Source organism: Pseudochaenichthys georgianus, chromosome 21 (genome assembly GCF_902827115.2).
Source record: "Pseudochaenichthys georgianus chromosome 21, fPseGeo1.2, whole genome shotgun sequence".
Classification (NCBI taxonomy): Eukaryota; Metazoa; Chordata; class Actinopteri; order Perciformes; family Channichthyidae; genus Pseudochaenichthys; species Pseudochaenichthys georgianus.
In genome coordinates, this window is record NC_047523.1 from 31,233,522 (window position 1) to 31,305,610 (window position 72,089).

A 72,089-nucleotide genomic window follows, 5' to 3' on the forward strand; every position below is an offset into this window, starting at 1 on the left:
TTAGTATTCTGAGTGTCTACTCGAGGTCTTAAAGAGAAGATAGAAAGTTAAAGAAAATGTGTATTGAGCAAGCTCTAAAAAACTATTTTGTATACGTTTGTTTAATTTGCAATGAAAAATAATTCGGTTCTTGTATGTACTTTTAATTATCCTAAAAACACACTCGGACATAAATAATACTTTGATAAATATTTATTGCACAAAATGAAACTGTCAATTGACTGGAAACATCCCATTACTGTTTCCACTTGCTGACTATAGAAGGTAATTATATAAAACTGCAATGCATTAATAGTGTTCATTTGATGCTTCAGCAGTACAAAGCAAGCACGTACACTCACAAATGAATTCCTCTGCAGCTGACCATTGCCCTCTGGTGGGAGTGCCAGGCACCTGTTTTAAGATATAACATAAGATCTCTTTGTATCTCTGTGTTAGACTAACTGTCAGAACATTTCAACTATTTACAAAGAAAAAAAGCTGCTCACAATCATTCACAAGCTATTTGTTATAAGCAATCTTACAAACAAAATACAAAATGATTTGATCCCTTATTGAAAGTGTTTTTCCCTCTTGTGCAGTTGCAATGTGCTGCATGTGTTTATTGTCCTATCCCCTCGTGGCTTGGCCATATTAGTCCATGTCAGAGGAGCCAGGAGTTGTGATGCTGTAAGCACATACCGTGCATTCCCTCTCCTCCGCTGTGCAGTTGTTGGGCATATTGTGAGGTTTTAATGCGGGGGATATGGAGGAGGGCTCGGCTCACATTCGCTGTGCAGGAAGAGCCACAGCCAAGAATGACAGTTGCTCCTCTTGGAGCTGAGACATCCATGGATTTAAATTGCACTCAGAAAGGTCAGCACATGACAAGCGATCAATCAGCTCCTAATTGGATGATCAGCAACCATTTGAATATGTGTTTTACTGCATCATGAGACATTTAAATAATTGAGCATTTTCTTGGTGAACACTCATTCTGATTATATTAGTGCTTTGGAGTATTTCCATTGTGTGGAAACATCACATAATGCAAATAAATGATTTAGAAATTAAGTAGAAACAAAAATAGCTAATAATAGTCAAAATGATAATTAACTTCATTTATAATGCATGTCTCAAAACCAAGTGTACAACATAATGTGTTATACAAGAATAGCACATTAACAGACAAAACAAAGCCAGAAAAGAAAACAAATGGAATTGAAATTATATGAAGTAAATTAGATATAATAATAATTACATTTTGAGTTACTCTATACTATAGGATAAGGGCATAATATCACAAATAAATATAGGAGAGGATAGAAGACCCTGTGATCCTCGGGTCAAAACAAGTGGGGGCCAGGGGAAAAACAACCTGTCACTCACAAACCCCTAATAAAAAACAGTTGGTGAAAAAGATTTTTCAGTGTATGAATAGTAGGAACATTTGTATAACACATGCTGTATCAATAGCTTTAAAAGACATGTTTGAGTTTCACTTCAGATCTGATCCAACCTCAGAAATTCACCTTTAAAACATGTTGACTCAAGCCTAAAGTGGGTGCAGTTACAATACTTTAATAAGGACGCAAATTGCCTGAAGAAGAACATGAATGGGAGTGGCAGAAAATGTCACATTAAAAAAGAAAACCTTTTCTTAAAATATAATGCCACAGAGCCACGTCCACACATCTGTGCCAACATTGTGGCATACCTGTGTTTCCAGTTCCAGCATGTTGCAATGGCACCATCATTATCATGGGGCAATACTTTGTACACCTGTGTGGGAAAAAAACACAACCCTGACAAGTGAGTTCTGTGTTGTTAAGCCGAGGTATAAAGCTGCTGTCACTGAGATCTCAAGAAGCCTGGGGTTGGATTACCGAGTGTTTTTACATGCTGAGCGAGATATTTAGAATATCCATGGATGTAAAGAAGGAGAACAAATACTGATACAAATATCAAATATCAAAGTTACCACAAGTAAGTTCACAAGGTATGTAAGGAGTAAAAAAAAAAGTACTTTAACGCTGAATTGCATGTGAATTGTGTTAATTATTGGGAAAAGATTTGAAAATGCAGGTTTAGTATGTATCATCATTGCTGAATGTACTGTAAGTGTACCCTGTATTTGAGTGAAATGCTATTCTGATGGAAACATCCACTGAGTATGAGTGCAGGCTTCACTGCTGGCTTAAGAATGTTGGCATCAAGTATGCAGTCCTGACAGACAGCTGCACAGCAGTGGCGTTTTTAACATGCCAGACCAGGGTCCAAGCGTGCTGGAGGCTCTAAAGAAAATCCAAAACGGCATTAAAAATACTGATAGGGAAAAACTTCAGTCACTGTGGTGGCATGTGAGACGCTGATAAATCATCAGTTTGAATGTGTCGATTGAGGCCTATAAGATAAAACATGACTTAATCAACCTTTGAAATAAAAATGTGGACAAATCTGGTTTTAATTCAAGTTTTACTTTCAAACCCTCGTTAGCTCTCAAATTACACGAGTCACATGAAAGTCAAGAAAGCCACTGAGCCTGTTTAACATGATGGGGAGCTCTGATTAAACTAATTATTTACTGACTCATTCATTAAGAAGACTGCAAATAAACTGCTATTTTATGGACACAAACACTTGACACTTTCTCAATTAGCTCTTTATACGCAGTGTTTAGTGTTATTTCCTTTAAACCATTTCACCTCATCATACAACCACAGCTTTCATCACACAACGTGTTTCCCGATCTCCTGTTCGGCTTCGTACTGTTTATTTTGTCCACCATCAGCCCCGCCCTGCAGACGCGCTGATATCACGCAGTTGCGTAATTTGACAAGCCAGCGCAAAATAGGGAGAATGAACGTTTGACAGCTGGCTCTTTGCTCGTACAGATTGTTTCGTAACAAAACAATACTTATGCTTAATTCATTCGTGAACGATTTCGGATAGTCGGGACCGTACCTCTGCTTTTATGGCCGCCGCCGTGAGGAATAATGTTTGGGTTGCTCCGGGGCAGGACGCGCAGTTTCTCCATAAACACACCGCGCCACTGACAGACGGTCTGAGAGGTGAAGATCATGGACAAGTGCTCTGTAACACGAGGGATGCGATTCCGGGAACTTCCTCTTTCCATGATTATAATTTGGTATGGGATTGCATTTTTCGTTTGCATCTGCCTCAGAGCGTCACATTGTTTACTGATGCTTGCTGTTTTTACGTATAACCCCTGTAGGTTGCTGATCAAAGCAAAATGCAGTCTGTTTCCATGTTAAGATGTACAGTAAGACTAAAATCGGAGGCAGGCCTGTATGTTTGTGTTATTATATTCACGGAACATATTCGCTGTGAGTGTGTGTGTATCGATGCTGACATTCAGCTTGAATCACAGGCAAGGCATGGCTGGGATGTGAAACGTTGCACCCGCTACCGAAACTTGTGAGGAAGAGATGCATAGCGCTGCAGAGCAACTGGATGTTCTAATTTCAGCCATGTATTTCCAAACAGCTTAAGCAGGACTGTTTCAGAAGGGCGTCTGCTGCTTGTAATGGGAGGGGGGGGGGGTCTTTGATGTGATAGTGTGTAGGCATAGGCACAAGTGCAGGCCCCAAATGCATCCCCAGATTAATTCACACCACTTAATTTTGTTATTTTGTAGTTCTTGAGGTGCAGCATCAGTGTAGAATAGTGGGTAGTCCTACCTTCTAGTCCTTTTGGGGGGGGATACAATATTGTTTTAAAGTAGAACAACAGATGCTTCTGAGACATCAAGGGTCCATCTTCCTGCCTTCAAGTGTTACAATCTTTCTTACACCATTGCATTTGGATTAAAGCAACTTTACAAATGTACTTCTTTTTTGTGTTTCAGGGTAAATCCGAGATGGACAACTACCTATCCCACCACCAACAGGACATTGGGAATTCCAAAATGTTTTGCAGGGACAGTGCTCTGATGCTAGAGCCGCCATACAGCGAGGAATTCACCTCGCCGTACAGCGTCAACATGAGCCTGCTGGTTCCCGACGTCACATACCTGCACCCTGGTCTCTGCAGGACTATGAGACCCATCAAAACAGAGCCGTCTCACTCTCTGCTGCACCCCAGCTGTCAGGGCAACGGGGCGCCAACAACCCTTCAAGAATACCAAGGTCTTTTTAGTGCAGCCGACTCAATTGGCAGTACATTTTTCATCAAACAGGAACTGCCAGATTTCCAAGACGTCCCACTGTTTCAGCTTTTGAACTCTGACATGGAGCAGCTCGTCCATGGGTCACAGCTGAACTCAGTCACCCCATTAAGTCTTCCTAACGTCAATGTAGGCACAGTGCAGAATTTTGCTAAACACACAAACAGTCCTCACAATGAATGTTTTCCATTCAATCGACACTCAGGCCATCAGCAGAGACCAACCTATTTGCCGCCCTCTCCGCCAAACTCTGATCCCCCGAGTCCAGACAGGGGGAAGGAGCTCCTACTCAATCTGTCCCCACCTCCCTCCTATGAAGCCAGCATCGCCTCAAAGCTACAATTTCACATCCATATTCCCATTAATCCAGGACAGACTTCCCGTGTATCAAACCAGAGGCAAGAACAGAATTCCAATGCTGGATTAGTCCAAATCCCGGGTCCTGCGCCAGTCCAGCGCTCCAGCCTGACACCGGTCCAGACGGCGGCAGGTGTTGGCCCTCTGTCCCCAGTGTTGGCCCAATCAGCTTCAGTTAGGTACAACAGGAGGAATAATCCTGATCTGGAGAGACGGCGGATTCACCACTGTGATGTTCCAGGTGAGACTTCTGCCCAGTCTGCACAACAACAATAAAGTTACATTTAGAGTTTTGCAGCACTATGATCAAGTAGGAGCAATAAAATACACTTTTTTCCCCTTCAGGGTGCAGGAAAGTATACACCAAGTCTTCACATCTAAAAGCCCATCTGAGGACCCACACAGGTACAAATAAATTGAGTTACACTTTTTTATTTTGGGGTGAAAGTGGTGATGTTGCCAGGCAGAAAAATACTTGGCATGCAGATGCATTCTGTCCGCTGACAGACCTGGCCCACATCTCGCTGCTGTCAAATCACATAAAGCCTGCAGCTCTCATAAAGGGGGCAGGGGAACAGACAGGCCACGCTGTGATTTATGGCTCACTATTTGAGTCACAAGTATGAAAAAGTATCAGTTTATTTGTCATTGAAACGTATTTGTGATGTGTAGAAATATCCCAAACTTTTACGTAATGTTATTTCTTGAGATGTTTTTGTTTTTTTAAATGTCTGTCATATGTCAGCTGTAGCTTCATTTTGCTTCTTTTTTTTAATCTGCTGTAGGAGAGAAACCGTACCAGTGCTCCTGGGAGGGATGTGAATGGCGCTTCGCCCGTTCGGATGAGCTGACTCGCCATTTCAGGAAACACACGGGGGTGAAGCCTTTCCAGTGTGGCGTGTGTAGCCGCTGTTTCTCCCGCTCGGATCACCTATCCCTACACATGAAGAGACACCAGAGCTAGAAACCCCTTCATCAAGTTTTAATCTTTAGTAAACACGGACTAAGTACCCAGCACTTACATATCAGCAAACAAACATACTACATAACTGTGGGTTATCTCACACACTCCCCAGTGGGAGTGTAAGACAGTCTTAGCAGTGCTGGCCCACACATAATTGTTTCTTTTATTGTGAAAAGATTCAATATTAACATTGCATTATTTGTACCCACAATTGGGGGAATTTTACAAAGAGGTCATTCAGAAATAAATAGCCAAATGTAATAATTAAAACATATTGAGCTTTTATTTCATTAGATTACGTTGCGCTGCAAAGTGCATGAACAACTTCAAATATCGTTGCTTTATTATCAAGTTTTTCATTGTATAGATAATATCAACATGTCATTTATTTAAATAACTGCCAAACTGTAAGTGCAGACGACTTGTGTTGAAAGGAAAAAGGTCAAAGAATATGATGTTTGAACCAGCAGGTCAAGATGATAATGTGTGTGTTAAGAGAGTAAGAGAATGTAGGTAAAGTTGTTCTTAAGCAGGTTTTAGATCAAGGACAAGACACAGCTGGAGAACTAAACGTTGGACAGAGAGCTGTTTGCAGGCCGTGTGGTAGAAGTGAGTGCAGTGCTTAACTAACTTCAGCACTGCCAGATTTATGGGTTACTTTACCGTTGAGGATAACTCAAAACAAAATCTATATTTACTCATACCACTGAAAAGGAAGGACGAATAAAGTCTATGGGGTATAAATCTAATTCATTTGGACAGCATTATGAATGTTTCTATATCTATGGCCCCTTTATATCGCCATTGCAGGAAGTGTTAAATGTCTTTGAGGAAGTCGGAGAGATACATGAAAATTGTGCATTTTTTTATTTGAATATTTCTATAGTAGCATGATTTTTATTTAATTTTTAAAAAGGTTTAACTTATTTTGATAGGCTTGTTCTCCCTTGTTAACTTTGCATATATATAATGTCTAATTTGACACTAAATATTCAACTGCTTTGAGTACATAACATTTCAGCAGCATTATTTTCTTTCTCCTGCAGTGTAATGATGGACAAATTAAGACGCATTGCTGGGCCTGAATGTAAGGTATCTTATTTCAGGATTATAAAATTACTGATGATTTATCCTCGTAAATTGTTTCATAATTATCTGACTGAGCAGCTGCCAGTCTGAACATCTGTGTGAAAAGCGTGTGGTTCTTTTGACTGCTATCCATGTTTTCAAACACCTTTTGAAAGTGCCTTTAACTACTTTTTTTTGGTCCTGTGTGTTGGCTGTCCCTCTTATTTCCAATCTAGGGCAATCTCTATTCACCGAATGTATTTTAAATTTGATTCAGGTTGAACAAAACATTGTTATAATGTATATATTTTGTATTGGCTATTTGAGGATATCATTTAATAATTGTTTTTGGGTGTGTAAAGATTTTTAAATGTTTTTTTAATTGCAGAGAACTCTTTATTTTTATTTTTTCGGGCAAAGATAACATTTATTACAGTGTATTCTGTCATCACTTTCTACAGCCAAGTTAGAAGCTCAGTGGATGCCAGTGTATTAATGCAATACTTTTAAAAATAAATATGTAAACACAAATATTTTGACATTAAAGACGTAACAATATGTTGTGTCATAGCTTCATAATTGTAGCCTAACTTGATCAAATGTGCTATGAAGCCATGTCACTCTCAAAGTACAAATAAAAGATTTGTGTTGAATATTTGATTTGGAATGTCTTCTTTTTTTATTTTGATACATGATATAATTATCTTTGTGTGCTTCCTAATTGAGTTTGCATGTTTGACAGTATTTGTGTTCACAGTTATGCTGTAAAGACAGTTACAAGTCAGTTATATGTTAAAAATGTGATCAATAGATTAGTTCAAAATTCGTATTGTAAATGCTCCTTAGGGACTTGAAAAGAGTAAACAAGAACATAACATATTCATGTGGGATTTTTACAAAATGCACAGATGTTTTAACAATAAAACTAGTCCACTATTTGTATTCTTCCATTACAATTCCCAGTTTCATCCTCTTTGCTGCCCAAGGTTTTTGTTGTTGGCACAGCAGCACTTTATTTGGTTTCAGTGTTTAGAGGTTATTAGGGAACACACCCTCTTTATGCACATGAGCTTGACAATTATGTGCAATCCAAAGAAAACAGGATGACTTCTTTTGTCTTGTAATTATTGTAAAGCGCCCTCGATATGAGTCATAGCAGAAGTGCTGACAAAAGGTGCCAAGAGGAGTTGTCTGAGCCTGCCCCGTGGAGATTGTTTTGGTATTATTTACTTATACACTCTACTTTGCTTGTACAGTATGACCTACATAGTATGGCTCCTGTGAGTGATAAATCACATACTGTACGGCACACCAAAATACTAACCGGAGTGGGAATTTAAACGTTGTTATTGTAATCATCTGAATCCTTTGCTGGCTGACAGAAACATTCATCTACAGTAGAACCAGTTTATAAGAAAGTGCCGTACAGGATGTACTGGGAAAACCTGTTCTCAAAAACTCTATTCCCTAAACGTGTGTTAAAACAAAGAGGGTCTTAAAATACTAGAGGTAAAAATAAATAAACATTAGATTTGATTTTCAAGTACAAACAATTGTTTTTCAAGATGTTATCCTCTTCTTGTTCTTACCAGATGTACTGTAGTCTGTGTACAAGCTACTGTATATCATCTATAATTTGAAATATCTTTCTGAATGCCAGAGAATGCGAGCGCTCAGATGTCGAAGTGACATGGAAACCGCATACCATCCATCTCAGTCATAGATAGCAACTAGCTCCATACCAGTGTGTTACATACAAAATGCAACTTTATTAACCTTCATGCCTCCATTCATATTAATATACATGTATATGTTTGAACTTATTTTAATTTCACAGCTCCATCCATATGAAAAATACAGAGAAAAAGGCAAAACACTGACTGGATACTTAAACAACTCTTGGAGAAAAGAAAATCGTAACAGAAAAAAAAGGACACCTGTTCTTGAATTTTTGAAAAATATCAGGATTAAAAATTTCTTTTACATTTGTGGAATTCCATGAGCAGAATTTCCCTTTTTAAGCGATGCCGAGCAATATCACAAATTTTTTTTTTTTTCACGGTAAGAATGAAAAGATCTGAATATATTTACACTACACTCACTTGACATAAATACAGGAACAACGATTACTGTACGTAATATCAGCAAACTTGAAACATAGGCATTGGCTTCACTACTTACATTTTTAAAACCAAGAAATCAAAAGCAGATGTTACACAGAAAGTAAAATAGATATTGAACTGATAGAGACGTGTAAGATCAGTATTAATTAACAAAGGCGTTGCTTTACAGCCCTCATCCAGCCACAAAAATCCTCCATGATGAAATCATGGGATGAAACATAGAGGCCTTTGTAACTCCGTTTTTTCCCCTTAGAGGAAGTGACTTATTGCAAGCAAAGTAATAACGTGAGCGATAAACAGCCTGTGAAAGTGTTATGGGAAGATGCTGCATTTGACACAATGGCATAAGGCTCAGTGCGAAAAATAAAGTTAAACGTTAAAGGTCCGACTTGCATAATGTTGTCTGTGCTTTTTGTTTTAAAAATGTATGGTTTCCCATTAGATAGTTATTAATTTGAGCATGCATGTTAAAATCCAAACTGTGCCCAGAGCGTTTGATATTACAAGTTTGCAATATGAGGCACTATTCATTATTATTGCATAACTTTGACCCTGGTAACCGTTACAAAAGTATGCTTTAAAATGAGGAAAGAGATGCTGAAGGGAAATATAACACACCCTGTCCTGTGGACCTGGATCGTCCTGTCCATGTTCAAGTCTAATTTAATCGAGAAAAAAACTGGTGTTTTAAGGCAATCATCGTCATACACTGAATACGAGACGTGTCGATATGTGCTTGATCATAGAATTTCTTGTCCGGGTATAGCAAAATAGCAACATAGGGAATCGAGTACCTTATTACGGTCAATGTATATAAATAATTTGTTGTTAAAAGCAAACACTGGTTCAGCCTTGGGAATAAAAATGATTTGATCATGAACTTATTAAACCACAAACCAAAGAAAGCAAACTGTTCTATAACATCACATATGATCATTTACACGATGGATACAATAAGCCCCATTTCACTGTATATCAAATTAGATAAATTACAGTCTCTGAAAAAAAGACTTTACATGTATAAATGTATCTCCTGCATCTACTAATCAAAAGCCCTATTTTTCCAATGTATATACAGGCTGTAGAACTTTGTAATAAGTGTTATCTTCACTATCACATATATTACAACATTTCAAAAGATCCTTTTTACAGAAGAAAAAGAGTTATATGCAAAGATGAAGTGCCCCTCGACAATAAAATGTTTCTTATACATTATATGGAGGATAAAATATGATGATGACTATTTGTTTATAAATTGACATCTGAAATAAAATAATTTGAAAATCATACTATTAAACAAACAAGGTGCTGATATGCTTTTTTGCCAAAATGATAATACAACTGGGCATAATGACATGTGCGCAAATAATATATATAAATAATGATAACTTACATTACCATTCTTCGTTACATCAGACGGGGTCACATACATTTGGTGCATGTGTGGAAATGACTTCCTGGATTTAGCTACTACTGAAGGTGAGGATGTTCAATGCAAAGTGTGTGTTTAAATGTGTGTGAGTGTGTGTGTTTTCAAAGTGCTATTATCAGAAGGATTGCCATTTCTTTTTACTGGCTTCGGTCCAATGAATGCATTTAGCAGCACTATCAAATATTATGGGATGGCCTGATGCTTTGAGTTTATGTCTGCAGGTCGTACACAGCATTAAGAGAATTGGAAATATCTGTTATTATGACTATAAAAAAACTCTTTCATTTAATGTCCTGATTAAAGTTAAGTGATGTTCTCGGAGAGAAGATAGTACTGCCAGTAACCGCATCTAAAATGTAGAAGTACTTTACAAGCATATTGTATTTATGTTTTTAAGTATGCATGTGAATTCCCCCCATTTTTCAGCATTTGTTATAGCCAAATCTCAGGTCAATCAAATAACATATCTGGTCTGAGGTGAGAACATTTCAAGTGATTTTCTGTATTCGAGACAAACAAAATGATTGGGAGTAACTCACTAACGTAGACATGTCAGATTAGAGCCTTGTGCTGGAGCTAGGGACCAATCAAACGGAGGGAGTCGTGGTACAGAGAGAAGAGTTGGTCCAGTTAGAAACTTCTCCTCCGATATTGACATCAGCAAAAAGAACAAAGAGGAGGTTGCCGTTCCTTCTCATCACTTTGTTCAGTGATGTATTGCCCACCTGTATTGTACATCAGGTGGTAACACTGCTCCGGTGTCAGTTTCAGTTTATGGTCAAGTGCCGCCGTGCAAAACCACAACGCAAGTTCCTTTCACTGTCAAACCCAGCTGAGAAAACAGAGCTGAATAATAAAAAACAAGATCAATCGGGACAGAATGAAAGCGTGAGTCTGTAAGGTGCCTCTGTTTTTTTTTTCACATACTGGAAATCTCCTCTGATTGTTTCAAGTTCACTGTACATGAGGGGTTGTATTATTCTGAGTCAAACATAAGCAATAAGCAGGCATACAAAAAAAGAAGTAAGATTCAATAAACAAAAAGTTGTCATACTAAAAGTATATTTATCCTTAAAGATTGCACTTTACTGATTGCTAATCACAGCACAAATTCCACCAAAGATTTTTTTTTTAAGAAATGCTTTCAAGAGGCTCAACATAAAGAGTAGCACTGATGAGATTTGGGTTGGTCCGGCCCTGTGAGCGGGTCATAAACGGTGTGTTTCTTTGCTGGTGTGATGACATGAGTGTCCAGTTATTACTGTTTCGAATTAAGTAATTAAAATCTATGAAAGTAGATGTGTGGATGAGGTTGATCCATTCAGATTGTGGCTTTTGAAGTCATTTACTGTTAGCTGGCAATGAGACAGGTGAAAGTCCAGCCCTCTTTTAGCTTCCATATAGAAAGCCTCAGATAAAACAGCTCCAGCAAGCGAAGAAAAAACCATCCGTGATGAAAGGACACCCTCTGCTGGTCACAAATCTGACTCACAGGGAGGCACGGTGCAACAATACTGCCTGTAACTCCAACTAGGCCCAAGTCCTTTCCTGTGATCCGGTCCAGGCCTTACTCCTTTCTGCTCGCACAGGAAATCCACTCCAAACAATGGGGTCTTTCACATTATGAACGCTGGAAAAGCAGCTGTTTGAAGAATAATGAAAGGAAAGATACGAAAAAGAGACCGCCGCAATTGCATTATATATTTTTTTCGTCCAAATAAAGAGTGCGAGTTCTTCTTTAAAAATCAAAGTGAGACATTTACAAACAGTGCTGTAAAAGACCGTTCCGTATTATACTCCAAAGATCAACAATAACAGATCTGCCGTCTTTTCCTTCCAACCCGGAGAGGATCCAGAAGTGACCCTGTTTTGTGCTCCACAAGCTCTGTGCTTCTTCTTCTTCTTCTCTCCTCATGACGGATGAGAGAGTGTGTGTGTGTGTGTGTGTGTGTGTGTGTGTGTGTGTGTGTGTGTGTGTGTGTGTGTGTGTGTGTGTGTGTGTGTGTGTGTGTGTGTGTGTGTGTGTGTGTGTGTGTGTGTGTGTGTGTGTGTGTGTGTGTGTGTGTGTGTGTGTGTGTGTGTGTGTGTGTGTGTGTGTGTGTGTGTGTGTGTGTGTGTGTGTGTGTGTGTGTGTGTGTGTGTGTGTGTGTGTGTGTGTGTGTGTGTGTGTGTGTGTGTGTGTGTGTGTGTGTGTGTGTGTGTGTGTGTGTGTGTGTGTGTGTGTGTACATGTGTGCGTCCAGGCCAGCTGTAAAACATTCATAGGGAGATCCGGCTCCCCCGGCTGCCTGTTTGTGTGTGCCTGTCCCATTGATCTCTTTTCTCTCTCTTTCCATTCCTCTTTATCTCTCTCCGTCTGATTCACACCAGCATGTGTCTCCGCCGGTGCAGGGCCAAGTGGTCGGATCTGGAGAAGCTGCGGTCACAGTCTGCGCACTTAAAGGGCTTCACCCCTGTGTGTTTTCTGTAATGCCTCGTCAGCTCATCAGAGCGGGCAAACTTCCACGTGCAGCCGTCCCAGGTGCATTTGTATGGCTTTTCCCCTGCAGAGGAACACAGAGAACAGTCAGAAGCTTGTACACCACATGTTCACTGTGTTACTCAGTAGGAAGCACACTTTGGCCTTGATGCTTTATGTATAATGATATGTCTTCCGTCATTTGGAAACTTAGCTAAAAGCCAAAACATTTAAGGTATTGTATGATCAGAACATTTTCAAAGCTCAAATATCACAATTCCTCACAGCAAATCTATTGCTCATAAAAGTCTTATTCATATTTTGTCTTATTGTCGCTTTTATTTTGTTTAGGTGAACCACAGCTGTGTTTCTGCAGGTATTTGTTCCCTTGCCCACAAGCTTTTCAGTTGGTAGCTAAAACTCCTTTCTTTAAAGTCATCTAAGTAGACAAGAACTTGATATTCATTTCCACATTCAGTCTGGCCCACGGCATTTGCTCACATCAACAATAATGACTTTCGGCATTTAAATATCATTACTGCTGACAAAGTGAGCAAAATACATGATCAACTAAATCAGAGCACTGACCTGTATGCGTCCTCCGGTGTGCTTTTAAATGGGAGCTTTTGGTGTACACCTTATTGCAGCCCTCAAAGTCACATCTGTGAATTCTTCTCTTTTTGGAATCTGGTGACTCTGACCTCCGGGGGCGTCGTATGCTTTCAATACAGAACGGGGACATGGAACTGCAACGGGAGAATAAGAATAAACATTAAAGCATTATTACACTGTGACAATAGCATTATAGTACTTTCATACTAACATACTAAGCAGTATGTAGTGGATTCATACTTAAAAAGAGACACATAAAGCATACTCAAACCTATTCACATACATTGTTCAGATCAGTCATTTTCTATGTGCATTGCAAAGGTTCAAAGAGTGTAGTTTCATTAACTGATCATTTACTTACATGAACTTCCCTTCCCCCAAACACCAGAGTTTGGAAGTAACTAAGTAAATGTACTCAAGTACTGTACTTAATAACATTTTAAAGATACTTGTTCTTTACTCGAGTATTTCCATGTTATGCTACTTTGTACTTCATCTTCATTGCAATTCAAAGGTAAATCATGTACTTGTCCTTATTTTCTACCTTAAGTTACTTTACAGATTTGGATTAATGGTAATGAAATATAATCAAGACTTAAATTAGACTTTAGTTACACCTGGAGTAACATCCAAAAACGACCCTGCAGTATACAAAGTAATTAAAACTAGATGCACCTTTACCAGCTTTGATAAACACTTTAATGCATCAATACTTACAAAATATATACATTATTCTGAAATGTACCAATTTGCATAACGATTACTTTTGGTGCTAATACTGTTACTTGAATAACATTTTGAATGCATGACTTCTACTTGTAACAGAGTATTTCTAGACTTTGGTACTCCTACTTTCACTCAAGTACAAGATCTGAGTACTTCTCCCATCCCCGCCAAACACTAACAGTAGGTAGGTGCAGTAAACGGCAAGGATGTATTCATGGTAAAAAATAACCCTGAGAAGAAGTGGAGCAGTATCTTTGCCAGCAGGTGGCAGTGCAGCACTGCTCCGCGGTAAACAGAGGAAGCAGATGAGGTAAGAAGGATGGTATTCGTATTGCCCGAACACTTCCATCAATCATAGGTGGAGGGATAACGGAGTTTTATCTCAATGTTGTTCAGCGAGGTTAATGACTACCGAGTTATATCTGCCATCAATACATTTAGGCATGACATTTCCTCTCCATTAACTAGTCAATATCAATGTTGATTATATCATTATCACTTTGGAATGTGTTTGTGTGCTTTTGCATGCAATACGTATACTGTACATGTAAGTGTTTGCAGTCTCATTGCTGTGGCAAATGTTTAGTGTGTGCATGTAACACTTCTCTAAATCACACACAGACATCCAGGAAGATAAAACAGAAGCTATGGATGTGGTAGATGGTCAGTAGTTCATGTCTCATGTTCATCAATGAGCATATTTTGCATGGGTGAAAACTCATGACTACTGCACACACACAACAAATAGGCAGGAAAGACACAAGAACATTTCTGTTTACTGGAAGGGAGGAGTAATATCTGCGGGATATATCTAACGGGGCTCTGTCAGCAGTGATGGAGCACAGTTGCTTTTCTTCCAGGTCTCAGAGACTCTGCTGTGAATATTGAAAAACGGATAAGAGGGTGAAGAGGAGGAAGAGGAAGGAGTGAGCGTACGAAAGGAAAAGCTTGGGCCGTGTCAGATTTGAGAGGAGCAGGGTCTGCCAGACAGGCCTGCAGTGAACTGTCTCCACCACACATAACCCACTTCCTGTCTCTCAGTGTTTCACCGAAGCACCATTCGTCAAATGCAGACTCAGATATAGATGCATGCAATCATGATACACACAGGCCAGACAAATACACAAAACGACAGAAAAACACATACATACAGATCACCCGTTGCTCTTGGCTTACTGCCAAACCGAAGCTGTACAGGAAATGAACACACGGGACAGATATGAAGTGGACTCTCTCCCTATTGCTTCAACCCCCCCCCCCCCCCCCCCCCCTCACTGTGTCTGAGTTCAGAAAATATCTCACTGAACACGTAAAAAAGTATATCCATAAAGTTTAAAGTATACAGTTTTAATTAGAAATGATTGATGAGAGTACCGGGCCATCCACTAATTTAACAGAGAAATGCAGACACGCATTTAAAATCTAAGGCAGTGCTTCTCAAACTTTGTTCAGTAATGTACCCCCTTTGAAACATTTTCTCAGCCAAGTACCCCCTGACCGATCCCGAACATTTTTGATCGAAAAAGCCTATATAAATAATTACAATATAGTGATGTTCTCTCAGTGTGTGATGTATTAACTCCTTCGTGGTATGCATTACAACAAACTAAGGATATTTTCATTTTATGCATGAAAAAAAACAACATAACACTTTTATAAAACACATTTTTCCAAGGAGTCTTTCCATTTAAGTAATATGTTTAATTGTGTTTTCTATTTAACTTATTTTACTAAGATTATTTTTTTAATTAACTTTTTTTTATTTTATTTTTTTATCTCACGTACCCCCTGCAGTACCCCAACGTACCCCCAGGGGTCCGCGTACCCCCATTTGAGAATCACTGATCTAAGGTAGTGTGTGTGTGTGTGTGTGTGTGTGTGTGTGTGTGTGTGTGTGTGTGTGTGTGTGTGTGTGTGTGTGTGTGTGTGTGTGTGTGTGTGTGTGTGTGTGTGTGTGTGTGTGTGTGTGTGTGTGTGTGTGTGTGTGTGTGTGTGTGTGTGTGTGTGTGTGTGTGTGTGTGTGTGTGTGTGTGTGTGTGTGTGTGTGTGTGTGTGTGTGTGTGTGTGTGTGTGTGTGTGTGTGTGTGTGTGTGTGTGTGTGTGTGGAGACCGGTGGAGACAGGCTTTATAGAGGAAACTCTATACTCAGACATCTAGCAGATGAGGTGGATGTTTACATTCTGACTTCATCCATGACGTAACTCCATGATTATGACGTAAATTATTGAGATCCGAGTACAACAAGTTCTAAAATCAGAGACTCATTATTCATCACTAACCAATTGATTTAACATGCAACAACTGTTTATCCTCTTCTGGTGACAATCATGTTGTCGTCACTGCTCCATTTGAAGAGGTTGGTGAAAGAATTCATTTTGGGTATTAATAGAATTTTCCCACTGAGACATTACCAAAAAAACCGAGGTAATCAGTTATACTTCCAAATCCACGTTTATGAAATGAAACTTCCTCACAACTGAAAGGTACCTGAATTAAATGAGTGAACATTAAAAAATGTAATAAAATCAATAATATTTCCTTCTGAGCCACAAAGGCATTGTATCACTCCAAACTGCAAACCTGGGTTTTCAATTATAAGTCAAACAACATTTTGGATAAACTGGTATGGCATTATTCAGCATTATCTTTACATACAAGGCTGCAAATAACTAATAAGATATCTGGCTAATAAATCAACAATGAAAACAATGTTTGCTAAAGCCCTAAAGCGAGCATCAAATAAAAGATAATGTTTTGGAGAAAAAAAAGTTTTTAACTGCAGTTTATGGATGTTCATGCTTCTCTTCGCGTTGAGAAAGTTGCGCCACAAGTTCCACAACTGGTCTGTTATGATTAATTTCTAAAAGATGCTACTATTAGTGTTAAGTTGACATTTATATAAGTGTGCTAATGCAAATGTCAAAGATCAACTTGCTCATAATTAATGAACTGGTGCATTTAAAACATATCAGCCAATAGAGATGCACTCGTTCACATTTAAAGGTAAAAGTATCGTTATTATAACCTGAAGGATTATAGGTTGTAGTTTGATGTTGGGATGGGCTGAGTAAATGTCCTAATTTAGGAAACAAAAAGGAGGGGAAATCTATAGAAAACAATAAAGTTTCTGAGTAATGTGTAGTCCTATTTATACGAATAAACAATACGTATTTATGTTTTTACTGACACAACTTAGGCAATATGTCTTGTAGCGGTTTTTTGAGAATCGATTCGTTGTATTTCCTCATGTGAGCCCAGCGGCAGACTCACCCTGCCTTGAACTCTGTGTCACAGCGGCATCACGGCTGTGTGAATGTGTCCGTTTGTGTGTCCCAAAGCAGCCGCGAGAAATAGGAAGTACAGCTGAGAACGATTTCAGACAGAGCTGACCTCTGTTTTCGCTCCTTTGTTTCCCCTTTTTTTTCTCCACGTCTTCATCCGCTGCTCTCAACGAGTGAAAACGAGAGAGGGACTGCGTGTCACCTGCAGCAGGGGTTTCCCACAATGCACAACACAATACATATTTTTTCAACTCCTCATAGGAAACAGGGTCAAAACAACAGACCGTGTAAACACAGCAACGGTGCGACGTGGTCTTTAAACGGACCTAGAGCAAAAGTGGACGTATCGAGAAAACAGGAAGGGATGTGTGTGTGTGTGTGTGTGTGTGTGTGTGTGTGTGTGTGTGTGTGTGTGTGTGTGTGTGTGTGTGTGTGTGTGTGTGTGTGTGTGTGTGTGTGTGTGTGTGTGTGTGTGTGTGTGTGTGTGTGTGTGTGTGTGTGTGTGTGTGTGTGTGTGTGTGTGTGTGTGTGTGTGTGTGTGTGTGTGTGTGTGTGTGTGTGTGTGTGTGCGTGCGTGTGCGTGCGTGTGTCAAACTGGAAGACTGCCCACTGGGCATTCCTGTACCTGTCCGAGGACACTACCACTAGCCTATCCCCCCCCCCTTCCTCCACCTGCTCTGCTCCATGGCCTCTGGGTCCTTGGGGACAAGCCAGACTTCAGCAGAGCAAACCCTTCCAACACAAGCCCCTAAAACCAAATACACACACACACACCTACACTCCCTCTCCTGTCTTCCTCTCTTTCACTCGTGCTCTCCCACAATAGCCTATCCACCCGTCCCCAGGGAAACACATTAATATGGAGGAGGCTGTCCAAGAAGCACATGACACACACACTCTCCCTCTATCTCACTCTCTCCTTTCACTCATTTATTTATATATGGATACCTGGATTGGAGGCTGTAGGCACTCCCATCCTCCGCCCTAACACTTCTCTACTCAGATGCTCTCTGGCTGACTGCTTTTTAAATGTGGATACTCAATTACATAAAGCAAATCTTTCCTCATTGGGATTTAACCTTTTTTCTTTTTTTAATACAGCAGAAAAATGGACTGATATGTTTCAAAGAAGTGATTCTGTTGCACTGCAGATATCCATAAAGTGCATGTGTGTGTCAATACAGAATGCACATTCTTCCTCTATGGAAGCGTGTAACTCAAGAAGACTACAGACTGCTTTGTTTTCCCCAGACAAACATGCAAGTCTGTGTTCCTGTTGACAATGGCTGACCTCCTTCTGGAACCAGCTGTTCTGTCCACTGTGCAGAAACATGTGATTGTGCGTGCATACAGTACAAAAACACATACACTGGAGGATTACTAGTTACGGACGTGCGTACATACTTTTTCTACACAACACAGTCCGCACTTTGCAAACAGAGAAGTGAGTGTGTGGGCAGGCCCTGGCAGGGCATTGCTAAGCCTGGCTGGTGATTTCTCACCATAGTGAAAGCTTGGGCAGTGAAACATGGGTCCTGCCAACCTCTGTTCTTCTCTGACCACCCGGTGCCCACGTGTGGCACTCAGGGGCATGCCTGTCCCTTTCAATAACCTGCATTGTCCTCCTGTGTGTGTGTGTGTGTGTGTGTGTGTGTGTGTGTGTGTGTGTGTGTGTGTGTGTGTGTGTGTGTGTGTGTGTGTGTGTGTGTGTGTGTGTGTGTGTGTGTGTGTGTGTGTGTGTGTGTGTGTGTGTGTGTGTGTGTGTGTGTGTGTGTGTGTGTGTGTGTGTGTGTGTGTGTGTGTGTGTGTGTGTGTGTGTGTTGTGTGTGTGTGTGTGTGTGTGTGTGTGTGTGTGTGTGTGTGTGTGTGTGTGTGTGTGTGTGTGTGTGTGTGTGTGTGTGTGTGTGTGTGTGTGTGTGTGTCTCTGCGTGTCTCTGCGTGTGTATCCTCCCTGAAACATGGCAACCTCGACTTGTACCACTGAACGAACACAGCCAGAGAACGAATCTTCACCACAATGTGTTGCACAGTGCCACCACAATTACTCATTTAGTTTCATGACTGTAGAAGTTCACAAAGCCAGCAATGCTCTGTAAACAACACAATGTCTTGTTACAATGTCAACCCCATAAGCTGGAATGCTACATCCAAAAAACACAGCCGTCAGCCTCAGCCTTGTTAATGTTGCTACATCATAAGCAGGATTTCCACAGGAGTCTCTGAATAGTTTCCTTACAGTTAGTCTAAATAAAAAGTCCAATGGGCACTAGCTTGAGTCTGGCCAGGCTGCTGGCTACGACTGTTCTGAGTTTATGGGCAGAAGGGGAGGAGGGCAAGGCCGAGCCAAGTGTCTTATTTCCTGTTTCTGATCAGGATTCTGTGAGCTGTCATCCACTGGAGAGGCAAGACTTTACAGTCAACACAGATGGACTGGCACCGCAGGAGTTGTGATGTCTGGGCTTAAAGTATATCTGAGCCTTATGCATACAGGCATATAGATGCACTCCCACGCAGATACATCCAAATGTGGAAGGGCAGCCACAAAGCACTCAGAAATGCACAATGCTGGGTTTTATACTGGGTTTATATATAAATGCTATCATACAAGGGGACTGACAATGAGCACTGCCAGGGGAAATATTTGAAACCTTTGTCCTGTGAACTCCGTAATGCCAGAGCTCTGATTATTTTACTTTATGCTCATTGTACTTTTAAAATGTGTAGGGTTTATACAAACTGTCGAAAACTTGTATGCTGTTACACGTATTGTACAATCCCTCTTAAAAAGGTCATAATTTCTTTAAATTAGACATGTTGCTAATATTTTAGAAACAAAACAGCTCGATAAACTTGAAAGTGTTTTTAAAAATACATTTAATAACTATTAAAATGCGAGCAGTGGGATCTACTCCCTTTGGGGTGGGTTTATCCTATATAATTGATGAGCAATTTCAAGAAGCACTTATCTTATTAAATAACTAAATTGTGATTTTTGGGTGAGTGATCGAAGGAAAGTTAGTCTTAGTAAATGAAAAACTTTCTCCAACACTAAGAATACTTTAACAGCAGACCAAATTGAAACTCCTATAACACCAAACTTTACAGCTGCCAACAGTGAAGCGTGTTTGGATCAAGACCACACTTCCCAAACATCGTCCTGTGACAACATCGAACAGAAATAACTGCTCAAGACAGAGAGAGGATTTTTTTAGAGTTGTTAGGGTCAGTAGAAGAGAAAAAGTCAGTGTAGTGACTCGACATTTCCACACACAGGTGTACAGATCATGATACTCACTCTTGTACGGCGCGGGCTATAGACAGCGCAGTGGAGCCGGTCTCATTAACACTGTCCAAGGTCACGTTTGGCAGGTCGTCGTCGTCACTGTCACTCTTGATCTGCCTTGGCGACAGGCCGTTGTGGTCTGTGTGTGCTGTGAGGACAGGACACAGGCACAGGAGTCAGTGGGGGCAGTTGTTGGTTGAATGTGTGCATGTATGTGTGAGTGTGAATACAGAATGCCCAAGTGTAAAGTATGGGTGTCTGCTCTCTGTTCCCCTGCCGGTGCAACTGACAGGGAATCATATTCAAGACAATGACAAACTTTCACATAAAAGGCCTGAAGACAACACAAAAGTCTAAATCCACCCATTAACTGCTTGTTCTCTTCCTGGTTGTTAGCAAACTAGCTTCCTCCCTTCTTAGATTATTATCTTTTGCACAGTAACCAAGAAGAAAAACATGCACCATCACCACTTCTGAGCCTCTGAGCCAGTGAGTGCAGGGGTCTCTTGTCCCTTGAGCTGCATGACAAACTAACATCTACTCCACAAGTTGTGACAACTTCTCCCCTGGACAACTCATTGGATATATTGCCAGAGCCTGCAGCCGTTCTGTCCTCTCGGTCTCCATGGACACCGGCTGCGTACATTCTGGGTAGCTCAAGAGATGAATGTCAACAAATATATAAACCTGTCACAGACTACCTGTCAAATAAAAATGGCTGGATATCCACTGGATTGAACATTTTAACGTGTTCATTTTGAAAAATACAGAGGAATACACAACTTGGAAATAGTCTATGTTAAATATTGAATAACTCTTCATGGTTCTGATGTATTCATCACCAAAACCAAATATACATATTGTGATTCGCTTTCAGCTGAGATCTGTGACATCCCCTGTTACTGTACGCCTGATGCTTTTATAAAAGCTATTAGGACTTCCACCTCCTCTGCCCTCTGAGCCGAGACTGTGGTCATAATGGCCCATAATAAGGGTCTAGAGTTGGGAGCAGACATGGTGTTATTACTGGGGGAGGGGTTAATGCTGTAACTCTGCTGGAGCCTTTGCTTTAAAGGTTTCCAAACTGTTGTCGTAGACTAAGACATGCAGAGTGGTCACCAGCTCGCCTACCCTATGGAAAACCTGTAATTAACTAGAAGTGCTCCGTGTGTTAGAAAGGGGTATTTTGAGCGAGGGACACAAAAGGAGGAGTAGTGGAGAGGTGGGCAGAGCACCGGATTTCTTTCTTTCTCTCCTGTTGTTTCCAGTCAAGCCCTGTTTCCATGGCAACCTCCTGCCGGAGACAGGGAGACAGCAGTGAAAGGAAGGGTACCCGCCCTCTCTTATAGAGGATGGCCAACCTGAGTGTGTGTGTGTGTGTGTGTGTGTGTGTGTGTGTGTGTGTGTGTGTGTGTGTGTGTGTGTGTGTGTGTGTGTGTGTGTGTGTGTGTGTGTGTGTGTGTGTGTGTGTGTGTGTGTGTGTGTGTGTGTGTGTGTGTGTGTGTGTGTGTGTGTGTGTGTGTGTGTGTGTGTGTGTGTGTGTGTGTGTGTGTGTGTGTGTGTGTGTGTGTGTGTGTGTGTGTGTGTGTGTGTGTGTGTGTGTGTGTGTGTGTGTGTGTGTGTGTGTGTGTGTGTGTGTGTGAGAGAGTGGTAGTTATGTGTATATGTGAGTGCATGAAAGTGTTTTGTATCTGTGTTGAAAGCTTCAGTATGACTGCGACTTGCATCACTGCACATGATTGTTCAGTTTAAACCAAGTCAAACAAGGGAAATCTGGGCTGTTGACCTTCACACTAACTTCCTATTTGAGGGGAGTGCGCTTTAGATAAAGACTCTACCACTAAAACAATAGAGACACCTGAAAAGGAAAACGTTCATATAAAATGGAAACAGAAAAATCGACTTAAATTCAAACAACAATATAATGAATTGTAACACTTCGTTTGCATATTATCATTTGAATTTGAATGTGAAATCCTATGTCTCCTTACAGTAAGTCACATGAGTTACCAGAAATAGCTGGATGTTCTGTTTGTCTTCTGGTTGCGATGTGATTAAAAGTGACTGTATCCACCACACCCAACAGTCACACTCGTTCACCCCATTTCCTTTGTGCTTTGTGCTTTCGCTGCATGGTAGAGCTGTTGTTGGACTGTGTACATGTGTGCGTGCATGTGTTTGTGTAAGTGCCACCCATCTTCAATATCCATCCACACCCTCTTATGCAAGCCTTGTTTTTCCTGTCCGTCCTTCTTTCCTCTTCTCTCCCAGGGAGCCGACGCACAGTAAAACGCCCATCTCTAAGGGGACCACCACACCCATCCGACAAGTGTCTTTCTGACGACATAATCTAATTACACATGTTTGCTTGTTCGGTACATGCACCGGTGTGAGCTTACAAGTCTAAGTGTGTCCGTCCATCCTGCAGGGAATGTCAAGAAGCAACCTCTTTTTACGACCAACAGTTGGCCTGTGTGCGGCTCACAGAGTTGGACAGAAACACCTTCTGTAGGCTCACTCCCAGTGGTTGGCAGTAACACCACACCCCGAGAGAAAACCAATAACACAGTCGAGCCCAGGCCAGAGACGTCGAATACTGAAACTGTCCCGGATGTTTGCTTCTCCATAGAAAGAAAGTAAACAACTGGTGTGGAGCTGAACCAGAAGCTTTTAAAGACAGCCAAGATGGGGGAGCCTTTCAACCTGTTAACCTCATCTTCACTTTAAGAAGGGAACATTACTACTTGAGAGGCCACTTCTAAAAGAAAGCAAACGCACTCTCCTTTCACACAGTCATGCCCACTGTTGACATTAGACAGGAGGACATCTGGACAGACAAGTATACCAGCATAAACAGCTTGTCATTGGGATATATCAAGACTAAAAGCATAGGTATTTCATTCTTCATTGCCTCATGCCAGCATTACCTGCCTTTGTCATCCCTTGTTTTTGTCAAGGCATCCCAATGTGATCAGACATGGATCATGTTTTATTCCATTTATGAAAAGGTTTCCAAATATTCATGTCTTGAGGGTGTTCAATTAATTTGTGAAGGCTGTTAGTTACCTGTTAGTTACCCCCTGAGCAGGAAACTAATTGAGGTGTATTGTGATAAGTGAAACATAATCAACAATTTTCATATCGATGATTATTTTCTTGTCTTCTAATAAACTTCCTCACTAAGTGGAGAAACTGTCTATAAAACTTTGAGATAGGTCAGACAGGTTAAGTTGCCATTTAAATCAATATAATACAGAAGGCGCAAAGCATGCATTCTGATTCACAATGCATCATCATTTCCTTCACAGTGCTCGACTATCAGTGCTGAGAAGTAGCTGGAAATTATAGCTTTTCGAAGTGCGTGTGATGAAAATTCATGATCTCACCTTTGCCCTGTCTCTTCACCTCCTCCAGCAGAGGTAGCATGATGGCGTTGTTGAGTCTGGAGGGCGATCGAATGGCAGTGGTGTACATGAGGGGCAGCGACTGCACCACAACAGGGATGCGGTGAACATGGCTGACCAGCTTCCCTGCTCCCTGCAGGCTCAGAGGGCTGGATGGAGGCGGCGGCACAGAGTGCAGGATGTGCAAATACGGCTGACCTCTGACCCCGCTGCCGGGGGCGACCAGAGGGCCCGGCGTGAGCAGCGACGAGGCTGAGGTGATCACCGATGGAGACGAGGAGGAGGAGGATGACGACGATAAAGAAGACGGGGAGAAAGCGTATCTGAGAGGGGAAGACGATGAGGTGGTGCTAGGGGTGGTGGATAGAGAGGAGGGGCGGGGTTTGTTGATTGACAGGTCGACAGGCTCGGTCTGTGTGTGGAAGTGCAGGTCGTGAGCGAGCAGGTCTTCTGGAGGTTCGGGTTTAACTCTGCTGAGGAAGAAGGGGACGCCGTCCATCACAGAGTAAGGGCGCACTTTAGGTGACTGTGGGAGTAAAAAAGATTTTAACGTTAGATTTTTCCCCCAATCATTCATTTTTGTCATTTGAATGCCTTGAAAGTGCACTAGACTGCTACACACCACAGGGTATACATGTAAGTAACACTAACTGTCTACAATCAATTCATTCATGGCATAACATGTCATATTACTGTTGTAACAATTCTCTCTTTAATAAGTCAGGCCAGAAAGTGATATGTTCATGATTTCACTTGAATGATGATTATTTTTGTACAAGTATTGAGCTTCAGAAACCATAATGCTGCCTGCTAGTGATATGTTAGAAAGGTATGTGAAGTGACTTTTATTGAGGAAAGAGAAATGAATATCCTCATGTTCATTCAAACATTCAACTCCTTCTTGGTTAGCATGATGTCACTCACAGATGAAACGCAGGAGGAGTAGTGTCTCTCACACTCGCCTCCGCTCATCGTCTACTTTCTGTCTTTCTTTTCTCTTGGCGTGGGTTTCTCTATCTCTCTCCCTCCCTCTCCATCTCTTTCTGTTCCTCCTGTTTTCCATCACTCCCACAGAAAAAACAGCTCTCTTGGCTCCCCTTATATCTCTCCTAAATCTCCTTTGTGACGGTGGAAAAACATCATATGGGCTCAATTTCCTGACCGTCTCCCTGTCTCTCACTGATGGGCCTCCTAAGGCCAACGCTGGTGGCTCAGAGTATCCCTCAGCACATCGTTCACCTAACACCAAGCAGACTGAAACACAACCGCCCCATCTGTCTGCACAAGTTTCAGGAAACTGTTTACTTAGAAAAGATAATGAAAAACATAGACAGTAGAAAGACAACACTGTGCTACTTGTTGTCTTTTTCCAAACTCTTTCATATCATAATGGTTGTTGTCAAAATGAACCATTTAAGATGTGCTTGTGTAGATCTAGACTCACTATTTTATTTGGGAGGGGTGCTAGAGAGTGTGGTGTTGATCCTCACACTGGAGCCTTTCAGAGGCTGAGTCACAGCTTAGGCCATCAGGCAGCGAGTACATCCAGGACTTGTTACTAATCATACAGGAAAAGCTCATTAAACTAAAAGGGAACAACTTGAAACCACATAGCTGTAGCAGATATGAAAAATGTTCCACGGATTTTTTCATCCACACTTTTGTTTTTTGAGACTCACATTTCTTTCCGCTTATGTAATGCTGGCTGAGAGTGGATCTGTGGGGAATTACGAACCTTTCTGTGTGTCAGTGTGTTCGTTTATGTAGTAGCCTGCTATTTTTACTCCAGACTTGTATACTCGTTTTTGGCCTACAGGAAATGTTTCGACCCCATGAATCAAAAAGTGCTTCTCCCTTTGTAACTCCTCCTCAGTTGGAAAACAAACCCTACCACATGAAATATGCCCTCGGATGACATCTGGACATTTAGGGTTCAGCTCAGGGTCAGCCGTGTCAAGGTTAGAGTTCACAGTACATAATACCACCCACAAAGCTATTTGTTTTACATATCATGAGAACTTAAAGCGTCTTAAGTATCACAACTGAACAAAGCTAATTAACTCCAGTGTAAAACTTGGATGAGATGTTTATTTATGTTCGTGAGTCCACTGTGGACATTTCTTGTAGTACAGATCAGTCAGAGACAATTCTCTTAAGAAATTGACCATTTATAGGCTGTTATATTTGGTCTTTTTGAGGGAGCTCTCAAAAGATCCAACGAGAATTCTGCTGGGAGAACAACCCATCTTTTGTAAAAATAACTACATACATAACTATAACATAGCAAACACAACAACACTAAAATATTCAACACAGGAGGACTATGCAGCTGCAAATGGCTATACTTTTACACATATCTGCCCAGTTACCATCCAGCTATTAAAGTCCAAACATATTTTACAGGAGCAACTGATAGTAAAGCATGACTCAAATCAGCTGATGCAAGCTCTACTTTTTACTCCGCCTAAATGTCTTCATTGTTGCAATTGTTTCGACTTGCTTTGGCTACACATAATGCTACTATATCCCTGTGGTGATTGTTAGGTTACGAGTCCGATGGGTGGAGAACCATGTGACATGGAGTTTTCAGAGAAAGAAAATAATTGTTCTCATTTTTTTTCTCAAATATGCAAATATGCTCAAGGATTCTAAGCAACATTATTTAAGTCACTGCTGACGGGGTTTTGTAGCAGTCAGTGACACTATACTCCATGTCCCCCAACAAAATCCTCTGATCAATGGTTTGTAAACATAAAATATAACAGTAAAATTATGGGTTAGTCTATTCCTTTATGAGCAAAAAATCCCTCCCTTGGGCTATCTAATTGCTCATTTGATTTGTATTGCTAAATCTGCTAGCTATCTATCTTTAGTGTCAGTTCCATAGCTTTACCTAAAGAAATATTTCAAAAGAGATATCACTTAATTAAAAATAATATGCACGTTGTGATGTCAAATGTGGCTCTCCATCTTATGCATCAACTCAACATGTAGCCTTTCGTGACAGACCCTCAGGCCATCATCCAGCTGCTTTAGCACGGGTCTCTGTGCATGTTCCTTATAGGATGTGAGTGTCACGGACCGCCTGGAGCTAAACTGCCTCAAGGCTTTGAAGTCATTACATCTATTGAGGCTGATCTCAGTGTAGAAATCTTGTCTTTCGTACCAAGTGCTCTTAGAGTGTGTAGTTGGCTATGACATTCTGCAGGATTGCCAGTTCTCCCTATAACAGGAAAAAGAGGAACTGAAAAAAAGATATTTGTGCCAATCACAAGTGGAGTCTGAATGCTGGTTAGTACTATTTTAGGATTAACAAGAGATATGTTGTTGCAATCCTAAAATGTGATTGGCTAAGCCATGTTTGAAGCTATTCTGTTTAAAGTTTTGTGACAGCATCTTGCATGGTTTTAATGCTATAGTGGTGAACAAATCTGTCCACTGACAGAAAAATAACTGAAAACTGCTTCTGTGGTACTTCCTGCAACAGAAGGGGTCTCAGGACAACAGTTTCCATGATGACACACATACAAGTCAAAGCAATATCTTCTTGCTGTCACTGCTGGTAATAAGGCACACAGAAATGTGGCATACTGTACTATTGTAATGCAGCAAACAGTAGCTAAGAGGTGCAAAAACACATTATAGAATAACCCAACAGTGTCTTGCAGTTGTTATTATTGGCACCTAGGCCTACTTGATTGAGAAAAATTGAGTATAAAACATCAAGCGTGTGATGCAGTTGTTACTGAAGGTTAAAGGACATTATATTCTTATTTTTAGGTTCAAATGTTTATTTTGTGCCTCTACTGAGACATGTTTTCCTGCTTTAATGTTCAAAAAGGTCTTTATTTTTCTCATACTGCTACAGCACACCCCAGTCTGCTCTGATTGGTTAGCTGTTCAGCTCTGTTGTGATTGGTCAACCGCTTAGAGATGTCGCGCCTCTTAGCCATCACTTACAATGTTATGGAGCGTTAGCCAATAGCCACAATTTAGTCACCATCTGATAGCATTGATGGAAAAATGAAGACTAGGAGTAAGGCTGCTTGCTCCTGAAAATGCAACTACTTTACTGTAATGTTATCTTGTCACTCCAATGAAGCAGTGGAGACACATCGAAACATCAATTCTCTATTGTAGTTTATTTTGAGCAACACAGGCTGTGTTCAATTCATTTGAACAAATGTTATGTTAGTTTGATTCTTTCTTTGAAAAAGTGACAGCCCTAATACCCAACCAATAATAAGTGGCAAAGCACTCGAGAGGACTGCATTTAACTTTGTATTCGCATATAAAGGAATGTGCTATGTCATTATTCAAAAGTGTTGGGCTCACTTTGATTGTAGCCTTTCTGTTTGATGGAGTAGTTTATGACAACCTGTTCTACTTAAGCAAATCCTGTGTTGCTCCTGTGTAAAAAGGAGAACTGATGTGGAAAGGTCAAAACAACAGAGAGTATAGTGTTACAAAAAACAGAGATTTGATTTCGGTTCTCAGGAACATCTCAACCAGCCCAAATGGAAAACTGTAGCCGCCCCCTTCTCTCATTCTGACAGATACAAACACATGCACACACTCAAACCTACACATCCTCACACACGCTGACACACACATACAGATATGCTCGACCCGCCTGCCTCTGTCCTCATGCCATTGTCTTTATTAGGGGATACTGGTTAGCAGGGCAGATTTTCCAGCCTCTTGCTGGCGAATTGTCTAACAAGGCAGACCATTTCCAGCAAGCCCTTGGCCCCCCGCCACCCAAATGAAGACCACATTTCTGCAGCAGCCTAAACTGTCTGTCTGTGAGTCTGGAGTAAAGGGAAGCAAAGAGTGTTAGGGGAAGATTGGATCTCGGTGCACTTCAAAGCTGTGTGGGCTGCACTGCTCATATCCTGTCTGTGACTGACATCACTGCACGTATGGAGATAGACCTCAAAGCCCAGGTAATGGGTAGCATTTCGGGAGCACGGCTCTCAAACCCTTGAGCCACAGCTGAGAGCGGGACACCCAGAATGTGACCACCTGCTGCCTCTTGTCAAACCCTCAGACGTGGAGAGACAGATCTGATTCTTATCAATACAAAGCACCTACACAGCCAAACAATTCTCCACTGAGGAAACCTGATGGGCTATCAGCAGCTGGCATTTCCCTCATCCATCATCGGATTATGCTCTCCGTTTCGTCTCAACAGAAGAAAAAAAATGTTGCTCCTCTGCCACCGAATGCTCTTGGTGATATATTAGGAGGCAGGGAATTATTGATATGTTATGAATGGAAATCAATAATATCACAACACTAATTCATCATGACTACAAATATTAAGTGGCCTGCACACACTGCACACAGAGCTGTGGCAGCGACACAAAGCCCGTTGTAACCTAGCAACAGCTTCTCCATAACAAGACCACTTTATTTCTAGGTCTGTTGGACGAGAGAGCACTGGTACTGTATGTGGGCCCTTGAAACCTTGCATGAGGTGAATCCATTAGTGCTAACATGGTCAATTAGCAAAGTCCATTTGAACATAAAACTCGAAAATGACATAAAAATGGTGAATATTTAAGAAAATACATTCAAATACATAACATTTCTGGTTCATATTCGCATCGCACATACTTTTTGTGGTGACAGTTAACTCCCCCCTGTGATAAATGCACATTAAGATATAGACACAGAGGGGACAATGTTAAAGAGTAAAGGCATGCAGGCGTGTAGAAAAAAGCTTTGATAAGTGTTTGCCGAGAAAGAGTATTTTGTTGCATCTGTCTTGTGTGTGTGTGTGAGCAAGATAAATTAGTCATGTGTGTTTGTGAGAAGGAAGGGTCTGGGAGGATGCAGGGCAATTGAGAGACGTTAGGAGCAGGAACACACAGAGATGGATACGATTTAGATTTTCCCATGTGACCCTCCTCCCCGGAGCAGTGGCTACATCTGTGCAATCACCCCCAGCCAGCACGGACTCCCTGCTGGCCCCCGTCACCTCCCCGAACCCCCCCCCCCCCCATGCATTCCTGCTCCAGCTGTGGCTCTCCTCCTCTTCTCCTCTTCCTGCTTACTACCATGCTCTCCGACCACTCCTCTTAGCCCCCACACTCACTCTCTCACTCACTCACTTAGGCCTGGGAGTAATTATGAACCCATTGCCAGGAGGAGGAAAGACGGAAAGGAAAGCAGGAAAAGGGAAAAAAAAGAATTGTCTGGAAAACAACTGCTCTCTTACCCCTTGTTCCGAGTCCAGGGGCTCAGATTTGACTCGCACTGCAGGCATTCCGTCAAGCATTAACATCCTGTTTCTTAGGCTGCCTGCAAAAAGGAAACAGAGGAGGTGTAAGACGGGTGTTTTAGCATGACTAAGCAGGTCCCACACTCAGTTATTCACACATGGACATCTATGATGTTGTGCCTACACCCACGGAGAGAAAACCACATTTTAAATAGACACAATTCATATTTCAAAAACCATCAGAAGCTGATGGGAAAAACATGCTCACGAACTGTGTAAACTTAGTCAATGCACAGCATGATTCAGTCTTCTCCGTAACAACAACAATTCAATTGCCTGGTGGGCTGCAGCAGGACTAATAACACTTTATAATGCTGTCTATTTATAACGCTGACTAAAATCCTCTTAACACTTCAGTGGATTACAAATATTTGCTTTGATATATAGTTACTCAACAGCACAGCTACACAACATGTTCTCCTTAACCACTGACGTAAAAAACAATAATTGATACTTGGAACTAAAAACGTTTACCCCAGGGATTATATATTTCTTTGGAGGACTACATTTACATACATGCAAACACACACAAAACACACTTATTGGTACATCTATACATCCATCCTTCCCTCTGCAACCTCTGAACACTGTGCCTATGCAAAGGAGGCAGCAGTGCCCGTCTCCTCAGCTCCGTGCTGTGGCTTTAAGAGGGATACTCGGATGGAGCCAATGACAACAATGCATGTTCCGTATCCCTCAGTCGGGGCCGACCAGAGGTAACCTTTTCTCTTATTAATTTAGCAGCAGTACATGGAGGAATGTAAGCAAGGCAAATAGTCTCTAAACATCTCTATTACTCTGCACTGCTGGCACCAGCAGCAGGATGTGTGGCCCAATCCTGGAAACTAGCAGCACCACAGCCACCATGACCATTGTTGTGCGGGGAGAAAAAAAATCACAAATTACTCTTTTTCCATCAAACTGTACTAACCATCTGAGTATCCGTGAGGTCTGGTGAATCATCATGATTTTTCATCCACGCAAGATAGAGAAAACATTTTTTCTTTTGTGATTTTAATAATAAAACTGTCACCAGACTAAGGGACAGTTTCATCCCACAGGCCATAAGACACATGAACTTTTGAAAAAACATCCATAACATTAATCTGTTTGCAACTTATATATATATCAATATTCCAATTACTTTTATATAGACTATTCCGCACTATTTCTATTATATTTTATTTACTTGCACTATTTTATCTGTTTTATTGTATTGCACTGTTGGAGGAGCCTTTGACCTAAGGTTTTCATTGGCATCACTACACTGTAGCTATGTACAAATGACAATAAAAGCCTTGAATCCTAATTGCATGAAAACAATTATTTAAAATCACATATTGTTCCACTACCTCGATTCTCAAGCAAAAGGCTAATCCTGACTGTTTGTGTGCGAGGGAGGCAGAGAAAGAGGGAGGATTTACTCTCTCAATCTGCAACCCCCCAGATCTCTCCTCTCAGGTCTAAGTCCCTCAGGTACCCTGGCTGTGCTGCTATTGTATTGTTGTCCAGGATGTCCTTCGGCTCCAGGTCTTGGTAGGCCCAGATAGTGTTGCCATAGTAACAGCTGGGGCGGGTGGAGCTGCAGCTTCAGTCCAGCCTCAAGCCATGTGGTGAGGAGAAGAAATGAGAGGAGGCAGAAAGTGAGGTTTGTTTTCCTCAAGATGACCATCATTCTGCCAGAGAAAAACTCTCCCTCTCAGAATTGTTTTAATGTTTTTACAAAAAGGAGTTTTCAGTTCAAATCAATATTTTTCTCACGGGGTGAATTTCACTTTGGCACAACATTCTTTTGGAGCCTCACAAAAAGTGTACCTCATTCAAACTTATTTCTTCTTTCTGCTTAATGTGCACACTCCCTTCAAATTCAATCACAACACGTCGACGTTGCACGCAGCGGCACATTCAGAATCGCTCATTTCTGAAAGTAACAACCTTTCCCAAGGTGTCCGTTTAATCCAGTGGTGTGTGATCACCTTCTTAAGGAACTGGCCTGCAGAAAGCCATTCATTGGAAATCAATGGCCATTGCACATATGTGCTTGTGACTGTAATGACCAAAGAGCTAACAGCAGAGAGAGACCTAACACTGAGTAATGAGCGCACAGAGGGGCTCCGCATGTCGAACAGGTCATGTCGAAACACTTCAACCAAAGTCATGTGTCAACTGCTTTTGTGTCCATGAAAGGAACATGTCTGCCAGTTAGTATTTCATGGTCTCAAATTAAAATGATATGGACAAAGATTTAGTTTGGTAATAAACCAATGTGTAATCTCTATCACTAAATGTGGTCTGCTGTCGGCAGGACCAGCGTGCTGTCCATCAGGAGCCTCTGTGTGTGGGATACGGAGAGAGGGAGGGGGTTAGAGGGAAACTGGGTAGATTAAGATCACCTTTCCATTTGCTGCACTCTGAAATGAAATGGCCATCCCAGGTGTGTGGGGGAGTTGGATGGAGAGAGGAGGGCAGTGGAGTGTTGAAGCATCTAATTTCTCTCTCCTGCCTGCCCTCCCATCCCCACCGAAATCCCTATAATGAAAAAAAACCAGGGTAAAGGGAGCAGGTGACAATTGGGGCTAGTTCTAACAGAAAATGTTTCCAAAATATACAAATGTCAGTGTCTGCTGCTCTTTCCGCTTTTCTGTGTGTGCTTATTGTGTGTGTGCAAATACATTTGAAAGTATGAACTGAAACTCCACGCCACATATATGACCTCGAGGTCCACAATCTCCAAGTTCCCTGATGGCTACCGTAGCTGTGCTGATGGAGACGATGGCACCTATCGAGAGAAGGATAGAGCCTGGGCAAACCAACCCTGAACAGACTGGATCAATTGACGAGGCAAAGCTCTCTCAAACAAATGTTGACCTCATACATGAGTGACATCATCCACACTGACACACACATGTTAAGATTGGTCCAAACACATGCGCCACATTAACTCAAAATATCTCAAAGGAAAACATGTAAAACATACCAGTCAGTGAGAGCATGTTTAACTTTATCTCAGCATATGCGACTGTGAATAAAGATACTGCATAACACAGCAAGACAGACATGTATGTAAAAGAGAAAGTTAAGCTTGAACAAACTCATAAAATCAGATTTAGTATCTGGCTGTGTACCATCTCAGCTTTCTGTCTCATCCCTCTCTCTCTCTTATGTGCACACACACACCCACAGCACACACCCTGACACACACTGTAACAGACGGGCCCCTCCAATGCTTTGTTCCCATGTCGAGCGCCCAGAGCAACTGGGTGCATCTGTGTCACAGAGGCTGGACCTGCTGCCACGGACTGGGATGGAAGAAGGATGGAAAAGGAAGAGGGGAAGTGAAGGGAGCAATGAATTATGGGAGAAACATGAGGAAGTGTTAGGGAAGGTGATAGCAAGAGAAGTGAGTGAGGGTGGGGGCTCTTGAAGAGCACATAGTTGCTGGCAGGAGCAGCGGTTAGGGAAACAACTAAGGGGAGTTGAAGAGGTTGAGGGGGGGAAGGGTGTTTAGTGGGGAGGAGGAGGAGGGGCGGGAGGCAGAGAAGCGAGAGAGGGTAGAGAGGGGATATGGACCGCCGCCAAGGCCCGGTCGAGCACAAAGCACACGGTGCAAGAATGCCAACAGACCCCCTCCCACCCGGTTCTCTAGCAAAAAGAAGAGAGGGGGAAAAAGGAAAGCTATAGAAGGAAACTGCAAGGAAATGCTTCAAAATGTTGAAAATCAGAAACGAATTACAGCGTCTAGTGCTGTGAGGGCAAGTGCTTTAAATGGACGGAGCTTTTGAAGATGTGAGATGAGCATTTCCTGTGTTTGGCCGGTGTGTCGTGCCGCTGGCCTCTTTGCTGCGGCTCACTTCCCTCTTCTGTGCCCCTGGACACCCCGATGTGACACATTGGCCTGATAACCAGCCTACTGCTAACTCACCAGCACACTCCTCCCCTTCCTCTCTTTGAACTCACTCAGTGAAGCAACTTTTAAAAAAGCACTGAAAGCTAACCACCTTCGCAACATGCGGAGAAATCCCTTGCTAAAAAAAGGTTGGGTGAGCGACACTTTGCAGACACTTGAAAATAAAAGTCTATAAATGAAACATTGATCGTGTTTGCTGTGTAGACACAATAGAGCCACAGCTCAATCACAGCTGATGTTCGATCTCAATCTGCTTCACGTTAAGCCGTGTGTGTGTTCATGACCTCATCTTGTTGGCCTCATTCTGTTCTCGAGAGCTCATTCAAATAGTTCCCTGCAGAGTTACTGCTTAAACGGTAACTGCAGGCAAATAACAGCGGCTAATAACGGCGAGTGGTCGACTACTCAAGACTTGAACCGTTAACCAATGGAGGTCAGTGCTGCCGTATAACGCCAAAAGGCATTAACTACATGTTACATGTCTGTGTTTAAGATATCTGTTTCACTGTAAAACAAAAAAATATTGTGCAGTAGAAAACTGCCTTTAAAAAAACAGTATTTAATGTTAATGGCGGTAGAAAGAATACAATTAACTTTTTCTGACCTTTTACCTGCTTTAACAAAAATCCTTTAGTAATTGATTTCTTTATACTGTATAATTAAGGCAGTGGCTAATTGTTAGTGTAAGAAAGTTGTTAGTAACTCAAAGTGGCCTAACCTACATGGCATTTTGGATTGTCGATATATACATACAGTTGCAAGAATGTGAACCCTTTGGATTCTCCACACATAGCGTTGTGTGTTCCTTCCAAACAACTCAACTTTGGTTTCATCTGTCCACAGAATATTTTGCCAGCACATCCAGGTGCTCTTTTGCAAACTTCAAACGTGCAGCAATGTTTTTTCTGGACAGCAGTGGCTTCCTCCGTGGTGTCCTCCCATGAACTCCATTCTTGTTCAGTGTTTTACGTATCGTAGATTCGTCAACAGAGATGTTAGCATGTGCCAGAGATTTCTTTAAGTCTCTAGCTGACACTCTAGGATTCTCCTTCACCTCATTGAGCATTCTGCGCTGTGCTCTTGCAGTCATCTTTACAGGACGGCCACTCCTAGGGAGAGTAGCAACAGTGCTGAACTTTCTCCATTTATAGACAATTTGTCTTACCGTGGACTGATGAACATCAAGGCTTTCAGAGATACTTCTGTAACCCTTTCCAGCTTTATGCAAGTCAACAATTCTTAATCGTAGGTCTTCTGAGAGCTCTTCTGAGCGAGGCATGGTTCACATCTGGCAATGCTTCTTAAGAATAGCAAATTCAAAACTGGTGTGTATTTTTTATAGGGCAGGGCAGCTTTAACCAACACCTCCAATCTCGTCTCATTGATTGGACTCCAGGTTGGCTGACTCCTGACTCCAATTAGCTCTTGGAGAAGTCTTTAGCCTAGGGGTTCACATGTTTCCACCCTGCACTGTGAATGTTTACGTGGTGTGTTCAATAAAAACATGAAAACATATCATTGTTTGTGTGGTATTAGTTTAAGCAGACTGTGTGTGTCTGTTGTTGTGACTCAGAACACATTTTATGACCAACTTATGCAGAAATCCAGGTAATTCCAAAGGGTTCACTTTTTCTTGCAACTGTATCCTTTTCATCATGGTCATCATCACCATCATTAGCGATGTTTTTCTCCTCACAAGATGTAAAGGGGAGTTACTCTTTAAGACTGGCAACTCCTACTTAGCGTATTATCTCTCTGTTCAGAAAACATCTTAAAATAAGCTCTAAAATTCCCTACATTTGAGTGCTTATATTCATTTACTTTTACAGGAATGTAGTATTGCATTTCTGCAAAGTGACATTTGATTGTGTATTTATTTAACCTTTGGTGACATCATTAGGTCTGATCTTCCCAGACACGACAAAACACCCCCCACAGCCACAGAAGACACATCACACATGTTTTTGCGGGCAGAGAGCTTCCTATGATGAGTTACCTGACCTTTATCTTCTGCTGGAGTTTCCCTGTAAGCCTTTCTAAACCGTGCATACCAGGTACAGTAAACAGTCATGATGCTATTTGTAAAGTCTGTGTAAGGTGGGGATGTGTGTTTCCCCTCAGACTTCACTCCTGGATATACTGAGATGGACATAGTCTTTTTTTCTCTCTAATAATTCCTGGCACTCCGTGAATGGTCTCAGAATTTCCATTTCATAAGCCGTATTTTCCTTGGCAGAAGCAGCGAGCGAAGTCTTTTGGATGCTTCTGGGACATTTCTGAACGGGGCTCAAGAGAGCAGAGTGCTGCTACCTCGCATGCTCATAGAAGCATGGACTTCTCTAACAAGCACAATGGCATCAAACCACCACAGCTACCCTTTGAAAAAAAGAGGAAAAAAGTTCCCTTTAGGGTTAAAATTAAAACCCCTTAGAGTGGCACTCAACTGATGCACTTTACCTCGAAACACCCTGCCCTTTTCCTCTGGGAATAAATCAGTTCCACCGAGGCAAGACACTGCGTTCTTCATGAGCACAGCTGTTATTATTAGACAGAAAACACTTGCATAGGATGCTTTCCTCTCCAGGACATTCGGACAAACTTTGGGAGCTTATCAGGTCCCATCAATTCAAACTGAATGTCATTCTCTATCTGTCTGAGGCTATCCTGGCTTCACCATGTTGTTGAATTTGATGTGACGTACATGAATAACTGGGCTCCTACACAAGCAGACTGCAATTCAAAAAAACACCTAATGGTTCCATTTTGATGTCACAAAACTTGGCGGCTAGATCGACACATTCAAGAGGATGATTATATTTAAAGAGGCCACCACTAGCAGCAAAATAATATAAGACCCATCACTTTATGGAAGTGCTTTCATAAAGTGAAAAAGAGTGAATGATCGTCATGCTTGAAAATAAAATGAAATAGACTGACAGCCCCAAAGATGAAACCATTTGCCCACTGAATACTAACGGCTAAAAGGTGAGTATAGATCGGATTGATCCATACATCAGGATAAATATATATATATATATAAATCAACCTCCATCGTAGTAAGTAAGTAAGTAAGCTTTGAGAAAAAACGCAAACACTGCAAATGTGTGACCCTGTATAAAGAAGCTGGCACAGATTAGGCCACCTCCACATTACAGATCCTTGCTTTTATGGTGGTAAATATGTTATAGTGGACAGAAAATTATTAGAAATGTGTGCAACGCAGAGTGGGTTGCTAAGCCTGGGTTCAGGGGGTTTGAATCAGTCACTATATGTAGGAAAAGAGCTCAGCAACGAGTGCCAACACTTTTAATCCCTGCACAATGACCTCATTATGTAGATTCCTGTACACATCTCAGACAAAAATGTTCCTTCATTTACAGTATACAGCATAATATAAAGTAAATGATGGGTGTGTGATAAAGAGCAGTGAACTCATGTTATAGGATTAGCCAGAGAGCTGATACCCATATACAAACACAGAGAAAACACACACACAAACAACACACATTTGCACACCCACGGAAGTTCCCATATTCTGCCAGATTGCCCTTGGGTCCTTGCTATTTCTGCCAGGGGCAGGGGGATCCTGTGTCAGTAATCCTGTCGGGATGAGGGGGGATGAGGTCGCCGGATGCAGCGCGAGTCAACTGACTTCACCAGCACACACACATTCAGAAATATAAATCCAATAATTTGTAGGTAAAAGTTTTGTTTACACAGCATAAAAAAAGGTGCAGAAAGAGTGTGCACAGACATGCATCCAAACAAATTAAACAAAACACACACACTGTCCTATCAGCCCATGCATACCTATTACTGCCAGTAATAATACTCTAACCAGATGTGTTTCTAGTGTCTCTTTAAAAAGGAAACTCAGCAGCTTGAATTTCTATAAAAACAATCCTTTTGTTCACAGGTTAAAGGGGAAATCCTTAGTGATTTTTTTTTTGTTTGTCTTTGTAAAAAGCTCCCCACCTACGCCAATATCACCGCCGTCCCTTCTAAGGTCTTGTGAAACTGTAAATGAAGAAGCTACTTGTGCTGAAAGGAAACACTCAAAGCGTAAAAAGAAGAGTCAGTCACTGTCTGGTTTTATCTGTGTCTCCGTCTGTGTGTCAAACGCATTTCTTATAAAGCTGACTTCCTGAGTCCCTGCTCTGTTCTACAACCTGGTTACCACACACTCAGATACACACACACACACTCAGATACACACACACACCTTGTGACCCTGCAACCACAAAGAACCATATCTATCTTAGGTTAAGAGACAGACTCATACAAACACATCTCTGTCTCTCAATACAGCTATGCTTAGGAAGAAAAAGAATATAGATGCCCATTCAACACAAAAAGACACCCACACACACCTACAGCATGCACACACCAAAACACACAAATACACACACTCCTCCACAGCGCTCCAGAGAGAGGTAAACAGAAGAGTCTGACATCCTCTTGCATCATGTGCCGCGAATACAACAGAGAAACAGCTAAATAAGCTGCGACTGTGACCGCTCTAAAGTGAGATGGCATACTGAGCTTCGACTTACAAGTCAAAGCAATTTGTGACACCATTCGAGGCAGTTTATGTCCACTTGAAGATCATTTTGATGTGAAAGAATAAGTTCAATATCATGTGCGAGGGGCTGGATTGAGTTGGGCGCTAAAGAAACCACAAATAGAAGCCACAAAACAGCTCCTAAAGAGCCAATACACTGTGAGCTCTTCCTGTTTCAACATAATCGGGTGACCTCCCTAGAACACCCTTCACACGCACTCACACACACAGCTTAGTAAATGCAGTAGGGTCAGTGGCTGTGCATCTAAAATAGCCACTGACACAAAAACCTCACTTGTACCAAAGGAGGGGGAGGTGGAGCCGAGGACACACGTGTGTAATTGGCGCAGCACTTCAGGAATATACTGCCACATTTTGCATGATCATAGGGAAGTTCACACACTGGGGCTATCCTGCATATGCGCATGGGAGAGAGGGAGATACAGAGAAAAAGGAGAAATCAATAAAGAATGCACTCAGTGACTCTGTCCTCGTCTCTTATTTACTCTCAGTGCACAGGTCCTAGGTCGAGGTGACCACACACAGCAGAGCTTAATAATCATCTCAAACTGACAGGGGTGCATCGGATCAGTCCTGTTTCAAATTCCCAGCAAATAATTGTAAACCAGTTAAGACTTTCTTCCAGATGCTTTAATAGCTGCTTTTCAATAAAAATACAAAATGGAAAAAAAACAAATTCTGCAGAGTATGCGGAAAAATGTAAATGTCGACTTTAATTAAATGTATTATGTCGACAGATTTCACATAATTTGATTAGGTTACTAAAAAGTTGAAATAAAAAAACGAGGTTCAACTTTATTGCTTTCAACTAATCAAATACAGTTATGTGAAATCTGTTGACATATAATAATGAAAGTCTTGTTTTGAGAATAAAACCACATAATGTGAGTAACTCAATCATGATTCCTAGTCATTGCTGCAATAAGGCAAAGGTTAGAGCCGCTTGTTGTGTACTGGAGCAGAGGGTCAGCGTGAGGCGCATCTCTTACAGGGAGAAGTGGGATGCATTAGATTAGCATCCTCACAATGACCTGCATCCTTCCCGGTACCACTACGACCACCACCCACCCACACACTCTCTTTTTTGCTCACGTCCCTAATACACTCCTGCCCTTTTTTTGTGAGCATCCTTTTATCCCCTTAGGCTCTGATAGTGTATGTGTGTGTGTGTGCTTGTGTTACAACATGCGTGTCCGAATGGGTGTGCGAGCGAACCCCCTCCCCCCAACATATGCACTGTGTACATACTACTCACGATAGCTTGCCTGCTGAATGCATCACAGCACATGTGCACTCACATGCACTCTCAAAGATCGACCTAGATGTTCTACAATAACTGTACAGTGTGTGCATGCAGAGGCACCAATACACTGATTCATCTACAGTATCTACTGCAAACAAGTCGCATAGAATAATACCATCTGAAGCACATGTGCCCTCTTTTGCCATCCCTCGTGATTCGAACACACACACGAACACACACACGAACACACACACACACACACACACCACTTTAATAGTTTTGCAGTGTCCTCTTGATGCAGCATCACGGAGTGCTATACCCTATCTAACCTCACTTTGTGCTGACACAGCCAAATCCACCCTAATGTATGCCAAATGGAAACAGAAAATAACGGACCAACCAAAACATTCCAACACACTGACACTTATTACTTCAAATGTGCGCGCAGTTATTTTCGCTCGCCGAGTTTTTCCCCTTGGTTTGACCCATTTCAGCTCTCCAACACTACTCAATAAAAGCCAGCAGCTGTGTTTACCTCTATTACTCATCTACTCACGCCTTCGCTTCGATCATTTTCCCTCTATTTTCCAACTGATGCGGTGCCGTGCTGATACCTGGTTGAAGCCGCTAATTAAGAGGAGTTATGGTCCAGAGCTTGAACCTACATTTGTTTGAGTTAAAGCCAAAGATCCTGTGGAATGCCACAGGCACCCCAAATCGATTCCACATGTTGTTTGCATAATTTCCTTGACCTACAGCACAACTGAAAACAAAGTTCACCGTGATCCCTGCAGCATCCGAACGCAGGTCTGCTGAAACCATCTGCACCGAGGCTTGAGAGAAGCTGCTCCCCAAAGGTTCTGGAAAGGGAAACTCTTAAAAACCAGCTAAAACAGGGTCCAAATCACAAAGTGCTGACTTTGAACACTCTTCCATCCTTTTCTTGGCTCCCTTCCTTTTCTCCTTCCCCCTGATCACCAACCATATTTGGCCAACGTAAAATCCACACTTGTCCGACAGGGGAAACATCAACATAGATAGACAGGCCTTCCATTGACATGCCTTTCCATCCCAGCCATGGAAACATGTCGAGCAACCTTAAAATCTGAGTCGGAGGGGGAATGCTAGACTAAATGAGTCATTTCCAGTAAGCACTGAGTGTGCTACCCCTAGAGATAGTGGCATTACAAGAAAAAAGAAAAACGTGGATCACTGCGCTTGTCAGGCAGCATCACCTTAAATTCTGCCTCGGTTTGTTGGCAACTTTTCTTTATGTCAAAAGATAAGCTCGGGTGCTCTCGAGAGGTTAAAACAATAATGGGCTCTTAAAATAATTCCCCAGAGCAACGCAGCAAAGTGTAAAATACTCACCGTGATGTTCGACGAGCTGTAATCACGCATTTTCCAATTGTTTTTCGTTCCGTCTGTGTTCAATACTGAGACGATAAGCTTCAGACGCACTGGCAGTTGCACAATACTTTCCCTACTCTTCTCTCTCTCTCCCTCTCTCCCTCGTGCACAGTCACAAAACACACATGCTCTAGCACTCCATGTACACCCTTAACTCAATTTTGGTAAACAAACGTGGGCTGGACACTGGGGTCAAAGGTTGAATCCACATGAGAAATCGCAAAGGGAGAGAACATTTTGTCATCTTCTGACATGGTGCAATAACAGCCTTGGGGAGTTCAGCTCACAGCCATCGCCTATTAATATTTGTCTTATTTCACGCACAGGCACTTCAACGTCACCACACACGCTAACAGAATGGATTACCAGCACAATAACTGCACAAATGTTAAGCTGTTTAACCCTCTCGGTCTGTAACCTTTTTGTCCTTATGACTTTTGCTCAGGTACATCTATCAATATACAAAGTCACCCGTCTATTTGGGTGCCGTCTGTCTCACACATGGCATACGCATGCCCTTGACATGCTAGTCTATTGTAAGAGCATTGCAGTGTGTGTCATTGTGTTTCAGGGTCTTTGCCTATATGAAAGTCTCCTGTGGCTGACAATCTGTGTTTGACGCAACACCAACTCCCTGACCAGAGGCCACAGGATATCCCACAATGCACCTTGAGCACAACCGACCAATAAAACCCAACTCACTCCTCTTTGGCTTCGGCTTACAGTCAGAGACCCAAATGAATCCAGTGCACTGCGGTCTATCTGCAATCAATGACGATACACTCCGTAACACCCACCTGGATCAATGATCCAGCAGTCCGTCAATATGGCAGCAGTTAACCCGGCTGATTAGGGGTAATACAGGGAGTTTCACATCCCCCTGAATAAGACAGGGAGCCTGTATGTTGTTAGATTGCACATACTACAGCGCAGCGCGTCTGCCTGAAAGATTCAATCTGTCAACGCGCGCCCAATTTGTGTGTTGTGATGTGTAGCAGACAGATGATGCCTTTGGTGGGGGAATCCTGCAGCGCAATTAAATGGGCTGGGCAGAGTAGTGTTGATGGACGGATGTAGTCTATCTGTTGGTGATTGGCTTTTTAATTGAGTCCCCCCACCTGCACTGATCTCTATCATAAGCCCTTGGACCGTGTCGGGGGTGGGGGGTTGAGCCATTGACGGAATGAGAGAGACAGTATAGCAGCTTGATGCTGACGGGGGGAAACTACTTGGTACTACTTTATATTGTTCATAATGAAAACCATATGATTTTTTATATCTGTATATTACTGTAGGCTATTTTTATTATATGTACAGCACTTTGGCTCGACCAAAAATTGTTCAGAAATGTGCTATATAAATAAAACTTGATTTGATTTGATATCATTCATAATCATATCAGGATTTCATCGAGTGCATGTTCTTGTGTAGAGATTTTAACCCGGACTATGATCTTCTCCTAATGTTTTTTTCGTCATTTTTGTGCGAAAATCCCACTGAATATTCACCAGTGTTAAGCGTGTCTTTTACATTACATTACATGTCATTTGTTAGAGGCTTTTTTTCAAAGCGAGTTACATACATTGAGTACTGTGGACAATCCCCACAGGAGCAATTTGGGGTGAAGTGTCTTGCCCAGGGACACAACGACATGCTGACTGCAGTGGGACTCAAACTTGCTACCCCCTGATTCGAAGTCCATCACACTACCCACTGAGCCACAGCCTCCCTACGTCTTGATATTGTCTGCTGATTGGGGCGTTGCATAAACTTATGCAATACATGGATGGCTACAGTTTGTTTTGTTGAGTGCATGAACACACTTTTTTGTTCATTATTTAGGTACTGTTTTGAATTACTGACCAATTTGACTTATCTTGACATAAAGTGAAAGACATTCAAACAGAATATGCCAATTCAAACATTTGAAAAGCCTTTTTCAACTCTTTCAAAAATGCTGTAAGAGGACGACAGCTATACTGTATGTTGAAATGACAAAGCACGCTACTTCAAATCACTTAATTCAAAAATGTACTGTTTTTCATGCACTTATTTTCTAACCTAACCAATGACGTTATTTTTTAAACAAAACTTGATATCCACATCTTCAAAAAGTGAACAGTTGACTGTCATCAGCTAAGTGCATCCAGTCAGAAGCCAACAGCTCAGAAGCAAACTATTTGTGAGTTACCACATAAAGACGGTTTCTGTGGCTTTCGTGGTCTTTCAATACTTTAAATGTACTTTATACCACGACTGATCTAAACAATGCTTTCAGTGAGCAGTGAGAGAAGCTCCTCTGCGGAGAGCCACTGAATCGTTAAGTGACAATAAAGATCCATTAAAGTCAGTTCAGTTTGAAGATTCAGTGTTAAGGATTTGTCCGTACGTGTTCTAAACACCACTAATGGCAGCTATCCTATCTTGTGCTGACTGTGTCACCTCGACATGTTGCTCAATGTTGCAGAAGTGAGACTGAAGTGTATTCTTCAGCATTGATTTATATTGTGATAAAAATACAATGCTGAATGTCATTAATTTCAGGTAATGGCACATTTCAGAGATCCAATATGAATCTTCTCCGCTGCTCACTGACAGCGTAGAGTCTCTTCTGCGTGTGTGCTAATATCAGCCTGCTTATTCATGCGCAGGGAGAAGACCTCTTTTGTAAATGGATTTAAGTGAGAGTTTAAATGGGCACTAATCTCACTCTGAACATCCGTGAGCTGCAGGGGGTCTGCTCAACACACACATGACCCAGCCCTCCTCCCTTCTGCCTTTTTTTGGTTGTTGATGAGACCCCCACTTAAAACGCACACATACACACACCCTACGGCTGTCACACAGTTAAAGGCAAGCCAGGGCCTCTCTGCAACGCGGGGGTAAAGTCACAGAGGTCAGCGCTCAGTTTCCACATCAAACCCAGGAGCAGAGGCCAGAGTCTCATCTCCCTCCCACCCTCCTCCTCCCTCCGGCCCCCGCCTTCCCCTCCCCTCCACACACCCCCTCCTCCTCCCCCTTGTTGGATGTACAAATGCCTTTGCTGTCAGCTCTGCCCTGGTCCCCTGTAATTGAAAATAACAGCCAAGGGCCAGCCCCCGGCCACTCTCCCCAACCTGGTGGCTCTCTGCCTCTCTGACAGCCACCCATCAATACCAATGACTATTACCCTGGAAGTGAGAGTGCTGCCGATGACATCCAAGACACCACCCCTGCAACACACACACACACACACACACACACACACACACCTCCCCCCCAGTGTCCTTCCTCCGCTACCCGAGCCTCCTAATGTTTAACCCGTTGCTAACAGTCTCGTTTCTCTGTCTCTAAGCGGCCACAGTGGGCAAGTAGGCAAACAAGCCTCCCTCTCTCTCTCTCTCTCTCTCTCTCTCACACACACACACAAACACACACCACAATGCTTCACACACATGCAACACCCACACATGCACAACTCTCTAAAGGCATGCGCAAAACTCTGACAAGCAGCAAACTTTGTTTTTCTAGTGAGAAGTGCTGAGAGAGAGTTTGGTGCTTTGGTCTCACTTTCACACTTCCACCAAGGCATGCAGTATTTCTCTACAATGCTGCTACTCTGCTCTGCTGATAAGTTATTTCAGAGGTAAATAAGCGATAAATAGGACAACTGCATGCAGCTGAAGTCAGGATGCTGATAATGCCCATGGTCATCAGTGTACAATCACTTTTGTTCCCTCTTTTGTTATGACAGCTGATGATTTTACATTGGGAATAAGTGTTTCAGGTCCAGTCAGCACCATGCAGGGTCTCTTGTTGTCCCCCACTGACAGACACCACACACAATGCCATAGGTGATCTGAGCTGTCATCTGCCGTGACAGGGAAATGACAGCTGAACGACACGCACTGAACACAAGCACAAAGCCCAGCAACGTGACAAATGAAGCACACAGCAGCAGCCAGCAGAGGAACAGGACGAAAAAATGCACAGACCTTGTCAGAAGCTGCAGAGCCGTGTAGACTGTTTTCCTTTTCTACAATCCTCTCGGTCTCCTATCCTCCTCTCCCTCTCCTCTTCTCTTCTCTCACTCTGCGTGTATGTACGTGTGTGTGACAATGTGTGTGTGTGTGTGTGTGTGTGTGTGTGTGTGTGTGTGTGTGTGTGTGTGTGTGTGTGTGTGTGTGTGTGTGTGTGTGTGTGTGTGTGTGTGTGTGGTGTGTGTGTGTGTGTGTGTGTGTGTGTGTGTGTGTGTGTGTGTGTGTGTGTGTGTGTGTGTGTGTGTGTGTGTGTGTGTGTGTGTGTGTGTGTGTGTGTGTGTGTGTGTGTGTGTGTGTGTGTGTGTGTGTGTGTGTGTGTGAGAGTGTGAGAGTGTGTGAGTGAGCAGCTCCCTCCCCTTCTGCCTCTCAGCTGCTCAGCTCAGGCAGTTCTCAGGAAATGAATGGGAGCGCACAGAGAACTGTTGTACTTGCAAATGACTTACCCCGAGTCACATGATCCGCTAAATGTAGGGTGGGCCGGTGGGTGGAGGCTTCATAAGCAAAGGGAAGACAATATACTCTAAGCTTTAACAGCATGCATCGAATTACATGGGGGCCCTCCAGGGAGGTTTCCGACGCGTCCGCTCTCAGCCAGCCCTCTCTCCCCTCCCGGAGCGCAGCGGCGAGCACCAGGCTGGGGGAGAGCACCGGAGCACCTCCCCGTTTAAAGGGGAGGGACAGGAAGGTGTGCGGAAAGAGGGGACAGTTTATAATTACTTTTTTTTAAACTTTTTTTTATTTTCAGTGTATGTCGTGCGATAGTTGTTAGACCATTAGAATGTTCTGATAGTTTTCAAATTGTTTAAAACAATATTTTAATTCACTTTCAGCAAAAACATTCCCAATAAACTATTGGTAGATGGATCAGAAAATGATTATTAATTAATTTTTCAAACAAAAATGACAAAAATATTCTAATTGTCATCTCGACATATTTGTATTTTGGATAAAATACTTTACAATTATTTAGAAGATATTGATATTTGTGAACTTTGTAATAAAAAACAAAATGTATCATAACAATACAGTAGGTCTACAACAAATGTGACATTATGCTGTAAACCTACTTCTTATTTTTATTATGAAAAAACTAAATATTTAATTGATCATCAATATCAGTTATGTTCTTGAATACTAGATTATACCTTTGCTTCTTAGGAAATAGTACTGTATGGCATCAATTTGCTTGTTTTGTCCAAACAAATTGCAAAATTCAATGTCAATTACCACATTTTAGAAACTGCATGCAATTTGGGGAATTTTTGCTTCAAAATATCAATGAATTGACTAATGGTTTCAGCTCTGCCTGACTGAACTCCTCATTTCTCACAGTCCGTATATGTTTATGTGAACAATAGAGCTTTTATATTCTACTGGTTGGATTTCAGTTTCTGTAAAATGTCAAATTTCTCCCTGCTGTTAAATTGACCAGCCTTGAATATGCTGGAACATTTCCTATTAATGACTGCTTTTAAAATCTCTTCTGTGCAGTGCCTGAGCCATTGTACGCATGTCAGTTTTCCTACTAGTGTTCTCGAGCTTGATGAAAGGTATCTCTGTGGAATGAGAGGCTGATGCTGCTCTCGCCCACAGCCAGTCCCCTGGGAGCTCTAATTAAGGTAAAAGAAGCAGGACTCATCTGCATGGCTGATGGAGCTCATACCACTCTACATGGTGCTTTATCGTGGAGCTGGAGAAGCATGATTGAGAGAGCCATAGAGAGAGAGGGGGGGGGGGTACTATTTACAGTAGTACTCTGAGCCTGGTCCAACTGCTACCCACTTAATATTCATTCTGTTTCACTTCAGATACTGTGTCTTATGTTTGCAATGAATGGAAGATACAATTGTTGGGTGGAGACGAGATTAATAAGGTTGGATAGGCAGGATAGAGGGGTGGTTGGGGGATTGCAAGCTGGTGTATTAAGAGGTCTATTTAGTCACTGCCTGGTTTGGAGTGGCTATAGGTGTCCAATGTGAAGAGGGGCTAGGTTATTTAAATGAATACACATAAAAATGGAGATACGGGATAATCAGCTGGAGAAGGCTGGTCAAATATTGCTTTTAAGGCATTTTTAAACATTTTGCTAAAGAGTGTGCCTGGAGATTTCTGATTGTCATTGGTTTAAGATATCATTCTTTTAATTTATTTTGGAAAAACTACATCATAGCTGATACAAGTGGATGTGAAATCAGCTCTACCCATAATTGTATTTGTTCAACAATTTCTATCCTCATAGTCTCCAAAAAAGCTTTTTTTGTTTGTTTCCATGACACCTAGTACAAAACCTATAAGCACTGGCACCCACCGGCAAATCACACAGTAAGTGCAGCTCTGAGGGTTGAAGAAAAAACAATCAGAACTGGAGTGGCACAATTTGAATTGTTGTAAGATACATAGCTAAGTGCTCACTGCTTTTTTTTTGTATAGTGCAAAGGCCAGAGTACAAATTACTTGATAACAAGGTGGGTGGGACTCAATATTTTCTTTCTCGAAATAAGGAACACATTGCAAAACAGGAGTTAACCCTAAATCATTCAGCAAAAAGGATGAATGTACTGTATAGTGACAAAGCTAAAAAATACATGTTGCTGAAAAACAGGAGGTGGCATGCATCTGGAGCTGTATGATAAGATCAAGCTATGTGTTGCTTCAACTGAAGCCAATGCAACATGCTGTTTTTTTGCAGAACACCATCAAACTTCCTCAAATGTCAGTTTCTGCCAAATCTGACACGTCCAATTACCAGTTGTTCCAAGCAATCAGTTTTTCTAATCTACAAAATGTTTTACAATTGCATAAAAACCACAGACACTTCAAATGACAGACATATGGTTTCTCATCTCACGCTCTTGATTGGATTGATAGATAGGAACAGTCAATTGCAGATTAATGGACATTACCAATCTCAGAGAAATCGTGATGAGAGGGTTGGCTAGTTAATAGGCACTTTAAAGGCTCAGTGTGTGTGTGTGTGTGTGTGTGTGTGTGTGTGTGTGTGTGTGTGTGTGTGTGTGTGTGTGTGTGTGTGTGTGTGTGTGTGTGTGTGTGTGTGTGTGTGTGTGTGTGTGTGTGTGTGTGTGTGTGGTGTGTGTGTGTGTGTGTGTGTGTGTGTGTGTGTGTGTGTGTGTGTGTGTGTGTGTGTGTGTGTGTGTGTGTGTGTGTGTGTGTGTGTGTGTGTGTGTGTGTGTGTGTGTGTGTGTGTGTGTGTGTGTGTGTGTGTGTGTGTGTGTGTGTGTGATGGAACACTAATGTAACATCAGCCGTGAGGCCCGGTGATGATCCTTATAATGACGTCCTGAGGAGCTCTTTCAAATGAAATCCTCGCTGTGTAACTGCTGCCCCTGGAGTCCTGGCATGTGTTGAAGGAAGGCAGGCAGAGTGGAGCGCAAGCAGGCGCTCCGAGGGAGGAGTGTGGATGGAAAAGAGAGGGGAGGAAACTACAGAAATCTGTTGAGGAGGGTATAAAGAGGAGGAAGAATGAGAGAGGATGATGGGAGATGGTCTGAGGGACATGGGGGAGGGATCAGGCGTGGGAAAGGAGGGATCTGAGTGGGGTCAGATGCTCAACTCAGACTCCCAGCTTCATAGTGGTGGGCTTATTAAACACCAGAGACACAAGTACCTTTTTCTCAGGGCTACATCCACTCCACATAGGTTGCTAATGCGTCACCCACTGGTGGGAGTAGTTCAAAGACGGTGTGGGTGTCTGGGGGCATCATTTGTGGAACAGCATAATAAGCTGTAAGACATCATCAAGAGCATTATCATTATCCACTTCCTCCTTGCATCATCTGACCCAATCTCATCAAATTATTGTAACACCATTCATCATTTAGTCACACACTACAAAATTCATACACTGAGGGGGCGAGTATTCAGCAAAGGAAGACTGTGTTTGTCTAAGTAAAAAATGAAAAACAAATGTGTGTGTGTTGTGAAATTCTACGAGTGAACGATGTGATGCTCCCTTCCTGTTGTCTCTGGCTGAACTTTAGACTCTGGACTGAAAGAACAGACATGCCAGACGAGGAAGTAGGCAGCAGAGAAACTAAACACAACCTGTTACTGAACAGAGGGGGTGAGGGGGTGGGAACAAGGGGGAGAAAAACACTCAAGAAATGGAGGACGGTCTCTTACTATTTGTTGAGTTAGGGTTATGACACTATAAAACCTATTCTCTAAAGACTCATGTTGTATTATGTGCCTTTCCTTTTCAATCTACTTCCTACTTAAGAAAGACACACACTGTGATAATGTATATCTAATTTTTCAGTATTTTAAATAGCCTTTGAATACAATAAAGAAAGAGTACAAATGACAGGACGTGAACAAAAATCTAATCAAATGAGTGAATTGGCTGTGAGAAAAGTGAAGAATCAACTTGAAACCTTGAAAGTAGGAATGACAATATTATTCACACTGTCAGACAGCACTGGTTTCTAGGCGATGAAGTGCTCACCTCAGGAGCCTCTCTTTATCCCCTGCAGCCCCACTCTGTTCCCAATGTGAATGCCCAACACAATAGGGCCACATACACAAAACGAGAAGCGCTTACTTTCAGCTTCACAAGTCAAGGTTTTTTTGTCCTGCAAAATGAAATCTGAGAAGCACAAAGGACTGGCCCCAGCCCGTTCGTCTGTCTGCCCGCCTGTCATGCACAATATCTTCGAAGGTTTTGAGAAAACTTTGGGGATTGATGCATGTCATGTCTCTCTTCCTTTGTGCTAAAAATGACACTGGTTTTCCAAAGAGGATTCTACTTCCTTACAAGATATTTTTGATGCTTAGAAATGTTTCTACCTGCCTGATTTTGCCAAAATCTGTGGACCTTTTCTATTTCAGAGATATTTTAATTTGAGAAAACCTGAACTAATGCTGCACCTGACTGCTGCAAACAATCCTTCACAATTCACATTCATAGCAAGGTGTCATGTTTGCAGCTGCTTTGCTCAAGCAAAAATTGAGCTCATGTGGCTCGGTACAAAAAGAAAAGTGTCACTTAAGAAAGCCACATGATACAGTCGTGTAACTGCTGGTTAAAATATGTTCTCTGAGTCTAGTCCGTTTTACAATGGCTCCTTCATTGAGTCCCTTCTCAGTATAGGTGTGCTTGAGGTTTCATGTTTCGACATTTAATTTGTACAAATATATCCACGACTTCCTTACAGTTGTGATGTCTCAAAAAATGTTTTACATTTAGAATAGAGCAACAGCTATCTTACTCTGCACATAAATCATCAAGTAACAGCAAGCAAAACACATGTTTGAGTTCTGAATCAACTTTTTGGCACAAACCACAGACTTCATTAGGGAGAGAAATAATGAGTAAAATGATCTGGTGGGAGTCAGTGGTTTCGCTTCAGATAATATCTAAATCCTGCAATTATATAAAGTGCACCTATCATGCTATTTTTAGGCAATAGCATAGGTCTCAGATATATAAAAAAATATAAAAAAACATGTCTATGAAGTGTTTTGCTCAAAATACCAATTCGATCACCCATTCTAGCCATGCCTCATATCCCTCAATTTCACTTCCTGTTTCAAAAGTGCTGATTTGGGGTATAAAGCTTTAAAAAAAAAAATTGATTAAAAAAAGGAGGGGGCTGAGCTCATGCGGGAGATGCTACCGACAGATACTGCCGTGATGAAACGCCATATCATGGATTATCAAGGATTATTTCTGAAACAGTATGGAGCTCAAAGGCTTTCTCTCTTGCCGGTTATACCACAAGGTGAGTTCCTTTTTATTTCCTGCTTCTTCACACACATGCTCTGTGCAGTACAGGTTAGCTCTGAGTGTTAACGATGCTAATGTAAACATGCACCGACCACATTACGTCCAAAACAGTCGGCCATTGTTTCTGATAGCAACATTTCTGATAGGGCCGTGGGTGTAAAGCCAGCCTACATTTCCGATATTACGTCATATCGGACGCAAGTCTGGATCAGCTCCGTTGTAGCACCGTTTCTAGAGATTTGGGTACGGAGGAAAAGAGAGAGGGTTTTATTTTCTGAAGCTGCGTGAGTTCCCTGACACACCGGGGACACATATTTATGTATAAAAGACATCAAAAAGTGCTTTTTGCATGATAGCTCCCCTTTAATATAATTATTAGGGCTGTCAAGTTAACGCGTTAATTAACGCCACAAATTATTTTAACGCATGTGTATTTTTTTTCCTCGGTCGCCACGTAGTTTCAGAGCGCATCGAGTTTAAAATATCATCTACAAGCTGATGCTGACAGCCCCGCTCCATGCCGTCCGCTTGTGGCAGACCACACTTCCACGCTCACCGGCAGGCACCGACTGGCTATTGAGAGGACCGGGAGGGTGTGTGTATATGTGGCCCGAGCGAGCGAGAGAGAGACCTTACGTGCATTGTTGTTGTTAGCATCTGGTGCTAGCTAGCTGCGCTAACGGATATAAGGACCTGTTTTAATGAAAACAGAGGAGCGCTCTATCCACACAACTGCGCCGAGCACTTGACTTTATGCAGACAGCCAGACAGCGGGACATTGTACGAAAAGTCAGCACACTCAGCACGGATAGTGCGCGCAACATGATTGCAGCGTCCAGGCAGCTCCCGTTCGAGCATATGCCTTGAGTTGCACACACACACACACACACACACACACACACACACACACACACACACACACACACACACACACACACACACACACACACACACACACACACACACACACACACACACACACACACACACACACACACACACACACACACACACACACACACACACACACACACACCATTTGTATTGTATTATTGTATGAGAGAGATTCCAGGTTGAATTGAGGCGAATATTTGCAATGTTCAGAGGTTATTGTGTTTAATATTCATGAGAATATTTGTCATTGTTCAAATGATAATAAACATTAGCATAAAGCATATTTGTCCACTCATATGTTGATAAGAGTATTAAAAACTTGAAAAATATTCCTCTAAGGTACATTTAGAACAGATCAAAAATGTGCGATTAATTTGCGATTAATCGCGATTAACTGTGGACAATCATGCGATTAATCGCGATTCTATATTTTAATCGCCTGACAGCCCTAATAATTATATTATTGTTGTTTTTTTATTCCTGTGTAAATAGTTGTGATCTCCTGTCCATCTTTCTTACAAGTACATCGATATTATTCTTGTTTGACAAATATTTTCCTTGACCATACCTTAATAAATGTAAACTTTGATGTCTTCATAGCACTCTTAATATGAAATGGACAGCACATAATGTCTTGTCCTATTATATACTGATAAATACATACAATCCAAACATCCATCCATCCATCCATCCATCCATCTTCTCCCGCTTATCCGTGGTCGGGTCGCGGGGGTATACAGTTCCAGCAGAGAGCCCCAAACTTTCTTTTCCCTGGCAACATCAACCAGCTCTGACTGGGGGATCCCAAGGCGCTCCCAGGCCAGCGAAGAGATATAATCCCTCCACCTGGTCCTAGGTCTACCCCTTGGTCTCTTCCCAGCTGGACGTGCCTGGAACACCTCCCTAGGGAGGCGCCCAGGTGGCATCCTAACTAGGTGCCCAAACCACCTCAACTGGCTCCTTTCGACGCAAAGGAGGAGCGGCTCAACTCCGAGTCCCTCCCTGATGACCGAACTTCTCACCTTATCCCTAAGGGAGACACCAGCCACCCTGCGGAGAAAACCCATCTCGGCCGCTTGTATCCGCAATCTCGTTCTTTCGGTCATGACCCATCCTTCATGACCATAGGTGAGGGTAGGAACGAAAATGGCCCGGTAGACAGAAAGCTTTGCCTTCTGGCTCAGCTCCCTTTTCGTCACAACGGTGCGGTAAAGCGACTGCAGTACCGCTCCCGCTGCTCCGATTCTCCGGCCCATCTCACGCTCCATTGTTCCCTCACTCGAGAACAAGACCCCGAGATACTTGAACTCCTACACTTGGGGTAAGGACTCATTCCCTACTTGGAGTGGACAGTCCATCGGTTTCCTGCTGAGAACCATGGCCTCAGATTTGGAGGTGCTGATCCTCATCCCAGCCGCTTCACACTCGGTTGCGAACCGATCCAGTGAGTGCTGAAGGTCGCAGACCGATGAAGCCATTAGAACCACATCATCTGCAAAAAGCAGTGGTGCAATCCTTAGTCCACCGAACTGCAGACCCCCTCCCCCACGACTACGCCTCGAAACCCGATCCATGTATATTACAAACAGGATTGGTGACAAAGTGCAGCCCTGGCGGAGGCCAACCCTCACTGGAAATGGGTCCGACTTACTGCCGAAGACCCGGACACAGCTCTCGCTTTGGGAGTACAGAGATTGGATGGCCCTGAGTAGAGACCCCCTCACCCCATACTCCCGCAGCACCTCCCACAGTAACTCCCTGGGAACTCGGTCATACGCCTTCTCCAAGTCTACAAAACACATGTAGACCGGCTAAGCGTACTCCCAGACCCCCTCCAGGATCCTTGCGAGAGTAAAAAGCTGATCCGTCGTTCCACGACCAGGACGGAATCTGCATTGTTCCTCCTCAATCTGAGGTTCGACAATCGGCCTGACCCTCCTTTCGAGTACCTTAGAGTAAACTCTCCCGGGGAGGCTGAGTAGTGTGATGCCTCTGTAATTGGCACACACCCTCTGATCCCCCTTTTTAAAAAGGGGAACCACCACCCCGGTCTGCCACTCCTTTGGTACTGTTTCCGACTTCCACGCAACGTTGATGAGACGTGTCAACCATGACAGTCCCTCCACACCCAGAGCCTTCAGCATTTCCGGGCGGATCTCATCCACCCGCGGAGTTGTTTGACGACCTCAGTGACCTCCCCCCGGGAGATTGGTGTTGATCCCCCGTCATACTCCAGCTCTGCCTCTAACATAGAGGGCGGAGTTGTCGGGTTCAGGAGTTCCTCAAAGTGTTCCTTCCAACGCCCTAACACTCCATCAGTTGAGGTCAACAACGTCCCATCCTTACTGTACACAGCTTGGATGGTTCCCTGCTTCCCCCTCCTGAGGTGTCGGACAGTTTTCCAGAACAACTTTGGTGCCGCCCGAAAGTCCTTCTCCATGTCTTCTCCGAACTTCTCCCACACCCGCTGCTTTGCCTCGGCCACGGATGAGGCTGCTGCCCTTCGAGCCTGTCGGTACCTTGCAACTGCCTCGGGAGTCCCCCGGGATAACAAATCCCTGAAGGCCTCCTTCTTCAGTCGGACGGCTTCCCTGACCACCGGTGTCCACCAGGAGGTTCGAGGGTTACCGCCCCTTGAGGCACCTAGGACCTTGAGACCACAGCTCCCCGCCGCGGCTTCGGCAATAGAGGCTTTGAACACCGACCACTCTGGTTCAATGTCCCCAACCTCCACAGGAATGCCCGAAAAGCTCCGCCGGAGGTGTGAGTTGAAGGCCTCCTGAACTTGGGCCTCCTCCAGACGTTCCCAGTTCACCCGAACTACACGTTTGGGCTTACCAGGTCTATCCAGAGGCTTCCCCCGCCACTCGACCCAACTCACTACCAGATGATGATCAGTTGACAACTCCGCCCCTCTCTTTACCCGAGTGTCCAAAACATACGGCCTCAGGTCCGATGATACGATAACGAAATCGATCATGGACCTTCTGCATAGGGTACTCTGGTACCACGTACACTTATGAGCATCCTTATGTTCGAACATGGTGTTTGTTATGGCCAATCCATGACTAGCACAGAAGTCCAGTAACAAACCACCACTCCGGTTCAGATCAGGGGGGCCGTTCCTCCCAATCACGCCCCTCCAAGTGTCTCCATCATTGTCCACATGTGCGTTGAAGTCTCCCAGCAAGATTAAAGAGTCCCCTTCAGGAGCCCCATACAGGACTCTTTCCAGGGTCTCCAAGAAGGCCGTATACTCTGAACTGCTGTTGGGTGCATAAGCACACACAACAGTCAGAGTTTTCCCCCCCATAACCCGCAGGCGCAGGGAAGCGACCCTCTCGTCCACTGGGGTAAACTCCAACAACGAAGCACCTAACTGGGGACTTGTGAGTATCCCCACACCCGCCCGGCGCCTCACACCTTGAGCAACTCCGGAGAAGAATAGAGTCCAACCCCTATCCAGAAGTAAGGTTCCAGAGCCGACGCTGTGCGTAGAGGTGAGCCCAACCAGATCCAACTGGTAACGCTCCACCTCCCGCACAAGCTCCGGCTCCTTCCCCCCCAGAGAGGTGACGTTCCACGTCCCCAAAGCCAGCTTCTGCCGCCCGGGTCTGGTCCGTCGAGACCCTCCGCTTTCACTGCCACCCTTCTGGCAGCGCACCCGACCCCATCGCTGTTTCCCGTAGGTGGTGGGCCCGCGGGACGGAGAAGCGGAGGTGTTGCCCACGTTGCCTTTTCGGGCTGGGCCCGGCCGGGCTCTGTGGCAAGCCCGGCCACCAGACGCTCGCCGACGAGTCCTCCTTCTGGGCCTGGCTCCAGAAGGGGACCCCGGGCTTCCTCCGGACCGGGTATCCTCACTTCTTGTGTCGTCTTTCATGAAGTCTTTTGAACCAATCTTAGTCTGGCCCCTTGCCTGAGACCAATTTGCCATGGGAGACCCTACCAGGAAAACAAGGTTCCAGACAACACAGCCCCCAGGTTCATCAGGGCACACAAACCTCTCTACCACGGTAAGCTGCTGGTTCAATCCAAACATGTTTTTATTTAATTAAATATAAGTATTGCCTCCTTTTAAAAATATTTTTCATGTTCTGTTTTCTCCGCTGCAGCAGCGACTCAGAGGAGCCACTCCTCACATGACGCAATGCCTTGGTGACTTCAAAGTAATCCAATGTAATTTTGATGATTTGTTTTCAGATTGCTGAATTCATACAGTGGCTGATGCCAACTGAGGGTTTGGATATGGAAGTGGATGCAGTGCACACAGTATACTTCAAGAGTATGCAATGTTCCACATGTGTGGCTGATCTTAGGTTTATACGTCCACTGGGACCTCCGCGTCAGATGTATCCACCTTCCCAGATGTATTGGCCTCTCAAGTCATACCATATTCTGATACATGGATATTATAAAAATGAACACGGTGAATAGCGCTATAAGCATTCAATTATTGATTCATACATCTATTTATTCATGTGCATCTGTCATTGACTAATAGATTCCAAGCATGCAGTGCTGGATGGTGTGTGACATGGACTTCATTAATTGGACAGAAAACACACACTGATATGTGGAAATGATCTTAAATATAAAAACACACTTTTCGATTGCAACACTTTTACAAGGTGTGACTAGTCACGTTTGACGGTGTGACTAGTCATGTTCTATTGCCTCGAACTTCCACTATGTTCCATTGCAATAAGTGAAGATGGGACAGTATTGAAGCCACCAATACTGTAAGACAGTGAAGACATAATGAAGAGGAAATGGAAAAGTAAATGATATGATAAAAAATCTGTTAAGAACTCTTAGGAGGTAGGACCCAATTGCACGACCCGGGAGACCGCTGAGAGGACGCCTCTCAGAGGTAAAGTATTTGTAAGATACTTTATTTTATCAAGAACAGCAAAAATTAACAACAAAAAATGGTCTCTATCAATCTCTAGCTGAGATGACAAAAATGGAGAACAAAATGAAAACGCTCACGTAGTGAGGATCAAAACATTTACAAGAGCACATAGAGAGCACAGACCTGACTGTGGCAAGAGACAAGAGCAAAGATCTGACAAAAACGAACTGACACTGAACACTGGGAGACAGGGGAATTTAAACACAGGGTAACAAGACACAGGTGGGAACAATCAGGGGCGGGGCTGACACTGATGAGCACAGGAGACACAGAAGGGGTGACAGGTGAAAACAATCAGGAAATTAGACACACCAGGGAAACTAACGACAGACAGGAAAACACAGGGGAAAAGACCAGACAATACACAGGGAGGACAACATGACAAGGAGAAAAGCAAAACACTCACTACCATACACACACAACTATACTAAAAACGTGACACAACACCAGACGTACACAAAAAATCCAAAGTCCAAAATGGGTGGGTGGAGGGGGTCTGGAGGACGGGTCTGGGACGACAACCCAGAGGCAAAGCACAGTCCATGATGGGTATCTCGGGCAGACGACCCAGGGGCAAGGCAGAGTCCATGATGGGTGTCTCGGGCGGACGACCCAGGGGCAAGGCAGAGTCCATGATTGGTGTCTCGGGCGGACGGCCCAGGGGCAAGGCGGAGTCCATGTTGGAGCTCTCGGGCGAACGGCCCGGGGTCAAGGCAGAGTTCATAATGGAGTCCTCGGGCGGACGGCCCGGGGGAAAGACAGAGCCCATGATGGAGTTCTCGAGCGGACGGCCCAAGGGCAAGGCAGAGTTCATGGTTGAGTCCTCGGGCGGACGGTCCGGGGGCAAGGCAGAGTTCATGGTGAAGTCCTCGGCTGGGGAACTCAGGAGACCGGGCTCTAGGGCGAAAGCCGCTGGGAACTCAGGAGGGACGGGCCGGAGCTGGTGGAACCCCTGGCAGGTCAGGCGTAGACGAGACCCTGGACGGAACCTGGGCTGGTGTCAGTAGAACCCACGACGGAGCAAGGGCTGGTGTTGATGGGACCCGAAACAGGACAGGACACGGTGTTGGCAGGAAACTCGGCGGAGCAGGTCTCGGCAGGACCCCCAACGGAACAGGACATGGAGCTGGCAGGACCCCCGACGAAACAGGTGTCGGCTGGACCTCCAACGGCACAGGACATAGGGTTGGCAGGACCCCCGACAGAAGAGTAGTCGGCGGGGCCTCCAACGGCACAGGGCATAGGGTTGGCAGGACCCCCGGCAGAACAGTAGTCGTTGGGGCCTCCAATGGCACAGGACATAGGGTTGGCAGGACCCCCGGCAGAGGAGTAGTCGGCGGGGTCTCCAACGGCACAGAATATAGGATTGGCAGGACCCCCGGCAGAAGAGTAGTCGGCGGGGTCTCCAACGGCACAGAACATAGGATTGGCAGGACCCCCATCAGAAGAGTAGTTGGCGGAGCCTCCAACGGCGCAGGGCATAGGATTGGCAGGACCCCCGGCAGTAGAGTAGTCGGCGGGGCCTCCAACGGCACAGGACATAGGGTTGGCAGGACCCCCGGCAGAACAGTAGTCGTTGGGGCCTCCAACAGCACAGAACATTGGGTTGGCAGGACCCCCGGCAGAACAGTAGTCGTTGGGGCCTCCAACGGCACAGGACATAGGGTAGGGACTTGAGAGGGAACTCGAGAGGAGACTTGAGAGGGAACTCGAGAGGAGACTTGAGAGGGAACTCAAGAGGAGACTTGAGAGGTGACTTGAGAGGAGACTTGAGAGGTGACTTGAGAGGGAACTCGAGAGTTGACTTGAGAGGTGACTGGAGAGGGAACTTGAGAGGAGACTTGAGAGGGGACTCGAGAGGGAACTTGAGCGGGGACTCGAGGAGGAACTCGAGAGGAGACTTGATAGGGAACTCGAGAGGAGACTTGAGAGGTGACTTGAGGTGACTTGAGAGGTGACTTGAAAAAGGACTCAAGAGGTGACTTGAAAAAGGACTCCAGAAGTGACTTGAAAAAGGACTCCAGAGGTGACTTGAGAGGGAACTTGAGAGGGAACTCGAGAGGGAACTCGAGAGGAGACTCGAGAGGGGACCTGAGAAGGAACTTGAGAGGGGACTCGAGAGGGAACTCGAGGGGGAAACTGAGAGGTGGCTTGAGAGGGGACTTGAGAGGGAACTTGAGAGGTGACTTGAGAGGTGACTTGAGAGGAGACTTGAGAGGGGACTCGAGAGGGAACTTGAGCGGGGACTCGAGGAGGAACTCGAGAGGAGACTTGAGAGGGAACTCGAGAGGAGACTTGAGAGATGACTTGAGGTGACTTGAGAGGTGACTTGAAAAAGGACTCAAGAGGTGACTTGAAAAAGGACTCCAGAGGTGACTTGAAAAAGGACTCCAGAGGTAACTTGAGAGGGAACTTGAGAGGGAACTCGAGAGGGAACTCGAGAGGGAAACTGAGAGGTGGCTTGAGAGGGGACTTGAGAGGGAACTTGAGAGGTGACTTGAGAGGTGAGTTGAGAGGAGACTTGAGAGGGAACTCGAGAGGGGACTGGAGAGGGAACTTGAAAAGGACCTTGACAGGGGACTCGAGAGGAGACTTGAGACGGTTGGTAAGCCGACAGGACACAGGAAGCTGGAATCGGCCGAAGAGCCAGGACTGGAGCCGAAACTGGAGGCAGGACCATGGCTACTGGGGCCGGTAGTGAAGCCGGAACCATGGCTGCTAGGGCCGGTACTGGAGCAGTCCGTAGGTGAGGGATCAAACAATTCATCTGTACAGCCAGTTGTTGCAGCTGTGTAGAGATGTTTTCTTGAATCTCTGCCTGGCATCCTCTCAGCTCTTGTATTCTCTGGGTGGTTATACCCAGCTGTTCCTTGTGGTGAAACATTTTCACACCGTGTGCTGACAGAGCAGCGTGAAGTGTTCTTGGGTCGGCTGGGTCCATAATGGTCAGTTCGTTCTGTTAAGAACTCAGACACTTAGGAGGTAGGACCCAATTGCACGACCCGGGAGACAGAGGTAAAGTATTTGTAAGATACTTTATTTTATCAAGAACAGCAAAAATTAACAACAAAAAATGGTCTCTATCAATCTCTAGCTGAGATGACAAAAATGGAGAACAAAATGAAAACGCTCACGTAGTGAGGATCAAAACATTTACAAGAGCACATAGAGAGCATAGACCTGACCGTGGCAAGAGACAAGAGCAAAGAGCAAAGAGCAAAGATCTGACCATGGCAATAGACAACAACGAACTGACACTGAACACTGGGAGACAGGGGAATTTAAACACAGGGTAACAAGACTACCTCTCTGAAAGGTCCCAATGTGTTCAGTTTGATGGGCTGTCTTCTGAGTGGTTAAATATCACTAATGGTGTACCACAAGGTTCAGTTTTAGGTCCGCTATTATTCTCCATCTATATTAATAGTTTAGGTGAAAATGCAGAAGGAGCAACCTACATTTGTATGCGGACGATACCGTTATGTACTGTGCAGGTCCCTCGATTAACGAGGCTGTTGTTAAATTACAGGCTGTTTTTAACATTATTCAGGCTCAGCTCTCTGAGCTTAAGCTTCTTTTAAATGTGGATAAAACCAAGGTAATGCTCTTTTCTAAAGCTAAAGCTAAAAATACACCGGAGACTGCTTTGGATATTGTAACTACGCAAGGAATACAACTTGAAGTGGTTACCTGTTACAAATACCTGGGTATCTGGCTTGATGATTGTCTCACTTTTAAATTTCATGTAAATAACCTGCTTAAAAAGCTGAGGGTTAGGCTAGGTTTCTTTTACAGGAACAAGTCCTGTTTCTCGCTTGAGGCCAGGAAAAGGCTAGTCACTGTGACCTTTTTACCTGTGCTGGACTATGGTGATTTGTTATATATGAATGCAGCTGCCAATTACCTGAGCAAGTTAGATGCTGCGTATCACAGTGCACTAAGATTTTTGACAAATTGTAAAGCACGTACGCATCACTGTACCGGGTACCCTGTATACCAAGGTGGTTTTGTCATCACTTACTGTACGGAGGCTCAGTCATTGGTACTTTTTCATTTACAAAGCCATGTTGGATAAACTACCATCTTATATCTGCTCCCTGATCTCTCGGCGAATTGAAAGTACTTATTGCCTGAGATCGCATGCTGTGGTTTTATTAAATGTGCCAAGTGCTAGGACTGTCTTAGGGAAGAAATCTTTTAGATGTGCAGCTCCACTAACATGGAACAGTCTGCAAAAAGAATGGAAAATTACCAAGCTAGTACCACTACATGTTTTTAAAGCTCGGTTGGATGCTACAAAATCAGATGCTGTTGGTACCTGTACATGTGGTTAAATATGTAAATTGTAATCCCTGTACATTTAGCTGTATGATGTCCTTTTGTTGTTCTGTTGTTTATGTTGTTATGTCTTCTTGTGGAACCTACTGCTGCAGGTCTCCCTTGAAAAAGAGATCATTGATCTCAATGGGATTTTACCTGGATAAATAAAGGTTTTGAATTGAATTGAAAAGACACAAGTGGGAACAATCAGGGGCGGGCTGACACTGATGAGCACAGGAGACACAGAAGGGGTGACAGGTGAAAACAATCAGGAAATTAGACACACCAGGGAAACTAACAACAGACAGGAAAACACAGGGGAAAATACCAGACAATACACAGGGAGGAAAACATGACAAGGAGAAAAGCAAAACACCCACTACCAGACACACAAAACTAAAAACGTGACGCAACACAAGAATCGTGACAAAATCCAAAAGGAATGATCGTGAGAAATCCAGAAGAACAAAGAAATGAAGCGTAAGGACATCTGCTTGCTCAGGGGCCTCCGCTGGTCTTGTAGATATGCATGCATGTCTGTGTTCATGCATGTGTTTGTCCAAGCATCAGTACACCTGCACAGACTGAGTGGGTTGGCTCAGTGGGCTGGCGTGGATCTCCATGGATCCCCCTCCAGGCCAGCTCTCTGTCAGGCCCTGCCAAGGTCAGCCTCCTGCCAGGGGGGAGGGGGACGCTTCAGCATGACCACCAGGGCCTCAGCACGTTGTGTCTAATAGCAACTGCAAAGCCCTTGCACACACTCCTAGGATGAACTTTAACACCAATACAGAGACACAGAATAAAGTCGCAAACAAGCAAGCGCTGACAGACACAGGGATAGATTCAAGGGAAGGGTGCCTGTAGCAAGCCTCTCACATTTATTACTCTGATAAACAAGATAAGACAAACAAAAAATGAGATGGAAATAGTTCAGATAAGCTGACAAAGTAACTATAGCTCCTGAGCTTAAGAGGATGAAGGAGTAGCTAGGAAAGTTAACAAGGAAACCTGTGTGTTTTAAAACGGCAAGCTCCGTATTATGTCCATTCCAGAGCTATACATTACCTGGATCGGCTTACCGGGTGGATAGGCCCACTCTGAAGCCACCCTGAAATACCCAGGTCACAAATAAACACAGAAGAAGTGCTGCAAGGAATACCATGAAAAAAGGTTGAAAATTAGATATTGGCAACACCACAGAGTGAAAATGTAACACCTTGACAATTGAGTGGGGATGGTTCACCACGGCGACAGTGGAAACAACTCAAACCCAACGTGAACTGGAGTCATGATGGGAACATCAAGCTTCTGCTTCACTTCTTGTTGCTATGAGTTTTAAGATGCAGTGGCTAAAACATAAACCTCCAAAAATGGTAATGCCACCTGAATTGTAAGGCAGCATTGAAGCAATTATCCACTGCCACTCCTCCACACCCCCCCCCCACTGCTGTCAAGACTGTCATCATTGGTGTGTGTGTGTGTGTGTGTCCGTGTGTGTCCATGTGTGTGTACAGAGGCTGATCAGCCACCAGAGACCTCAGTGTTGCTCTTTTGTTGCTCTTCTCCCAGCCAGCAGCCCTTTGGTTTTGTTGCGGCGAGACCTCGTGTTGTTCCCCTTTGGCAGCTCAACCCCTCCCAGACTCTCCCCCATCACCTCCTTCCTCCCCTCACCTCCCTCTCCTCTCCCTCACCTCCCTCCGCTTCCCTCCCAGGCGTTGGGTAGAGAGGGAACAGCCAGTGCTCTCCAAACACAAGGACAGAAGCTGCCAGCAGGTAGCCATGGCAACAGCTTCTCTCTCACCCGCCACTTCCCCGCTCGGTAAAAGGGAGTGTGGAAAATCGCAGGGCCCCTCTCTTCTCTCTACGCTCTCACACAGTCCAAATTAGACGGGTCACAGTGTTTTTCTGGCACCCGTTTAAATAATCATAGAGATGGATGTGCATAGAGGGAGGAGGAGGAAGAAAGAGAGGTGAGGCGGGGGCACGCCAAAGGAAGTAGAATGGGGGTGTTAATCAAAAAAACGCGGATTGCTGCACAACAAATGATTTTTTCTGTATCAGACATAAACCTGTGGTGGGTGGAGACAAGGATGCTTGAGATATTTGCGAAGCCACGGAGCAGAACTTATCTCGCTAATGCAAGTGCAGGAGGGAAGGCTCAAGTCGTAATAATTTGTACTGCTGTGTCTCTGTAAGAGCATGTGAATGTCTGGGAGACAAATCAATTCCTTGTACCAAGCTGAAGGTTCAAATCTGTCTCTGTAACTTGTAGTTTAGTGCCTGAAACATCAGCACAAAGTAGATGAACAGAAGTGCTTATCCAGACCTCTTCAACTCTCATTTGCTCAAACATTGCCGTTGGCAATATACTGTGCAGCAGAGGTCTTACACACTTTTTATGGCGTACATGTTTCAATACACTCCTGCAGCAGGCTGGTGTAAAGCTCTTGGTGTCCTTCTCAAAGTGTATGTATCTATGGAAAGGAGCTGATTCTAATAACAAGACATTGGATGATGGAAAACCCAGACATGTTTTCTTTTCATGAGCCGCTGCCACGGGCCTCCGCTGGTATAAAAGCATGATGGCTTTTGAAAATAATTCAACTCTGCTTATTTTCTACTTGATTTACTCTGTGCAAGCCTTCCCTCATCAGGCCGTGGTTTTGATATTAAGCCAAAATAAATCAGGTTCACTTTTCAGCAATATGTTAAGCCTGCACCAGCAGCAGAAAGAAAAACTTTAGAATACAGCCGTGGGATTACATCACAGTCAAACAATGTCTATTTTTACCTCAGCTAAAGTTTTTCTTACTTCCAGGAAATTCCAAAACAGGAGAAATCTCAGCGATTGAGCCCAGTGCTGAAAACATTAAATTAAAGTGCAGCCATACAAGATGGGTCAGTGTAAGGATTTAACAAAGTTCAGGGTTGTTTGGAATCATAATCTATGGGGCTTAGGCGTGTGTATGTAAAGCCAACTAGATCCAGGTTTCTGTTTCAGAGGGTTTTTTATTGTTTAAAAAGCTTTAATACAGTGAAACAACATTCTAACTTGAAATACCATACATCATTGATAGTGAATTGGCTTGAATTGCAACCTTATCTGGTCCTTTGTAAAGTGTAAGAAAACGTTCAAAACACAACCTTCCTTTAACATTTTCTATGTTTGACAGTTTTGTAGTTTTAATAAGAAGATGGTTAATGAATAATCATGACCACCCCCTATAGGCTTTCAATCTGTTGGTAATTTACACCCTCTGTGGGCAATAGCCAACATTTCTGAGATTCTCGTCTAGCGATATCCGGGCGAAGACTTCCTCTTCTGTGCACATTATGGTTTTGTATGATTAACAACGTGAGAAGCTGACGTGTTCTGAGATTGCTTTTCAATCAATGCTTTCAGCTTTTTTGTCCCTCAACGCAAACTGTTTATCTGCATCCAACCAAACCAGGCTCAAATTTGATTGGTCAATACTACACAAACTACAAATGGAAACCAAAACATTTCAGTGTCATGTATCACATTCTGCATTTTTGTGCTGATATTTGTTTATAGAGATTTCTGCATAATAAAAAAACAGAAACAGACTGCAGAAGTAACAGCATTACGTCACTGGATGGACGACAGGATGTTCTCATCAAGTGAGCATGACTCTTGCATTAGTCAAGCACAAACAGCTGCATGCTCAGCGTGTCTAAGTCTAATGGTGCAAAAGGTGACAGAGTGTTTCACTATTGGAATGCGATTGGAGACCCAGACTGTAAGGTCCATGACACAATGTTCAGGTGCTGCCCCGATACACAAAACCATGTCTGCTTTGTGTGTGTGAGTGTGAACGTGTGTGCTTTTCACAAGCTTGCTTGACTTCCCCACGTTGATACCAGATGGCCCTTCCCATCATGGCCAATGGAGGAATTCAGCTGGCAGGACCCCTTCTTGTTCATGGTCAGTGTGTGTGTGTGCGTGCGTGCGTGCGTGCGTGCGTGCGTGTGTGTGTGTGTGTGTGTGTGTGTGTGTGTGTGTGTGTGTGTGTGTGTGTGTGTGTGTGTGTGGGCCCTGCCCCTCCCCATGCTCCTCCTCTCCCACCACACACTGACCTATTTGTATTCTGGGCAGAGCAGATGAGGCTCCCGGCCCGCTGCCCTGCTCCCCTCTAGCCTGTCCCCTCGGGAGGGCATCTGTGGGTCTGCACTGGGCAGATAGGGCAGACCCATCATGGCACAACTTTAAAGACCACCTCACTGGTCCGCAGAGAGGGAATGTGTTTGGATTTGGGTGTGTGGGTCTCTCTGTTGGCCTGCTGATATGTCCCTCCTTCCATCTTTTTGTCTCGGGCGGTGTTGTTTCTCCTTTTCTGACCAGAATTCTGGAGACAAAAGAAGTCCCTTGACTCTGGTGTTAATCTGAAAAACTCACGGTCAAGTAGCAGCGATTTCTATTCATCGTATGGTAACACACTGTAACTGCAAGATTTTGAAATGAGCTGATAATTGTGAGCCAGTGGGAGCTGTTGAGACTCTCCATTAGTCACTCAGAAGGGGCACGTCTCCATCCTCTCCGAGACGCTGCGTGGTCAGCCCATATGTGTTGTGTGAGTGTGTATTTCAATTCCATTTTAGATGGGCTCATTTGAAATCACCCAAGCATCTCCGATAGACCGCCTATTTTTAACCCCCACCTCCTCTCCCCTCACATATACATTCAGCATCCAAACATTATTTGTGGATTTGCAGAGTATACTCACACTGCAAAAGTGTGTATTCGTGTAGAGGTATACTCACACACACACACACACACACACACACACACACACACACACACACACACACACACACACACACACACACACACACACACACACACACACACACACACACACACACACACACACACACACACACACACACACACACACACACACACACACACACACACACACACACACACACACACACACACACACACACACACACATATATAGAGGGTGCCGGGCCATAAAGGAATGCAGAGCGGTATAATCACAGCATCATCAGCTATGTCCTCTGAGAGAGCAGGCCAATAATGCCCCTCTAATTGAATAACTTATCCACAGCTATTTCCCAGGGGGCAGAGCTGCAAGGCACAGTCGCAGAGAGGGGGGCAGATGGCGCTGAACAGAGCAGATCAGCATCCTCCAAGTACCACAATGAAAGGTGGAGTTAGACAAACACACATAATCACTCAGTACGGTGCAACTTTCTTGTCCTTTTCAAATGATATTTCCAACAATTGATGAATCAATCAATTATATACATGCATTTCCAGTTGGGATGTCTGTATCTGATGAAAAACCAAGCTCTGGAACTTCTCCATCTATTAAAGCACATAGCTCAGTCTTTGTTTCCCTTTTTTTTGTTCAGCATTGTTGAGTCTCACTGTGCATGTGGATGAGACCAGGGCTCCTCTCTTATGTGAGGCTGAAAAGCCTGCTACATCCCCGAGCCTCAGGGTTAGGATAATTCCCCTTAAGACCTCCCCAATAGTAGCTCCTTATTCAGCCACCACAGGGGGTAACTATACATTCGGTTTCCTTTTCTCCCATCAGACAGAATACCGCCCTGGAAGAGAACACACACATGCTGTACATAATATGTTCTCAGTGTTTCGATCATTCTGATACTCAGCTGCTGAGGGAAGAAAATGTATCTCCAGACTGATGGTTAATGTATTTGCCAATAGTGTACTACATTATGTACAGTAAAGCGGAGCTCAGTAGGAAGTATGCCACATGCCGACGCCTTATGGTGCCAGTTTGATTGAAAATAAATCTGGACTCCTGATGATTCAGAATGTCTTTTACCGCCTAACTAGCTGAACTCTTATTTGGTGAGCTGTGCCTCATCAGCACACATGATATCTACCCAGGTCGATACCTTTTTGCCCACAAGCATAGTTGAAGTCAATGGACTTTTTATTAGGAAACAATAATGGGAGGAGGGGGTATGAGGTGGAGAAAGCGAAGTGTAGGGAGAGGTAGTACATTGATTTACCCTTCATAGTTCGTTGCACTACATTTACCCAGCAGAGTGCTCAAATTAGTGCCCTCCAGCTCTCTCCCAATTAGTTTCCACAGAGACGAGGTGTAAAGCCAGTCACTGGCCTCATTACCTCTCCTCTCTCCTCCTCGTGCTCCCCCTCTCCCTCGCTGAGTAAACCCACCCTCCAACTCTCTTTCTCTCACTTTTTTAGTTTTCCCCTCTCTCTCCACTTCAGCCTCCCTCATCCCCTCCATCAACTTTTTTTCCATTTCAGTCCTCCTCGGCCTTAGCGCTCTCTCTGTCTGTCTCTCCAATTCAACATCTGTGTATTTCCCCCTGTTCTAAGTGCAGAGCAGACTGAGTACAGTACATTCATCTCCAGGCACATAAAGTGGGCTGGGCTGAGAGAGACTCAACTTCCTGATGAAGAATAGAGAATGTTTCTCTTTTGTCACTGTGCCTGTGGAGCTCTATTCAGCACAGCCAAGGATACTGTATGAAATGTCCTGCTAATACAATAGAGAAACCCTTTTCAGCACGTCCTTTTATCATATTCAGACCTTTACTAAAATACTTGATTTAGGATTGACATAGAAGCATGTCAATGGATTCATAATGTTTATAGATCTGTTCATTGTTTTGACAGCCTCTCTATGTCTGGCTTCTTGCAGATTTGTTCCCCTGTCGTATTCAACTACAACATAACTTACTTTTTATATTCTGACAATAGAATTCAGTGATGTCTTTACTTGAATATCTATAGGTGGCATTCTTCTTCTTCTTTTCTCTTCCCAGGCTAGAATACAAGCCAGTTAATGCCGCCCAAAAACCCTGATGGACATTTTTTTTTTCAAAGCATTGTGCATTTATTTTATACAAGGAGTGCTCTATATAGTGTTGTGATTCTGGACAACGCCACAGGTGAGGCAGTGGGGCAAGTATTGGTTTTATGGGATCAGGAGAAACTCAAACTGAAGCTGCCATTTGTAGTCTGCCGTGTGCGCTGCACCTGATGTGTGCTTCAAGGCAACAAGATACTTATTAAACACACAGTGTGTGTGGAAAACTTGGGAGCCTATAGCGGGCCGCAGCTCAATTTTGCCTTGGAGCACCCTTGCAGGTTAATTCACGCCTGGTCTTTTACAGAGGTTATTTTCCAACTACTCAAGTGTTGAGCTATATGTTGTGTTTGCCTTTATAAACAGGCTTGGTGATTATCAGGGACCAAGCATTAAGACAGCAGGACCCAGGAGTTGTTTAATAAAACTGGGTTATTTTATTTACCTAAAAATGAAAAAAAAATTATAGACCAAGAATCTTTAATAACTAGACCTATTTAAAGGGGAACAGGAAATACCTCTAATAAATAACAGCAACGGAACAAACCGAATTGCATCAATGAAAAAAGGGAACATACTGTATATAGTGGATTGGCCAAACCAAATAGAAAACAAGGGGTAATTAAGATTGACAGAATACAAAAGGACACTGACAACACCCAAATCAACATGGTGTGTCCCCATTTGGCTGCTTGCAGTATTTATGAGTCCTCAGCCCTCAGCCACGCCTTTTACTGACCCAGGAAATAACCTCCCCCAACCACCAAGGTAACTTTAAGGCAAAGACATATTAATACAAACAAATATGTGTGTACAAATGTGTGTAAATAAACTAAATAATGAGTGGTTTAAAGCAAATAAAGAGTTTTAAATCAATAATGTGGTGTTAATTGTTGACTGCAACAGAAATGAGCAAAAACTAGTGGAGGTGAGGGTGCAGTGTTATGCTTTACCCAGTGTGGCTTTGGCCATCACGGTAATGTTCATTTTCTACGACTAAATTGTATTATTTAGTTTCTCCATCACACAAACATGACTTTAGGGATCCCATTGTTGGACTAAACTATTTTCATTCAGTTTTTACAGACTTTTGAAGTCCACAATTATGAATCGTGATGATACAATTGTGATCCTCTGACATAAGGCCACATTTGCAGTGAAAATGACATATCCTGACATCTTTAGTATAGGTTCACATGAATTGGGTACTGTCATAAAATGTAAACCGGTGAATTTCTAATGTTAAATGACATTCCCATCAGTCTCGCCTGTATTTTATGTTTAGGCAAGGCAAGGCAAGGCAAGTTTATTTATATAGCACTTTTCAACACAAGGCAATTCAAAGTGCTTTACAAAAAATGAAAGACATTAAGCATTAAAAAAGAAAAGCTAATAAAATAAACATTAAAAGAAAAAATACATGGATAAAAGTTACAGTGCAGTCTAAGATATGAATAGTTCAATTAAAAGCAGCGAAAAAAAGAAAAGTCTTCAGCCTGGATTTAAAAGTACTCAGAGTTGCAGCGGACCTGCAGGTTTCTGGGAGTTTGTTCCAGATATTTGGAGCATAATAACTGAACGCTGCTTTACCATGTTTAGTGCCAATTAGCTTATGTAAGCCTGTTTAGAATCTAAACTTAGATTAGATAAATTGTAAATATTATATGGAATGTATTGCTAAACCTTAGCATGGTAGGATTGTCACTGAGCATGTAGTTTCATAGTGATTAGATACAGCCTCACAGAGCCGCTAGCATGGCTGTAGACGAGTGTTGAAATCAGAGAAGATACAAAAAAGTAGATTGTATCCAAAAAGAATCAATTTTCTTTCACATAGAATGAGCAATCATATGCCATGAAACAGGCACTCCCCTGCAGAACACCAAACACCTTTCCCTGCCCGATTGCACTCCCCCAGCAAACTCTCCTCCCCTCCCTCCCTCCCATGAATAAACCCAGAGAGAATCTGGGTGAGGTGTCAGGCCAAAGTACTGCCTAGAAAAAAGCTGCCCTGTCCACCCCAGACCCAGATGTTCCTTATTGATCCCCCTGTGGATTTGGCTGAATGTAACCTCTCTCTCCCTCTTTCTCTCTCTCTCCCTCTCTCTCTCTCATTCTGACATGCTCACACTTCTCACTCTGTTTGCATACGTATATCTCTGTAGTTCATGCATGTCTATTCAAGTGCTGTTTCCCCTGTACATTTTAAAACGTAACGACCAGCACTTTGACACTATAACCCCCCCGATTCCCTCTCCCTCTTGGCTGTTTCTGGTTAATAATGTAACATGCCTCGCCGTGTGATGTTGCATTGGGTTGCTGTGGCACCACAGAGGGGCTGTCTACCTTTTCTAGGAGACGCTGCAACTGGTTGCCAAGGAGTTGGTGTCAGGGAAGAGGCGAGGGAGGAGGGAGAGTGTAAAGTAGAGGTCTGGCAGAGACAGAGCAAGAGAAAACGGCAAAGACAAAGAGAGTGAGAGGAAACAGACCGGGAGTGAGAAGGGGAGAAAAAGAGTAGAGAGAGAGAGAAAGCATATGAGTTGGGGGGGAAAAAAGACAAGCCAGCTCAGGCAAGCTCATCACACTCTGCACAAATCTTGTTCATAATGATAAAAAAAGCAGGTGGGATACTTCTAAAAACAGCTGAAGGCTATAAAATAGAACACAGGAACGCTGGTGGTGTTTATCAAATATCCTGTGGTGTAATGGTGGTACAGTACTGTGGAGGTGATAGCCAAGTTCATTGTTGGAGTACACACTAGACGCTAGAAAAAACGGGACTGAGCTAAGGTAGGATAAAATGCCTCTTGAAATACCAGAAGAGCTTATCTGGTTTTTATTTTGGCTTTTTTTTTTTGTTTAATTCTGATGGAAATATACACAATAAAGTATTAAGACGTAGATTGTGGGTGGAACATGCATTCATTGAATTCCAGCACGTATTTATGGCATTACAAGCATAGACATGGTTCCTAAAGGAATTGATGGATTGAGCTGCTTGTCAATGTTTCGCTTAAAAGGTCTTTCCCTTAAACCACCAGGTTTATGGACGTGTACATACTCACATATAAAGATCCACCATAACTACTTGATATTTATATGTAAAAGCTGACTCTACGCCTTCAAGCCTTAGCACAATATTGTTGCAGTGGTTAATCTGATTCTGCAGCAAGGGTAACGCAAGCAGGGTTGTGTCATAGATGTCTCTTTTTACCAGTGAGCAGCTCTCACATCAATGAGATTGTCTTTATCTGCCTGCTTGCAGCTTGGGCTCAGATTTTGCCCTCTATATACGGGCGCTGGGTCGTGGGAGGCATGTGGGCGAAGGTGCGTGGCATCCGGCCTAATGCACAGCCTGAAGAGAAATACTAACACTTCATATTCACTGTGACTTCAACACTGCCACAGTTGAGGCTCTCACATTTGGATAGAGATTTTCAGTGAATGAGTCACAGGTTTGAAAGATATTCCATGGGACATGATCTTCTAATTTAGTTGTGGTGTGAAATGAAAAGAGTCAAATGAAAACCGATTGCAAGGAGCCATATCGTGTTGTCAGCTGCACAAGAGAATAGTGTGCGGGGTGTCATCAATCTTAATATAAAAATTCTGCTTATGAAAGTCTTGCCACAAACTGCTTCTCCCTAAAACCCACTGCCTTGTGTTTGACTCAGGATATTCCCCGCTGTACCACATTCCACTGTTATTCTGGACCGGGTTCCTGCCTCTTCCTGCCAAAACGCTCCCATAAACACACATCCAACCCCGAAGTCCTCACTTTGCAGGGGGCATTCCAGAAGTGTTCGTTTTCCGAGTCTCTCTACACATTCAAAGACACACATGTACACTTATGGTACATGCACACACACTGTGATGTTACCCTTGCCCTAAAAACACAAGAAAATACTCCACAACATAGGAATCATACACATCACTTAGCACTACCTAATGCTGTATGTTTTCAGCTTTGAGAAATGTTTATCACTTGGAGGTCTACTGTCAATGTGTCCATGATATTTTTAAGCCCAAGAAACTATTGAGAAA

The 72,089-nt window shown here is 43.3% G+C and overlaps 2 protein-coding genes across 5 annotated transcripts; one reads left to right on the top strand and one right to left on the bottom strand.

Moving 5' to 3' along the window:
- The first annotated feature begins 204 nt into the window (after window positions 1–204).
- On the top strand, window positions 205–7,212 carry klf5b (Kruppel like factor 5b). Its single transcript, XM_034109361.2, has 4 exons — window positions 205–3,127; window positions 3,848–4,763; window positions 4,868–4,927; window positions 5,308–7,212. Exons 1-4 carry the CDS (start codon window positions 2,954–2,956, stop codon window positions 5,484–5,486), a joined length of 1,329 nt encoding a protein of 442 aa, XP_033965252.1. The 5' UTR covers window positions 205–2,953; the 3' UTR covers window positions 5,487–7,212.
- A 5,055-nt stretch (window positions 7,213–12,267) lies between these two features.
- klf12b (Kruppel like factor 12b) lies at window positions 12,268–45,946 on the bottom strand. Of its 4 annotated transcripts, none has more exons than XM_034110686.2 (6): window positions 45,763–45,946; window positions 30,096–30,178; window positions 23,855–24,398; window positions 20,481–20,616; window positions 13,155–13,312; window positions 12,268–12,651 (listed from the first exon to the last, which is right to left on the bottom strand). In XM_034110686.2, the coding sequence occupies exons 1-6, from the start codon at window positions 45,854–45,856 to the stop codon at window positions 12,470–12,472; spliced, it is 1,197 nt and encodes a 398-aa protein (XP_033966577.1). In that variant the 5' UTR covers window positions 45,857–45,946; the 3' UTR covers window positions 12,268–12,469. The 4 variants fall into 4 exon arrangements, with proteins under 4 accessions (XP_033966577.1, XP_033966578.1, XP_033966579.1 ...); XM_034110687.2 differs by lacking the exon at window positions 45,763–45,946 and adding an exon at window positions 45,275–45,460; XM_034110688.2 differs by lacking the exon at window positions 45,763–45,946 and adding an exon at window positions 41,262–41,405.
- Between the last annotated feature and the right edge of the window lie 26,143 nt (window positions 45,947–72,089).

What these genes read in the sequence shown, in the direction of transcription:
- klf12b (XM_034110686.2), bottom strand. Translation starts at nt 45,856, where the DNA reads ATGCTGTTAAAGCTTAGAGTATATTGTCTTCCCTTTGCTTATGAAGCC. An exon ending in CCCTGGACTCGGAACAAGGG is followed by an intron (nt 24,399 to 30,095) that starts GTAAGAGAGCAG and finishes TTACTCCCACAG; the next exon opens with TCACCTAAAGTGCGCCCTTA. An exon ending in ATAGCCCGCGCCGTACAAGA is followed by an intron (nt 13,313 to 20,480) that starts GTGAGTATCATG and finishes CTCCCGTTGCAG; the next exon opens with TTCCATGTCCCCGTTCTGTA.
- klf5b (XM_034109361.2), top strand. Translation starts at nt 2,954, where the DNA reads ATGGCCGCCGCCGTGAGGAATAATGTTTGGGTTGCTCCGGGGCAGGAC. An exon ending in CTTTCCATGATTATAATTTG is followed by an intron (nt 3,128 to 3,847) that starts GTATGGGATTGC and finishes TTTGTGTTTCAG; the next exon opens with GGTAAATCCGAGATGGACAA. An exon ending in CCATCTGAGGACCCACACAG is followed by an intron (nt 4,928 to 5,307) that starts GTACAAATAAAT and finishes AATCTGCTGTAG; the next exon opens with GAGAGAAACCGTACCAGTGC.